Here is a 72,089-nt window from a genome sequence, read left to right as displayed (position 1 = left end):
TCACAATCAATCCTGATAATTTCTGATATCCTGACTAAGATTTACAAGATAACCATAGCTTGCTTCAAGCCGACAATCTCTGTGGGATCGACCCTTGCTCACGCAAGGTATTACTTGGACGACCCAGTACACTTGCTGGTTAGTTGTGCGGGATTGCAAAAGTGTGATTGCAATTTCGTGCACCAGTTTGTGAGGTTTTTACTCTTCTCCCTTTTCAGATTCTCTCTCCTTGAGTAGAAATAAAGATAGTTTTCCTTTTTGTATGAGCTCTGTTCCTCAGCTAGGGTTTACTTCACAAGTCAACTCCTTAAATCTTGAACCAGTTGAGATCTTACCTCTTTTTTCTTCCATTGGTCCAAAAATCAGGGATTTAAAATTAGAAATAAGCAGTGTAGTAAGGTGTGCAGTGGTAGCTTCATAGATCTTGGATTCCTCAATAGGTTTGCCAAATCCAAGCTCTTAATCTTGTGCTTTGTCTCCAAGAAATAATATTGGCCATTGATTCACAGTAGAAAAAAGTAACAACCATTTTCTTTATATTTTCCGAAATGGTTGTGCAGAGGGAAAGTAATTGACTTGCATGTAAATGAAAACAAATTACCTTTAACCCTTCTGGTAGTAGAATACTCACATTAGTCTTAAAATGCGATTAATCCTAGTAATGGAATGCGAGTGTACAAGAAATGATAACAGCAAGAAGAGAGTGTTTTTAAAGAGTGATTTTTGTATCGCGATGCAAATAATTAGGAAAAATATAAGGCGGTTAAGAAAGAGACAAAAGTGGCTGTAAGTGAAGCAAGAACAAGAGCATACGAGGATCTCTACCAGTCTTTAGGCATGAAGGAAGGAGGAAAATATATATATATAGAATCACAAAGAGCCGTGAAAGAAGAATGAGAGACTTGGATCAGGTTAAGTGCATAAAGAATAAAGATGGAGAGGTTTTGGGTCAAGATGAGAAGATCTATGAAAGGTGGAAGAACTACTTCTACGAGTTATTTAATGAAGGATAGAAGACTCTTCCGAGCCTTGGTCGGTTATGCACAAGGGAAGAAGATCAAAATTTCGACTACCATTGAAGGATTCAAGACTTCTAGGTTAAAAAAACTCTAAAGCGGATGAAAAATGGCAAGGCAGTAGGCCCAATAATATTCCAATCGAAGTTTGGAAGGGCCTTGGAAAGAAAGGCATCAGTTGGTTAACCAAACTTTTTAATAAAATTTTAAGGTCAAAGAAGATGTCATATGAGTGGAGAAAGAGCACTTTGGTACCTATCTACAATAATATGGGGGATGGATATACAAAGTTGCAGAAACTATAAAGGGATCAAGCTCATGAGTTATACCATGAAGTTATGGAAAATGGTGATAGAACGGAGGCTAAGACAAGAGACACAAGTAACAGAGAACTAATTTAGTTTTATGCCAGACAAATCCACCACTGAAGCTACATACCTGTTAAAAAGGATGATAGATTGGTATCGTAGTAATAAAAGAGATCTACATATGGTGTTTATTAATTTGGAAAAAGCGTATGATAGGGTGCCAAGGGAGGTCTTATGGAAGGGTTTGGAAAGGAAGAGAGTAAGGATCGCATATATTCATGCAATTAAAGACATGTATGATGGGGCTACAACTAGTGTAAAGACTCAAGGTGGTGTGATAGAAAAATTTCTTATTGGTATAGAATTACACTAGGAATCATCCTTAAGTCCATACATTTTCACATTAGTCTTGGAAATACTCACAGAGTATATTCAAGAGTCTGTGCGATGTGCATGCATTTTGCCGATGATATCTTCCTTATGAGAGAGTCAATGGAAGACCTAAATAAGAAGTTGGATTTATGGAGAGAAGCTCTAGAAGTGTATGGTTTGCGCATAAGCCGAGCACAACGGAATATATAGAATGTAAGTTTGGCCGCTGAAGGGAAAACCCTAATACAGAGGTGAAGATTGGAGAAAATATCCTATAAAAAGTTAAAAGTTTTAAGTATCTTGGGTGTATCATACAAGATAATGGAGAGATTGAACAGGATGTAAATCATAGGATCTAAGCAAGTTGGTCAAAATGGCAGAGTGCATCTGGTTCTATGTGTGACAAAAAAGTGCCTTTAAAACTTAAAGATAAATTCTATTGTACTACTATCAGACTGGCTATACTTTATGGTACAGAGTATTGGACAACCAAAAGAGAGCAGAACATAAGTTAAGTGTGGCAGAGATGAAGATGTTGAGATGGATGAGTGGTCATACGCGATTGGATATAATAAGGAACGAAGATATAAGAGAGAGAGTTGGAGTAGCACATATTGCAAAAAAAGATGGTAAAATCGCATCTCAGGTGGTTTGGACATGTGAGAAGAAGACCGACAAAGCACCCAGTCAAGAAGGTGGATGAGATGGAAGATAAACAAGGGATGAAAGGCAAAGGAAGACTTAAGAAGACCATCCATGAGGTGGTCAAACGAGATCTACATGTAAAAGGTCTTTCTATAGACATGATACATGATAGAGCTCAATGATATCATTTGATCTGTGTAACCGACCCCACTTAATGGGACAAAGTTTTGTTGTTGTTGTTGTTGTTTAAAGGCAAATGTATGTACCATTGTTATGTTTCATAAATAAATAAAAAAAGAAAAAAAAGACAAATTGATTCCTGATTTTTTTAGTCTGTAGACATTTAAGTCCATAAGGATTTGAAAATACATTTAAATTCTTGATCTCTTCAAATTCTGGACACATAGATCTCTGGGTCTAATTTGTCCCATTTTAAAAACTCTTCCACGTGGGCATCCTTATCAGCCAGGTCAGTACAATGAAAGTCATGTTTCATTTTTTGTTAGGTCTGACAAATTCAAGTGAACAGTAGGAATCAATGTGTCCAGATTTTGAGAAGGTCAAAAACTTAAAAATATTTTCAAATTCTCATCAACTTAGATGTCTGCGAACTAAAAAATTAAAGACCTATTTATTTGTTTTTCATAAAAAAATGTTTTGAAGTAGCGTTAGACAGAAATAAGAAAGTTTTCACATATAACACCCACTAGGGGTGGCAGGAGTATCCGAACCCGCGGGTATCCGCTCGGGGCGGGTTTAAACCCGACTCGAGGGCGGGGCGGGGTCAGAGACAGGGTAAACCCGCCCTTACTTGCCCTGGAGTACTTAATATATATATATATATATGTTTTTATGAGATTAGGGTTTGCCTCCAGTCCACCAACCATCAGACCCCAAGTCCCCAAATCCGTAGTTGGTCGTCTTCTTCTTCATAGTCATAGAACCAAAGCTCTTTGCTCCTTAGCTCAGCCTCTCATCCCCTCCCCGCCATTGCGCTGTCGCTCTGCAGCCCCTTGCCGTCGTCACAATTCCTTGGCGTCACCACTTAGTCCCACTGCTCCTTGCTGTCGCTGCTCACCTCCCGTCTGCCGTCGGCCCGTTGCTGCTCAGCCGCACAACTCCTCGCCTTCGCTGCTCAGTCGCGCAACTCCTCACCCTCGCTCCTCAGCTCGCACAGCTCTGTAAGTTCCTCTCTCTCTCTCTCTTGCTCTCTCGTGCTCTCTGTCTCTCCATCATTGTGAGATCAAAGTTCTTCTCTTGTTCTTCCACAGATTCATCGCTTGGTCGCCGTCACTGTAAGCTTGACCGTTGCTGTAAGCTTGACCGTCGCTGTTTCACGTGAGCCTATCACTGGAGCCCTTTTTCTCTGTCTCTGACCGCCGGTAAGTCTTTGAGCCCTTCTATCTTTGCATATTTGCCATCCCACAAGTGTAACAGCCCAGATCACCCGCTAGCATGATATTGTCCGCTTTGGCACACAAGACCTCACGATTTTGCCTTTGACGATAGGGATGATGGCCGGAGCCCCCCACACTCACTCGTCAAAACGCGTCATACTAGGGAGAGGTATCTACACCCTTATAAGGCATGCTTCGTTTCCCTCCCCAACCGATGTGGGCCTTACAATCCACCCCCCTAAGGGAGCCCAGCGCCCTCGTTGGCACATCGATCCGGGTTCTGGCTCTGATACCATCTGTAACAGCCCAGATTACCTGCTAGCACGATATTGTCCGCTTTGGCACACAAGGCAATTGTAAGGCCTACATCGGTTGGGGACGGAACGAAGCATGCCTTATAAGGGTGTGGATACCTCTCCCTAGCATGACGCGTTTTGACGAGTGAGTGTGGGGGGCTCCGGCCATCATCCCTATCGTCAAAGGCAAAACTGTGAGGCCTTGTGTGCCAAAGCAGACAATATCGTGCTAGCGGATGATCTGGACTGTTACAGATGGTATCAGAGCCAGAACCTGAATCGATGTGCCAGCAAGGGTGCTGGGCTCCCTTAGGAGGGTGGATTGTAAGGCCCACATCGGATGGGGAGGGAAACGAAGCATGCCTTATAAGGGTGTGGATACCTCTCCATAGCATGACGCGTTTTGACGAGTGAGTGTGGGGGGCTTCGACTATCATCCCTATCGTCAAAGGCAAAACTGTGAGGTCTTGTGTGCCAAAGCGGACAATATCGTGCTAGCGGGTGGTCTGGGCTGTTACAACAAGCATGCTCTACCAGATTTGAAAAATTAAAGTTGTTTTGATTGCTAAGAAGTGCATATTTAGTTTTGATAACAATATTTTTGATTGATAAGAAGTGCATGTTTAGTTTTGATTTATCATTTTTATGTATTTTGAATTTTGATTTTAGTCTGATTTTGCAATTGTCATTGAGTACTTAATGGACCCTTCAAGATTAGAGTGATTTGGTTTAGGAAAGGGAATATGTCCAAGGTGTTCTAATTATGGAGAGAATTGGACATTTAAAATTAGCAGAATTAGTAATGTTCGGCAGTATTATCCTTGGTAGGGAAAAAAGTGGAACAAAGGAATAATTGCACCAGTAATAGGAGGTTGGTGCGTCAACTTATTATATTAGGAACAAAGGAATATTAATAAATCAATAGATGAATTTATTATTTTGTGCATTTATACTTTGAATTATGATTTTTATGCATTTTAAATTTTGATTTTATTCTGAATTATGATGAAATCAAGAAATAGGGAATAAGCTATAGACATATACAAACAGAAAAAGAGTTTGTTTGCGGTTATCTAATTTGTCACGTCAACAAAAAAAGAAGAGGGTGGAGGAGGGAGACGGAGAATGTCATGCGAGTTGTTTAAAGTGGCCATTTAATTTAATTCAATTGGCTTAGCATGTATTCTCACATTCTCATCTAAATATTTCATGTGTTACAATCCTATTATATATAGAACTACAAGGATGGCCTAATATGCGAATGTATGGTTATTGATTTTCAAGTTTCATTCATTATTTCTTATTATTATTATTTTTTAAAAATGTTTTACATTTGGAGAAGCTATGATTAATTTAATCTCCAGATTTCCATGGTCTGCAATACATTATACAAATTCATTTCGTCCCAAATATGATCATTACGATGATCATGTGAATTCAAGATCACATAGATAGTTGAAAGATTGTGATTAAGCTCATCAGTAGCCAACAGTTGATTTAATAGCATTCAATATTTGCATAAAATAAGTGGAAAAACTTGTTATGCATTCTGATTTTTCATTTATGTATTCTGATTTTTATGCATTTATGATATGATTTTAATTTTATTGATTAATCTTTATTTATGTTAATTTTTTACATAGTACCAATTAATTTGTTAATTGTTATATCTTTTTATTTTTAGGTTTAAATTTTGATTTGCAAACTTTTATGCTATGTTTGTTTGAGAGAAAAATGGAAGGAAAGAAAAGGAAGGAAAGAAAATGGGAAGGAAAATGATTATTTTCCATTGTTTGGTTTGAGAAGAAAAATTAAAGAGGAAAATAAATGGATGGAAAAAAAACTGGTGGGTCCACCAAATTTTTTTCTCTCCAACAATGGAAAGAAAATGGAGAGAAAACTAATATTTCTCTCTCTACTTCCAATATTACCCCTTCACTTTTTAAATATATATTATAATATAGGAGTAAAATTATCTTTTTATAATATTTCTTTTCTTTTTATTTTCCTTCTATCCAAACACATCTAAAGAAAATAAAAATCCACTCAATTTTTTTCCTTTTCTTTCTTTCCTTTTTATTTCTTTCCTCTCTATTTTTTTCTTTCTCTCTATGTAGATATTAAAAGTGATCAAGAATAAGAGTTGAAGATTTCTTTATATCTAATATTGTAATATCTTTATTATGATGTTAAGTTTGTAGTAATCTAACACTTTTTTTTATTTTAAGTTATTTGAACTAATGATATATAAATTTTTATGTTTATATTTTAATTTATCTATAAATTTTAAATTTTTGTCTTAATTTAGATATGAATATGTAAAAATTAAAATATTTAATTTTTATAGAAATGAATAAGAGTGTGGCGAGTATTCGAAGAAACGGATTCGGATACTGCAATTTACTATTCAAAAATTGTGGCAGGGCGGATAGTACTTAAGTGATGGGACGATAGAACGGGTCGATAGAGTAAACCCCCCCCCCTCACCCCTGCCACCCCTAACACCCACTTTACTGGCATAGCACTATGACACGTACGAATAGTTATTAGGTGTGTGTTTTGTCTTGTAAACAGAGTCAACCATATATAAAACCTTTGAAGTATTGTTGGATGTAATTAGCTAAATTGACAGTTGTTGGAGTCAAAACTATTAGGCTGCGGCGTGGGTTAGTTATGTTGGACATGAGAGGAATAATTTTTGGACCAACAAATTAAATCTAGTAATAGAGATTAAGACACTTACTTAGAGTGAATTGGAGCCGTACTTTATATTTATAAGGACAAAATAATTTTTTTTCTGACTCCTTTAATACACCGTGAATTTTCTCTTTCTCTCTCTCGATATTTACACATTTTATTCATGGATATATTTATTTTTTGGGCCAAGGACATTTATTTGTTAAAAGGAAATAACAAATATTCAAGTTTGGATTAAAAACTTAAAATATTGAAAAAGAACTTAACATAAAATTTGTTTAATTATCTATTAAAAATTTGAAATTTATATTTAATTGTCGACTCAAACTCTATTTGGAGGATGGTGCAAAGTCGTTATGGATAAATAAATATCTAAAGTAATTAAAAAAAAGTGTTCGGTTGACTAAAACAAATTAATGATATTATAATAACAATTTAAAATAAAATATTTAGTTGTCTTTTAAAGATTTAAAATGTAAATTTAATTGTCAGGATAAAACTAAGATATTGCAAAATTTTAAACAATTTGGTTATTAATTTGAGCAAAAATATACTTAGTTGACTATTAGAATTAACTGAAAACTAAGATGCCTCTTCAGATTTTAATAATTGTTATATTATACCCTTATTTATTACTTTAAAAAACACAAATATCTACAAATTTAAGTTATACTTAGTTGTTTAAAATAAATGATTAAATTAGAACGGTTGTTGTTGTTAATAATAATAATAATAATAATAATATTATTATTATTATTATTATTATTATTATTATTATTATTATTATTGTTTAAATATTCTTTTTCTTCTTCACCAAAATACTTAATTTTTATTCTTCTTTTTTTTTCTGTTACACAATAATATCTGTTCTTTTTTTTCTTCTTCGTCGTCATAGAATCAAGAACAACAATAATGATGTAAAAACAAAGAGAGAAAAGAACAACAACAATTCATTAGAAGAGAAGAAAAAAAAGAGCAACCATCACCATCTATCTCAACTCAAAAAAAAAAAAATTCAATACCATTTACTGTCAGCATTCTCATTTTCTTTCTCCATTTTTCTTTTCTACTCAGAATAAGAAGAAACAGACGCAGAACAAGAATAAAATTAAACTAAAATCAAAATCAACAACAACAATAGAATCAAAATCAATGTAATTAATAAAATTAACAAATCAACAGTGTAATTAACCAAAAAAATAGAAGCAAAAGAATGAACAATGTAATTAACAAAATCAATAAATCAAAAGCACAATTGGAACCCTAAAGGAGCAGCGATGATTGGTGAGGAATAGCGGCATCTACATCAGTCCCAAATTCCATCAACGCCTCTCTCGAAGCAGCGGCAAGGACGCGAATCAGCAACGAAGAGCAGAGCAGCGGCGACACGCGAGGAGGAGGAGCATGGCGACGCGGCAAACTAGCGAGGAGGAGGAGCAGCAGCAGAACGCCAACGTGACAAACTAGTGAGGAGGAGCAAAATGGCGACGCGGCAGACATTCTCTCTCGTCGATCTGCTAGCGTCAATGTCCGTCCTCTCCATCACAGGTAGTGTCGCCACCTTCCCTTCCCCCTTCTTTCCCCATTCTCTTTCTCCCTCTTGTCGTTCTCTTTTTGTTTTTTTCTTTTTCTTTTATAATTTTTTTATTTAGGGGTATTTTGGTCATAAATTATAAAATTTAAGTAAAAAGAACGATTTTAAAACAAAGTTAAACCTTAGGAATAATTTTGTATGCAAAAATAAAAAAAATAGGAATGAAAAAAGTTTTTGACTTATATTTTAGGAACCAAAATCGTACTTAATCCTTGTCTATAAATATTACCGAAAATATAAATATAAATGAGATAGGAGAATATGAATTACTATTAACGGTGGAATTAAAGTTTTTTTATTTAGAGTAACTAATGGATATACTAGACAATCTATTTAACTTAAGGACAACATTATTATTATGTACAAAAATATCAATATAATTTTACTGGTATTATTTACAAACTAGTTATTTATAAATGTTATAGCTATTGGTTTATTTTTTCAATTCTATTTGATTTGAAACAAATTTAAAAATTCATATTCAAAATACTCTTGATGTCCGTATATATTTCTAATTTATGTTCCACCATTTTTTTTGTTTTTATAAAATTAATTTTGTGTTTTTAATATATTATTTACCCTCTAATTTGTTTATGAGTAAAGTATCATTTTTGTCTCTAATATTTGGGATAAGTTTTAAAATTGTCCCTAACATTTCAATTGTTCTATGTAGGTTCCTAACGTTTCAAAATTGACTCAATGTTATCCTGTCTTTAAGGATCCGTTAACAGAATTGGCGGTGAGACAAAATTGAGACGATTTTAAAACGTTAGGGACTTAAATAGGACAAAAACGTTGGGGACAAAAATGATACATAGAAATAAATTTTAATTTTATCCTTCAATAATATCAATTTTTTACTGTACATAATATTCAATTATTTTTTAATCACATTTAAGTAAATTACAGTCAATCACATTAGTTTCATTCTAAATAAATTATTTTTTTATAATTTTACTCTTAAAGTAATGTAATTTTTTTATAAATAAATAAATTTTACACTTTCATTCCAAATAATGTAATTTTACTTTCATTACTTAATCACATTACTTATAAATTTTTTTTATAATTTACATTTTCATTCTAAATAAATTAATTTTTTATAATTTTACACTTAAAGTAATGTATTTTTTTATAAATAAATAACTTTCACACTTTCATTCTAAATAATGTAATTTTATTTTCATTACTTAATCACATTACTTATAATTTTTTTATTATTTTACACTTTCATTCTAAATAAATTACTTTATTTTTATAATTTACACTTAAAGTAATGTAATTTTTTTAGAAATAAATAACTTTTACACTTTTATTCTAAATAATGTAATTTTACTTTCATTACTTAATCACATTACTTATATTTTTTTAAATAAATAAATTTTTTTTATTTTACCCTTAAAGTAATGTAATTTTTTTATAAATAAATAAATTTATACTTTCACTCTAAATAATGTAATTTTATTTTTATTACTTAATCACATTACTTATAATTTTTTTTAATAAATTTACACTTTCATTCTAATCACATTACATTATTTATTTAGAATGAAAGTGTAAAATTTATTTATTTATAAAAAAATTACATTATTTTAAGTGTAAAATTATAAAAAAAGTAAATTTATTTAGAATGAAAGTAATATGATTAAGTGTAATTTATTTATATGTGATTAAAAAATAATTGAATACTATGTACAGTAAAAAATTAATATTATAGAAAGATAAAATTAAAATTTATTTCTATGTATCGTTTTTGTCTCCAATATTTTTGTCCTATTTAAGTCCCTAACGTTTCAAAAATCGTCTCAATTTTGTCCTGCCGTCAGTTCTGTTAACGGATCCCTAATAGTAGGATAACATTGAGTCAATTTTAAAACGTTAAGGATTTAAATAGGATGATTGAAACGTTAGGAACAACTTTGAGACTTATCCCAAACGTTGGGGACAAAAACGATATTTACTCTTTGTTTATTATATATTTTTTATTATTTTAATATTATTGTGGCCTTATTCATATCATTATATTTTTGAAAATAGAATCACTAAAAGTTAAATACTTTTAAAACATTAACTATAAAATTACACAACTAACATATATCTATTTTATTGGAAAATAAATAATTCAAAAATTAATGACTATAATATTATTTTGATAAAAAATAAATATAAAACAAAATATACGTTATTTATTTTAAAAAATAAATTATACTTAAATATTATAGATATTTATTTTTATTTTCATCTTTTAAAAGTATTACGTCAAAATATATATGAGAAAATATTCGATTTGTTTCTTGAAATTACACTCGAATTTTAATTTAGTCTTTAAAGTTCTAACTGTTTTAATTTAGTCTCTAAATTTGTCAAATTTTAATCATGTTAGTCTCTGTAGTGATTTTTGTCACAGAATCAATTGAAAAGTTTAAAACTAAATTGAGACAATTAAAACTTTAAAAAATAAATTGAGATTTGAGTGTAATTTTAAGGACCAAACCGAATATTTTCTCAATATATATCTAAATTTGACAAAAACTTTTATTTAATTACAAACACTGAAAATTTTGATAAATAAATTAACTTATTTTTTTATAACTATTTAAACTGTAAATATAAATAAATAATTATTATTTTTATTACCTTAACAATATATAATTGGATATATATGTAATATTAGCTTTAAGAAACCATGCCTTCCAAATCACTTTCGGTGGCACTGAGCACCGCATTTCACTATGGCAAAATGGCACTATTAATTTTTGGAGAATACTTTTTTTTGTAGATGAGAATACTTGTTTTTACTTAGTAATATTTTTGTCCACAGCATTACTACTAAAAGAACCATCAAAACTTAAATATGACATAGCCCAATCAATCTCAGTATTTGTAAAATAAATCAAAGGCCATGCCTATTAGTACAAAAAAAACCCATTCACTCCAACGGGTTTACGAAAAAAAAACCTATTCAATACCACTGGTGCTATTCAAGTCAAGCTTTATTGCTTCACTCTTTTATTACCTACTTTTTCTCTTTATAGGAGAGCACCTTTCCTCTCTACAGGAGAGTACCTACAGGGTTATTCCAATTGGGAAATGCTTCAGCAGAGGAGAGTACCTACAGAATTACTCTAATTGGGAGATACTTCAACAGGGAACAGGCATAAATAATTACATTAAATATAATATAAAATTTTAATTTTCTGTCACTTTCACTTTACAACTCAACATCTTTGATCACATATTCACCTTTTTCATTCAAACTAGTTTACCATGTTAGCCACAAATTAACGACCATATACATCCACCAGTAACACTGCACCAATAGAAGTTACACAAGATATCACAAAACATGCTAAATTTTGGAAGGGAGTTGATAAAAGCAAAAACAATGAATGTCAAACCAAAGAGTCAAAAGGAACACAAAGTAGACAGTATCAACTTAGTAGGACAAATCATATCAAACAAGAAAGTTCCATTTAGAAGCAGCAAAAATGCCATTATCTGGGAAACTCAAGAGTTTCCATTTCTGAAGTGAAACGTAACAAAGTTCTGATAAATTTCAAGGATATGTGGAGAGGTCTGCAAACTTTGAAAGGGGGCGATGGAGTATAAAAGGTCATCTTCTAAATCTCCAACTATGGTCACAGTATGAATCAATATCGGAGGTCACCCACCAATATATGGAGTTTTGGGTTCAGATACATGGGTTACCCTTGGAGAATATGAATAGTGAAACAGGCAGAATCATTGGAGACATGATCGGGATTGTTATTGATATGGAAGATCCGATGAAAAACCATGTGCTCATGAGAACTTTTTTAAGGGTAAGGGTAGCCGTGGATATTCTCAAGCCTTTACCCACAGGTTTCTATATGGCAAGGAAAAACCTCCCCAATATCTGCGTTCACTTTAAATATGAGCGCCTTCAAGATTGTTACTGCATGAACTGTGGGGTCATAGGACACAGCAAAAAAGAATGCAACAAAAAAATGACCATGACGGTGTGGAATTCAGATATACCCAGATATACCCATGGGCTAGGGGTAGAACAAGCCAAATCTTTGAATAAAGGAGAGGGAAGAATATGGAAGCAGAGCAAATCATAAGAAGGGGATGAAGAGACGGAGGCGCGTGACATCCAGGACAGCTATGAGAGAGTGGAGGAAATACAGGAATCTGCAGCCAGTGGAGTAGGTAGAAATCTGGAAGAGGGAAGGAAGAAAAAAGAAAAAAAGAAACATCCAAAAATTAGGAGCAATTAGAGCAAATGGATCCCAGAGCTGCAGAGCAGGTAGAAGAAATCCCTCTAAATTAGCTAAGAATGGCAGAAAATCAAGGGAATTACAACAAAAGAGTTGAGAAGATACTAGAGAAAATTATGATAGACTTAAATGAGATCAGGACCAGAAGAGGAAGGAATACTAATGGACCAGGCCCAATAAAAGAAGGAATAGAAGATAGATACTGGATCAAAAAACAACAAGGAAAAGAGAAAAGCATTAACCAAGAAGTAGGAAACCCAAACAATTTGGACCATACAAGCCTCATGAAAGTGGACCAACAAGATACAAAAAATGGCAGGAAAGACGAAGGATGTAGAAGGCAGTATAACAAAACGGAGGATGAATTGGGCCCAAAAGCAATAAGGGAGATTCTGATGGTCAGTTTTAGTGCTAAAAATACAACAAATGCAGCAGGAGGAACGGAACAAGAAAATAAAAGCAAGTCCTTAAAATCTAATGAGGACAGTAGGAAAATTTGGGCGCTCAGGAGAATGGAGGAAGAGAAAGATGGCATGGCAAAAGAGAAGAATTTAATCATATAAAGAGCAGCGAGAGAAGGCACATATTTTGTGGGCTAAGGAGGAGGATGAAGATAAAAGAGGAAAAACGGAGACACAAGCTTTGTATGTGATGCGTGAGCATCTTTTCTATCTTTTTCTAGTGAATTTGCATCTAATTTGTTGAGTTTAATCAAGAATTAATTATATTTTAGCCACTATGGATGCTATTTTGAGTTTTGTGCAATACTGCTTATTTTAGGTAGCATTCGGCTAGATTTGATGGAGTTTCTGCAGCATAAGGATCCAATGAGATGGCTGCGAGGAGCGACGCGAACGCGTGCCTGACTCATGCGCATGAGTTGGAGGTATCCATGGCGATGTGTGCGCGTGACTGACGCGCACGCGTGAATTGAAGATTTGCTCAGCGACGCGTCCGCGTGACCGACGCGTCCGCGTGATCGACGCGTCCGCGTGACTTGCGAAGAAGATCAGCGACGTGTTCGTGTGACATGCGTCACGTGCAGAAAAACGCTGGGGGCAATTTCTGGGCTGTTTTGACCCAGTTTCCAGCCCAGAAAACACAGATTAGAAGCTGCAGAATGGACAAATCCAGTGATCCCCACCCATCAGCTGAAGACTTGTTAATTAATTCGAATTTAAATTCAAAATCTTATTGTTAGGAAAAGATATTATTTTTAATTTTAGATAATTATATTTTAAAAAGGATTAGTTATAAAAATGGATCTGATGCCATCAGATGGTAACTCGGTACATTTTACCAGAATCTTTATTTTCTTCTCTGAACCATGAACAACTAATCCTCCATTGTTAAGGTTAGGAGCTGTGTCTATTTGTATGGATTGATTTTATTGCTTTTTCTATTTTAATTTATGCATGGATTTATAATTTAAGAATTATTTTTGCTCTTTATTTTATGAATTTGGGTGGAACGGAAGTATGACCCTCTTTCTATTTGAGTTTTGTAAAACTTGGAAAAGTTCTTTACTTGAACAATAGCTTGAAAATAATTTCTCCTAAATTTTAATTATTTAGATTTAACGGGATACGTGATATATAATCCCCTTATTTTTGGTAATTAGAATTTTTGTGGCATATAAACTGGAATTTGAACTGCACCCTCTAATTGGAATTAATTGACCAAGGAATTGGATGTTGATGAATTTTAGAGGAGACTAGAAAGGTCTAAGGAATTAGGGTCTAGTCGCATATAGTTTGCCATAAATTAAATCCTACATGATTAAAATAGTTAGTAAGAAAAGTTAATCCGGAAAAATAGATAACTCTGAAACCTTAACTATCTTCTCCATATTTTATTCCCAACTTAATTATTTGTCTATTCTTTTGATATTCTGAGTTCGAACTTAAACCTTTTGAATATCTCAAAACCATTTTATACTTGTCTAACTAAGTAAATCATTTAACCATTGTTGCTTAGACCATCAATCCTCGTGGGATCGACCCTCACTCACCTGAGGCATTACTTGGTACGACCCGGTGCACTTGCCGGTTAGTTTGTGGTTGTAAATTTCTGCACCAAGTTTTTGGCGCCGTTGCCGGGAAATTGATAGTGATTAACAATTATTAGTTGTTTAATTGCTTAGATTAGGCATTTTATCTATAATTTTATTAAAATCTATTTTTAATATTTTCAAAAAAAAAGAAAAAAATATTTTAACAGCATTAATATTTTTGGTAATTTCTGAAATTAAGTTTGGTGTTACCCAATTGATTTTATTTTAATATCTCCCTGTTATTTTTCCTGTTAATTTTCTAATTTTTTTATTTATTTTATTTTTATTTTATTATTTTAGTTATTATTTTTTATTTTTGATTTTTTATTTATTTAGTATTTTTATTTTTTTTATTTCTTTACACAGGTTACCTCACAGGGACTTCTCTGCACTCTGACGTAGAGATTCCCAATTTTTTTCTTGTTTTCTGTTTGTGTATGCGCAGGAACAGAGACAAAGAACATCTCTTAGACTTTGATCCTGAACCTGAAAGGACTTTTAGGCGACGTTTACAACAAGCAAGACTTTACAAGGCTACAGAATCCATTATGGATCCCAATGATGCTGATAATGCCAATGTGGCAAACCCGAATGGGAATGAACAACAAAGGAGAGTACTTGGCTCTTTCTCCGCTCCTACAGCAAATCTATATGGAAAAAGCATTGTGGTGCCTCCTATAGCTGCAAACAACTTTGAGTTGAAGCCACAACTAGTCACCCTGGTGCAACAAAACTGCCAGTATCATGGTCTTCCCCACGAAGACCCAAATCAATTTATTTCCAATTTTCTGCAAATCTGTGATACTGTGAAGACGAATGGAGTAAACCCAGAGGTGTACAAACTCATGCTCTTCCCGTTTTCTCTAAGGGATGGAGCAAATTTATGGCTAGATTCTCAACCCAAAGAGAGTTTGGATAATTGGAACAATGTGGTTACTGAGTTTCTCACTAATTTTTCCCACCAAAGAAGCTAACTAAACTTAGGGTGGAGGTTCAGACTTTTAGACAGAAGGATGGTGAAACTCTGTATGAAGCTTGAGAGAGATACAAGCTACTGACTAGGCAATGTCCTCCGGACATGTTCTCCAAATGGACTCAACTAGACATCTTTTATGAAGGCTTGGGTGAAATATCCAAAATGTGCTTAGATAATTCTGCAGGAGGATCATTGCACAAGAAGAAGACACCAGAGGAGACTATTGAGCTTATTGAATTGGTTGCTAGCAACCAATATTTATACTCATCTAACATGAATCATGTGAACTATGAGGCTCCTCAGAAGAAGGATGTCATGGAAGTGGAAGCTCTTAATGCTATTCTTGCTCAGAACAAGCTTATGTTTCAGCAAATAAATCTGCTTACTCAACACATGGGTGGCATGCAAGTCTCAGCTATCAACATCCAAAATCCACCTCAAGAGATCTCCTATGACATGGGAGGAAATTAAGTGCAAAATGATCATTATGATTATGCTCAATCCTCTTCTGAATAGGTTAATTACATAGGGAGTGGTTCTCGAAATTCCAATAATGACCCCTATTCTCAGACATACAATCAAGGATAGAGAAATTACCCAAATTTTGGGTGGAGAGACCAACCTCAGAGACCTCAGAATTTCAACAATAATTCTCAGGGCGGCTTCCATCAGAATAATTACAATAACCACCAATCTCAGCCTCAGCAGGCTAACTCTAAATCCAAGGAAGATTCTAAGGTTATTATTTATACTGATCATGCTGCTTTGAAGTACCTTCTAACCAAACAGGATTTTAAACCAAGATTAATCAGATGGGTGTTGCTCCTTCAGGAATTTGATATTGAGATAAAAGACAAGAAAGGGTCAGAGAATCAAGAAGCTGACCATCTTTCCAGAATTGAGCCTGAAGTAGGAGTACAACCACCCACACTTGTGACTGAGACATTTTCGGATGAGCAATTATTCCTCATTCAGCAGGCACCATGGTTTGCAGACATTGCAAATTATAAGGCCATAAATTTATCCCAAGGGAGTACATTAGGCAACAAGTGAAGAAACTATTGACTGATGCAAAGTACTACATTTGGGAGGAACCATACCTTTTTAAAAGGTGTTCAGATGGAATCATCCGGAGATGTGTCCCAGATGAAGAAAAACAACAGATTCTTTGGCACTGTCATGGTTCTGAGTACGGAGGCCACTTTGGTGGTGAAAGGACAGCTATAAAGATCCTTCAGAGCGAATTTTAATGGCCGACTCTCTTCAGGGATTTAAGAGCATTTGTAAAGCACTGTGACAGATGTGAAAAAGCCACGAATTTCTCTGCCAACCATGAAATGCCACAGTAGGGGTTTCTTGAGGTTGAGTTGTTTGATGTGTGTGGTATTGATTTCATGGGACCTTTCCCACCCTCACATTCAAACAACTATATTCTAGTGGCAGTTGACTATGTGTCCAAGTGGGTGGAAGTTGTGGCTTTGCCCACCAATGATGCCAAAGTGGTAATGAACTTTCTTCAGAGATATATCTTTAGCCAGTTTGGTGTCCCAAGGACACTCATTAGTGATGGAGGAAGCCATTTCTGTAACAGACAGCTGAACTCTCTTCTACAGAGATATGGAGTCCGTCATAAAGTGGCAACCCCCTATCACCCTCAAGCAAGTGGACAATTTGAAGTTTTCAACAGGAAACTTAAGAGGATTCTAGAGAAGACCGTCAGTGTTTTAAGAAATGACTGGTCTTGGAAGCTTGATGATGCTCTCTGGGCATACCAGACATCATACAAGACTCTCATTGGCATGTCCTCTTATCAGTTGGTCTATGACAAAGCCTGTCACTTGCCAGTTGAGTTGGAGCATAAAGCTTACTGGGCAATCAGGTATCTGAATCTTGATTCCGAAGCTGCAGGAATCAAGCGAATGCTTCAGTTGAATGATCTTGATGAATTTAGATATTCAGCCTATGAGAATGCCAAGCTCTATAAGGAGAGAACCAAGCTACTGCATGACAAAAAGATTGCCATCAGAGCCTTTGATCCAGGACAAAGAGTACTTCTATATAATTCAAGGCTCAAATTCTTTTTCGGGAAGCTGAAATCCTGATGGTCAAGACCATTTGTGGTTACCAGAGCTTCACCATATGGTCATGTGAAAATATAGGAAGAGAATTCTGACAGGAAATTTACAGTGAATGGCTAGAGGTTGAAGCACTATCTTAGAGGCGAGATTGATTGCCAGAGGTCCACTCATCTGCTGAACTAGCAGAACTGACTGTCAAGCTAGTGATGATAAAGAAGCGCTTGTCGGGAGGCAACCCGATAATTTCGTATCCTTAGTTATTTTTCGTAATAGTAGTTTTCTTACTTATTTGATTTTTATTGAGTTTTCACTATTTTTCTGATCATGCATCTATTTTTGAACAGGAACCCTGCCCCTTTGACATCTCTTCATCTGCAAAGAATTGTCGATGTGAAAACACAGAGACAGAGACAAAAGGCTGATCTTTCAATAGGAAAAAGAGTGGATCCGCAGGGTACCAACCATTTCTTTTTTTTTTCTTTGAATTATACAAATTCAGGATTGTATCCCGGAATACACTTTTGCTTCCAATAGTTTTTTTTATCAATTCCAACAAAATTTACTATTGTTTACCTTGCTCAAATTTATCAAAGAATAACTCTGGTTATCAAATGATTGAACAACCGGGAGCAATTTACTTACGATACTTAGTTGACATTCATAAAAAGTATCTAATGAATTATGAGTTAGAAACATGTGAAGTGTATGGCTAACCCAATAACGAAAGTTTCGTAAGGGAACTGGAGCAGGCTACCATGAGACAAAAGATCTTCTTTCTAAAGAGATTCGATTCGGGGGTATGTTTGGGGTTGGTTCATTTATTTTCAATTTTAAATAATGAAAATATCAGTCTAGGCTATATTTCTGAAAAGGTTCAACATACTCTTTATATATATTTCTACCACAGAGAAATAAAAAAAGCAAGTATAAATTCTTTAATTAGACTTTTTTTAACTTTAATATTATTGGTTTTGAGGGGTACGATTAGAATAGAAGTTAAAAATTGAAGGAAACCTTATTTTCTTCCATTAAAATGGATCCGAGATTAAGTTGAAGGAATTATGGAAAAAAAAGAAGAGCACCTGACGTGCAAGCGTCGCTGACGCGTACGCGTTAGATGGGTGTGCGTGAAAAATAAATTTGAACAGAGGGTTACACAGGAGTGGCGCAAGAATGATGCCTCTAGCACAAACAAATCCATGCATACGCGTATCCCACGCGTGCGCGTCATTTGTGATTTTTGCCATTCACGCGAGCGCGTTATTGATGCGTACGCGTGACCTACAAAATCGATGTAAAGGAGTGTTTGGGTAGAGAGTTGTGCTGGCTTGGGGCTGGAATCGTGCTAGAGGCACAAATTTACTCACGCGTACGTGTCCCTGATGCGAGCGCGTCATTTGCAAAAATGGTCCTCCACGCTGCACGCGCACGCGTCGTCTGAGAATATTGGTTCCCAAGATACGCGAACAGAGAGTTGTGCGTGCGCGAGGTTGGCTTCGCGTGAATCGCACAAAACCCATGGCACGCGGACGCGTGCCTTACGCTAACGCGTCATTAAGAAAATTCACAACCCACGCGTACGCGTCGCCTTCGCTGCACAACTACACTTGTTCGCCGCACAGTTTTCACTATTCTTTCTCTCTCTCCCACTCCTAATTCTCTCTTGTTCTTTTATCTTTATATTTTTCTTCCCTCTCACTATTTGTTTTTATTTTTAGTTCTTCTTTGCTTAAGGACAAGCAAACCTTTAAGTTTGGTGTTGACGCTGCGCTTATAGGTTTTCTGGCACAAAAGGGAGGCGAATCATCTTTACGGAGGAGCACAAACTGAAGAATAAAGCAACCGCTAGGATAACTTAGGTGGTTGAGTTCCTTTTATTTTTTTCCTCCCCTCTTTTTCTATGTTATGTTCTGATTTTCTGCTATTTTGCTTTGTCTGTTGCATGATCCTTTATTAGTGAGAATTCTAGGTCTAGTTTAGTTTAATTTTAAGAGTAGTCTTATTTACTTAAATGTGGTGGTATTAATTGTAATTCTAAATGCATCATATAAACAGTGCATATTTGAATTTGAATCAAGGGATGTTGATGTATAAGGAACAGGAATTTAGAGAATTATTATGACTTCTCTGAAATAAACAAAAATTTAATCCTTGAAGCAAAAGAAACAGCAAAAGAAAATAAATAAATAAATAAATAATAAAGGCAAGGTCCAAGACTTTGAGCATCGATGACTAGGGAGGTCAGACATGATTAAAAGCTCAAAGAGTTGTTTTCCTAGTCATATGCTTGTGGTGTGATTGTGTCAAGTAATCCTTGAGACAGAACACTTAGAGTCGAGACCAAGTGCGTTTAACAGAGTATGCCAAAGGCTTTGAGCACCACTGTCTGGGAGTAACAGAAAGAAAAATCAGGACTCAAAGAGAGTCCCCCAGTTAAGTGCTTGTGGTGTTTCTGTGTCAAGTAATCCTTGAGACAAAACATTTAAAGTCACGGCTAGGCTCAAGGTGCAAAGCACCAAAGAAAAAATAAATTAAAGTCAATTTTTCTGTGTTCAAGGATTAAACTGAAATGTAAAGATCAGAGAATTCATAATATTATTCGGATTCTAATTCCGAATGACAATGACATCCTCCTAATTCGAAGGAGAGTGAGATGCTAAACCTATCCAGGATTACAGTTATAAACCCCACTATAAAAAGAGACATGAGCTTAATCGAACTCCCATTCTCATGCAAATTCACATCCTAAGCCTATGTTAGTTTTGGTTGCTTGAGAACAAGCAACAGTTCAAGTTTGGTGTTGTGATGCGTGAGCATCTTTTCTATCTTTTCCTAGTGAATTTGCATCTAATTTGTTTAGTTTAATCAGGAATTAATTATATTTTAGCCACTATGGATGCTATTTTGAGTTTTTTGCAATACTATTTATTTTAGGTAGCATTCGGCTAGATTTGATGGAGTTTCTGCAGCACAAGAATCAAAGGAGATGGCTACGAGGAGCGACGCACACGCGTGCCTGACGCGTGCGCGTGAGTTGGAGGTATCCACGGAGACGCGTACGCGTGAATTGAGAATTTGCTCGGCGACGCGTCCGTATGACTGACGCGTCCCTGTGACTTGCGAAGAAGACCAGCGACGCGTCTGCGTGACTGACGCGTACGCGTGACATGCGCCACGTGCAGAAAAACACAAAAAACGCTGGGGGCAATTTTTGGGCTGTTTTGACCCAGTTTTTAGCCCAGAAAATACATATTAGAAGCTTCAGAATGGACAAATCAAGTGATCCCCACCCATCAGCTGAAGGCTTGTTAATTAATTCGAATTTAAATTCAAAATCTTATTGTTAGGAAAAGATATTATTTTTAATTTTAGATAATTAGATTTTAAAAAGGATTAGTTATAAAAAGGGATCTGATGCCATCAGATGGTAACTCGGTACATTTTACCAGAATCCTTATTTTCTTCTCTGAATCATGAGCAACTAATCCTCCATTGTTAAGGTTAGGAGCTCTGTCTATTTGTATGGATTGTTTTATTACTTTTTCTATTTTAATTTATGCATGGATTTATAATTTAAGAATTGTTTTTTCTCTTTATTTTATGAATTTGGGTGGAACGGAAGTATGACCCTCTTTCTATTTGAGTTCTTGTAAAACTTGGAAAAACTTTTTACTTGAACAATAGCTTGAAAATAATTTCTCCTAAATTTTAATTATTTGGATTTAACGGGATACGTGACATATAATCTCCTTATTTTTGGGTAGTTAGAATTTTTGTGGCATATAAACTGGAATTTGAACTGCACCCTCTAATTAGAATTAATTGACCAAGGAATTGGTCGTTGATGAATTTTAGAGGAGACTAGAAAGGTCTAAGGAATTAGGATCAAGTAGCATATAGTTTGCCATAAATTAAATCCTACATGATTAAAATAGTTAGTAAGAAAAGTTAATTCGGAAAAATATATGACTTTGAAGCCTTAACTATCTTCTCCATATTTTATTCCCAACTTAATTATTTGTCTATTCTTTTGATATTCTGAGTTCGAACTTAAACCTTTTGAAAATCTCAAAACCATTTTATGCTTGTCTAACTAAGTAAATCATTTAACCATTGTTGCTTAGTCCATCAATCCTCGTGGGATCGACCCTCACTCACTTGAGGTATTACTTGGTACGACCCGGTGCACTTGCCGGTTAGTTTGTGGTTGTAAATTTCTGCACCAGTATGCTGAGTGGGAAAAGAGGCTCACAATGGAGAACATAAGAAAATTGAATATCAAGAGGAAGAGGGCTAAGCAGGACACTCTGATGATGAAAGATGTAGGGGAAGAAGAAGAAGAAAAAGAACTGCTTCAAGACAGTGCCAAGACCAAAAGGATTAGGAAGGAAGATGTAACAGAGAGAGACATAGGTGTAAGGGAAATGCAAACTGTTCTTAGTAGTACAGATGCTGAGGAGGCGGGCCTATACATACCCCAATCCCAGCCATGAGTATAGTAAGTTGGAACTGTCAAGGTGTGGCGGCAAATACGACAGTTTCCGAATTAAAAGATCTTTACAAAAAGATCAAGCCAGCCATAATTTTCCTTATGGAAATAAGAGCTAAGCAATGCAACATCAGAAAGTTAAAGAGAGAACTCCGTTTTGATAAATTCTTTTGTGTAGAACCCTGGGAATTGTTCAGAGGTCTAAGCCTTTTATGGAATAAAAATATGAATCTTGATATTTACTCTTGGTGTCATAATGTTATTAAAGCTTATATTACAGATAGGAAAGGAAATAAATGGGATTGCTGTTTTGTGTATGGAGACCTTAGGCAGAGAAAGAAGCAATGGAGGGATTTAGTAGCTCAAAATCAGAATCAAAATGAACCACAATTGTTCATTGGGGATTATAATGGTATTTTGAATCAAGAAGAAAAAGTGGGCTTACACCCAAAGCCAAGAGAGAAGATGAAAGAATTTAGGAAGTTTGTGAATGGCAATAGATTAATGGACATTGATCTTAAGGGAGGAAAATTCACATGGTTTAGCAATCCTAGGAATGGGTTCGTCACAAGAGAAAGACTAGACAGGGTGCTTGTCAACTGGAATTGGAGGAGATTATATCAGAATGTAACCCTTACAGCCCTCCCGGCGATAGGATCAGATCATTGCCCTTTGGTTTTAAGGCTGGAACCGAGAGAGAAATTTGAACGCCACTTCAAGTTTGAAGCATATTGGGAAGATCACGAAGATTGTGAGAAGATCATTAAGCAAGGATGGGAAAAGAATGAGAATAAAAGGAATAAATGGGAAAAACTACAAGGAAAATTCAAGAGTTGCAAGAAGGAATTGGAGCAATAGAGCAAGAGAAATTTCACTAGAGCAGATAAGAAAATTAACCAACTTAAGGAAAAAATTACAAAACTACAGAATCAGGAGTAAGATTAAAAGAAGAAAAGTACTAGGGCCAAAGAGTAAGATTAAAATGGCTAAAGTTTGGGGACAAAAAGACATCCTTCTTCCATGCAACGACAATTCAAAGAAGAGACTTGAATAAGATCGAAAGATTGAAGGACGCAGAGGGAAATTGGATTACAGGAAGCAAGGACATCATGGAATTGGTGGAGGGACACTTCACTAATCTGTTTGCCATAACCACAAGGAGCAAAGTAGAGGAATGCACCCGAATTATCCCAAAAAAGGTCACAATTGAAATGAACAGGGAGCTTCTAAAGGAAGTGTCAGATAAAGAGATAAGAGATGTAGCCTTCAGTATGGGAAGCCTGAAAGTGCCTGGCCCGGATGGTCTTAACGGTTTATTCTTTCAAAAGCACTGGAATATCATCAGTAGAAAGGTCTGCGATATTATTAAGGAAATTTTTGCTTGCAGGAGAATGCCAGAGGACATGGAAGAAACTACGGTGGTTCTGATTCCCAAAGTTAAACAACACGAATGCCTTAGCCAATTAAGACCTATCAGCTGCTGTAATTACATTTACAAGATCGTGACAAAAATCATTGTCCTCAGGTTAAAAAAGTTTCTTGATAAATTAATCTCCCCTACTCAAAGCGCTTTCGTGGAAGGAAGACTAATACAAGACAACATTGTTATTATTCAGGAGGCGTTCCACAATTTAAATAGAAAAGGCAGGTTTGGCTCCCAAAACGTAGCTGTAAAATTGGACATGAACAAGGCTTATGATAGGTTAGAGTGGGACATTTTGAAAAATATTTTACACTCTTTTGGTTTTGAGCAGAGTTAGATACAGTTAGTAATGGAGTGTGTTAAAAGCGCAAGTTATAAATTTAAAATAAATGGTAAGCTGTCTAAGAGAATAAAACCTCAAAGAGGTTTGAGGCAAGGTGATCCTTTATCACCATACCTTTTCATCATAGCAGCAAAGGTTTTCACAAAACTTATGGAGGAAGCACAAAGGGAAGGACGTATTTCAGGCGTTAAACTTGCTCCAACAGCACCAGTTATCACCCACCTTCTGTTTCCAGATGATTGCATTCTTTTTGCGGAAGTCAAAGAAGAGGAACTTTATCAAAGCATCTTAATTCTGAACAGATACACGGATGCATCAGGACAAAATATAAATTTAAAGAAATTGGGCATAGTGTTTGGACAGTAGGTACCGATTCAGACAATGGTCAATATATAAGAGATTATGGGCATGCAAACTTAGAAAAATCCTGAGAAATATCTTGGGTTACCGGCACATTGGGGAAGGTCGAAGAACAAAGTGTTGGCATGGCTAGAAGAAAGGATAGACAACAAAATTGAAGGGTGGAAAGAGCAACTACTCAGCCAGGCAGGGAAGGAGACTTTGATTAAAGCAGTTATTCAAGCCATACCCAGCTATGCTATGAGCATTGTCTTGCTGCCCAAAAACTTTTGCCAAAGAATAGGATCAAAAGTTGTAAGATTTTGGTGGGAAAATTCTGAGAGAGAGAGAAGAGGATACACTGGAAAAGCTGGAGCAAGGTTTGTAAAAGCAAGAGAGATGGCGGGTTATGTTTCAGGGACTTACAGTGTCAGAATTTAGCCTATCTGGCCAAGCAAGCATAGAGAGTGATTGAAAATCCAAATGCAATATGGGTAAAAATTCTAAAAGCAATATATTTTGAGGATAGTAATTTTTGGGAAGCAGGCATCGGGAGTGGGGGATCATGGGCTTGGAAAAGCCTTATCCAAGGCAGGGACTTCTTGAGAAGGAATAGGAGATGGAGTATTGGAAAGGGCTCAAAAGTAAAGATATGGGAAGACAACTGGGTAATGGGCATGGGTAAAATCTTTTTTAGCAGAAATTACTCAGTGGACAGAGTAAACGAGCTCATCATCGAGGGAGAAGGATGTAAACAAGGAAGAATAACATAATTATTTCTGGAGAACATAAGCAACAAAATTCTGCAAACACCCATAAATCTACTGAGGAGCAAGGACAGACTAATATGGCCTTTCAAATGGGATGGGGGTTACACTGTTAAGACAGGATATCATGTGGCAAAGAAGGAAAAACAGGTTAGCGAGGGAGTGGGACCTTCAACAAGCATAGATATGACGGATCTTTGGAAAGAGATATGGGGAATGAATGTCCCGTTGAAGATAAGAATGTTTTAATGGAAAGCTGCACATGATATAATACCAGTATATAATAATTTATTTAAAAAGAAAATAACTAATACTCCTATCTGTCGAATTTGCAGGGAAACGATAGATACCACGAAACATGCAATTCTTCTATGCCCTTGGACTAGAGCAACGTGGTTTGGAGCACAGAGTCAATGTTCACCAACACCATAGACAGCCAAAACTTTTGCAGAATGGCTGCTTGAAATGTGCAGGAAAATTAGAGGACAAGAAAAGGAAGAGGCAGAGGATATGATTGGAAGAATTAGAATGCTAAGTTGGGAGATTTGGAAAACAAGAAACCAGACTATATTCCAAAACACTACCCCTAACCCCAAGGCTACCATCATCAGAGCTAAAATCCTAGAATCAGAAATCAGGAAAGCAATGCAAAAAAAGGAACAGCTCAGGCAAAACCAGAATAGGAGTATGTGCAGAAGGAGCATTGCCTGGAGACTTCCACCGGGGGACTGGCTGAAGGCGAATGTAGATGCTGCGTATAGTAGATCGACAGCAGAGGGAGCTAATGCAATTGTGATTTGGGACAATTCCAGGAAACTGTTAACAGGAGAATCAATGAGAATTAGAGCTCATTCCAACCTGGCTGCAGAAGCAGAAGCAATGAGAAGGGCACTAATTTTGGCTACAAATCTTAATATGGGACAAATTTTAATAGAATCCGATTCTTCGATATATTTTTCTTCTAGCTCAGGGTCTTTCCAATTGTGGCTTCACCTGGGTCCCTAGAGAGGGAAATAAAGTCACAGATGGAGTGGCGAAATGTTCCCTGGCAGGCCAATTGGAGAAAAACTGGAGACGGAAGCCCCCATGAGAGATAGCGAAACAATTGAAGAGGGAAGCTTCAAATAGAATGGATGCTCCAATCGAAGCCATTCAATGGGAAAGACTCAAAACACATTGCATTCCAGAATTCAAAGGCAAGGAAATCTGAATTTCGGGAAATCAATGTGGCGGAGAGACCTGATGCCAAATTTCGGAACTCTAAACCCTCTCTCAGTTGTCAACGGTGCTGATGCGACTTTGCCAGAAAGGAGAAACGTCTCCGTGAATAACACTAGCTCACCTGGGCAAGGCAGTCAACCAGGGAAGAAGAAATTACACGTGGCAGAGGAGCCAACCAGAGCTTTACTGGCAACAAAGATTAATGGAGGAGTTGCGGCAGAAATTGGCTTCACCCGCGGACGAACACATCAGACGGCTGCGGTGAAAATCGGCTGTTGCAGCAAGGGAGAAGGACTGGGCCATAGCAAAACTGAAGGTCTGAGGCAGCAGGGCGGCGAGAATTGGTGCCAGCGCAGCCTCTGGGATCGACGGCAGACAAGCGACGGTAATGACTGCACAGCTGACGAAAATCAAGAGCTAGAGAGATGAAGAAAGGGCACGGGTTTTGTAGTGTAGAGTTCTGCTGTTTCATGACCCGACCCGGTCACTTGGTTTGTTTGACATTGGGCCAAAGGCCAAAAAAAAAGTCAAGCTTTCAACGGGTTTATGGAATAGCTTCACAGTCCATCTACGATTTTAGCACATAATAATTCCAATAAATCTACACTATCAATATTTTTAACTATATATCTCAACAGTACTGCAGCATGACATAGCAAAGTATCGGTAAAAATATGTGAAAAATTTCCTTAGAAATATTTTCTATTTTATGAGTGCTATTGATGAGACAAAAAACACATATGACAGGACAATACATGTGAATGAGTGATCTTGAACAAATTTGGGTGTGTTTGGCAAACACGTTGGGGAGGAGAGAAATCCGTTTGAGCTTCTTGAAAGTTTCACTTTGATGTTTGGCAATTTTTATCTTTGTGAACGCAGAATTGATTCTGCCTCTGAACCCACGTTTAGGAGAAGCTCAAATTTGTAGCTTCTGCGTTTCACGTTTCATGTTTAGGAGAAGCTAAAATATTTCTTTTTTTTACCAACCCTACCCTTCATTTTCTTCTACAAGAATGATACTAATAACTATTATCTTCACAGTCATTCTTTGTAGTTCTTCCTACTTCTTCATAATTTTTTAGTTTCATTTTTTTCATCAAAATCGTTCAGATTTATTTCAATTACTAACAAATTGAAATTTTTTATTTTTATTTGATTTTATTCATATGAATTTTATTTACGTTTTATGGTATTTTTTTGTTCATATGATATATATTGTTGGTTTTATGGAATTTTTATTATTTCTTATCTGTATAATTTTTTTCTATTCTTTGATGTACTCTATTTTTGTTTTGTATTAATTTTTTTATTTTTTATTTTAAATTTGTAAAATTTGTAATTGTAATTGTAATTTTATATACCACGTTTAATATAAATTATGATCCTATAAAAAAAAGGACAAAATAAATAAAAAATTAATTATAAGTAACAATAGAGTCATAAATAATAAAAATTTATAGTCTAAAATAATACTAAATTAAAGAGTACTGACGATACTAAAAAAAATTATAGAATATTTTCTTTTTGTGTGACATTATAAAATTTATAGTACTCTCTTTTATATTTTTATTTTTTATTGTATTTATTTTATTTATATGATAAATATTTTTTATATTATTTTTTATAGTATTCTGATTTTGCAGGTATATAAAATTGGTGTCTATTTTAGTAATTTTTCATCTAAAAATGATTTTGAGTAGTATAATCCAAACAACATTTATTTTACTATAATCAATTTTAATATAAAGATTACCAAACATAAATCAAGTTAACCCAAACTAACTTATCATCAAAATTAATTTTACAAAATCAATTTTATACAAACTCTGGTTTGCAAACTGTAATCCAAACACACACTTTGTAGGTATTAAACTTACATTTCGGACATAAGTAAAATCAAAATTTCACCAAAAATATCAACAAGTTCAAAACACAAAATGCTAATTCTCTTTTGCCCTTTCTTGGCGACAATACAAGCTATGAGCTATTTTCTTTCTTAAAATCTAAAAGTACACCACAGATTGCATCACTGCAATGTAAACAAAAATAAACCATAACGAGCTATTATGTATGGGAAGGAAACAGTAAAATTTCCAAAACTCTCTGCCTAATTGATTATGATTTTTGCTGTGTGTTAGTATCAGTTTGTGAACAAGCCGAACCGGGACTCTGCACTTCACACTCCTCCAATTCAGATTCGCACTCAAACGACGTCGTTTCCTCATTTTTACTCTTCTCCTACACAAGAAAAAACGCACCATTCCCGACATTCGTCAATCGTCAGTTTCTTCTCATCAATTCGTTCATAGAAGAAAATGAAAACTAAAAACAAAACGTAATTCCTAAATATTCCTAAAATTGAAAGTAGAATAAAATAAAATAGCGATTTACCTCTGATTGAGATTGAGATTGCGACGATGGAGCAGCTTCATTAACGATCTTTCCATGTTCCTTCTCTCTCAATGTTCTCATCGGAGAAACTCTCTGTTCCGATCAAAATCCAAAACAGAAAAAAACGATTTCAGAATTGAATCGAATCTAAGAAATTCTGAGAGAAACTGATTTTTTTTTTTACCATGCAGCGATATTTGAGCTCCTTCAAGCGGAACAAGCGATCAACCTCAATCTCGAACTTCTTCTGAACCTCTCCTCTGTCTTCGAGCTCCTTCATCATGGCGTCGAGCTTCGCGTCCTTCTCCTTCAGCGCTGTCTCCGTCTTCTCCTTATCGATCCTCATCCTCTCCACCTTCTTCTTGATCGCGCTCAGCTCCTCCGCCAGCGACGACACCTCGGGGAGTTGCACTTGCACCGGAGCCAACGCAGCCGCAGTATGAGGAGGAAGAGTAGCTTCCGCTGCGGCGGTGATCGCGATAATACGGTTCTCCTTGTCGCGGACTGGTGTGATCTCGCAGAGTGGTTCAGATTCGGGCTTGGGCTTGGGCTTCGGCCGGAGATCGGCGGGCGAGTTGTTCTTCGGCTGGAGTGGTGTCCGGCCTGATCGCGGCCGAGGTTTCGGAGGTATGGAAATCGGAGTGTGAGTTTGCGCTTGCGTTTGCATTGTGGCGTGTTTAGATGATAGGTTTTTATTGTTATGTTTTGCAGCGAAGAAATGGAAAGTAGAATGGAGAATAAAGAAGAAGAAGAAGATGGAAGGTGTTGATGGTGATGGAAAGTTGAGTGAAGAGTAGAGTGTATTTTACTTTGAATTTGAATGGAGGGAGGCGCTAACGGCTAGTGCTTTTGTTTGTTCTTATCGGTATTTTGACTATTTTCTATGCTTTATTAAAAAAAAAAAAGAGTACTGCTTTCTTGAAAAGAAAAAAGAGGATTCATAATTTCTTATACTATTTTGATTAGGCTTGAACTAGATTTAATTTGTTGTTTGTTCAACTGGCTAAATTCCTATATTGAGAGTTTCAGACTTGTTCCAAAGCAAACCCTTGTTTGACCATTTTTGGGCTAATTTTTTTGGATATGCAGATTCTGTGTGTGTTGTGTATGGGTATAGAGATGGGTGGTGCTAGACATAAATGTGGGAATATTTTTTCTGAATCATAAAGCGAAGAAATCGGACTGTGCGATTTCTTTGTAAAAAAAAAATTTTGAACACAAATCTGACCATCCGATCTGTGTGGGAGGAAAAATAGGAGGATCCAATTTGTATTTTTAAATTTTTTTTATTTTGAAAACAAAAATCGGATGGTCCGATTTTAATATTAAATTTTTTTAATTGTTTAAAATACAAATCGGACCGTCCGATTTGTGTAATGCAATTTTTTTTAAATTTTTTAAACACAAATCGGACGGTCCGATTTGCTCTTGACACCACAATTGCGTAAAGCACCCATACACTCCATAACTGTGTTCTACACTATTTCTCCTTCCATATCTAAATTAAAAAGTGCCATTCTTGCAAGTTTTATAATGATGCTAGCAAGTTTGTCACCACATCTTGTTTAACTGTGCCCCTCTGGTAGCATTGCTAATACTAATACTAAAAATTCAACAAAAAAGAAAGCATGCAGTTGTATCTCCAAATAATATATTGAAACTGGTGGTGGAAAAATATTACTTATTATTACATGCAAAAAGTAATCAATTATCAAATTTTGTTACTTGATATCATTATTGCCACTACTGTTATTTAATTTCAGTTAGTGGTATAGTTGGTAAGCTGTACAGAGTTAGTTAGTGAGGTATACAGAGTTAGTTAGCGTAACCGTTAGTGTAGCTATAAATAGATAGTCATAAAACTTGTATTCTTTGAGACTCTTCATTAATGCAAGTTTCATTACCTAATTTCTTCTCTCCTTCTCTGATCATGTGTTCTTCTCCAATTTCACATGCAATTCAACATGGTGAGGTGAGCGTGGATGGAGGAACATGGAGATTGTAGATTGAAGAATAGGTAGCTTGTTCTCTGATTCACGATCATTTGGCGTGATTTGAGAAAATCTGAAGAGTCCAGTTTCACAGATAACGCAATTTCCCTGTTCTTCTCTGCCCTCCTCGATCAGATCTGAAACCCTTCTCTTCGATTGATCTCCTCTCATTCTTCATTTCTTCAATCAGATCTGGAATCGCCTTCCTCTATCAGATATGAAACTCTCCTCTTCGATTGATCTCCTCTCATTCTTCATTTCTTCGTCTATTTTCTTTTCTTCTTCTCTCTCGAACTCGCACAACAGTGTTTGATGAGAGCTTCGTTAATTCACCTCTCTTCACGGAGACGTAACAAAGTGTTCCGATCAACGAGATTGAGAGAGAAAGGTTACGAGCCAATTGGTGAAACTCACACTTATGGCTGAGAAATCAGGAAGTGGATCTGGATCTGGAGGTGTTGGTGCGATGGATGCTCAGCATTTTGCAGCATTCTTCAGTCAAGATGCGCAGATCCAGAGTCATCTCAACAAGACAAATCCGAATCAAGATCTTTCAAGTCCTTACTACATTTTACTGTCTGAAAATCTAGGTATATCTATCACCAATGTCACACTCACTTGTTTGAATTATAGTGCATGGAGTAAAGCTATGATGAATGCGCTTTATTCTAAAAACAAATTCGAATTTGTTGATGGTACGATTTTGAAGCCTGAGAGAACGAATCCGAATTTTAAGGCATGGCAATGATGCAACACGTATGTAGTTGCCTGGATTAATCTCTCCCTGAGCCCTGTCATACATCAAAGTGTTTTATGGAATAATGTAGCTTATGATTTGTGGACCGATCTTAGACATCGATATTACCAAGGGGACAAGTTTAGAGTAGCTGAGTTAAATGAGGAGATTTATGCGCTCAAACAGGGAGACATGTCCGTTACTGCCTATTTTGCTAGGCTTAAGAACCTTTGGGAAGAGGTTGATGATTTCAGATCGATCCCTGGATGTGACTGCGTTAAGTGTGAATGCGGTTTACGCATAGTAAGACAGCAAAGAGAAGAAGATAGAGTCACAAAGTTTCTTCGAGGTCTTAGAGAACAGTATTCAACCGTTAAGTCTCAAGTGATGCTTATGGATGAATTGCCTAGCGTTAACAAAATTCTGTCCATGATTACTCAGCAGAAGAGGCAACTCTTCAGTTTTGATAATGCTTTGGATACAAAGATTTTGGTGAGCTCCTCAGCCTCTCCTTCTCAGAATGAAGTGAAAGGGAAGAGCAAAGGAAACAAAGGCCAATCTACCAAAGGGCAAAATAGGCTGCAATGCACTCATTGTGGAAAGAGTGGACACATAGTGGATAATTGCTACAAGAAGCATGGTTATCCACCAAACTTCAAGCCTCGATTTGATAAGAAAAATCATGTTCTTAATTGCTTGACAGCAGCTGATGCTTCTGAGGATGATAATGACAATCTCAGCGTTCATCAACTAGCAAGGAGTGAACCGACCATTAATGAATTCACTCCAGAGCAAAGAGAAGCGCTTCAAGCATTGCTTAGCAGACAAGATCAATCTCATTCTCATAGCATTAGCCAAATTTCAGCCAAAAATAATCCTTCACCTCATAAAGTTAGAGTGGTGCACATTTTGCATTTTGAATCTCATATCATGGCTCTAAACATTTCAACTCAGAAACACAAGCCTTGGGTTATAGACACTGGTGCTACAGACCATGTGTCATATTCCTTGGCAGATTTTCAAAATTATTTCAAGATAGATCCCATTGTTGTTAGATTACCCAATGGTGCTCTCACGACAAGCTGCATCATGGGAACCATTGTGTTTTCTAATGATCTTTACCTTACAAACGCATTATTCATCCCTACCTTCAATTTCAAACTTATTTCGGTTTCAAAGCTCACTGCATCACTGCATTGTAAAATGCATTTTACTGACAAAGATTGTGAGATCCAGGATCTGCACACTTTGAGGATGATTGGTGCAGCTAGTAATGTTGATGGTCTCTACATTCTGCACAAGAAAATCAGGACTCTCCCTCATATCACAGTAATTTCTCGCAACCATCACATTTCAGGCTCCTTATGGCATGCTAGACTAGGGCATCCATCACATGATAGGCTAGTTGCATTGCACAAGTATTTTAAATTCATTGATTGTATACAGAGTGACACACCTTGTCATTCATGTCATCTAGGTAAACAAAAGATATCACCATTTTTTGTTAGTTCAAATGTAGCAACTGCTGTGTTTGACATTCTTCATGTTGACATTTGGGAACCTGTGTCCATTCCCTCTTTTACTGGAAAACGTTACTTTCTGACTATAGTAGATGACTGTTCTCGTTTCACTTGGATTTTATTCATGAAAACTAAGGCTGAATCTTCTCAGTTGGTTAAGGACTTTGTTGTTTTTGCTAAAACTCAACTTTCTGCAAGTGTCAAGACAATTCACACAGATAATGGCCCTGAATTCTTAATGCCTACATTTGACAGCTCTACTGGTATCACCCACCAAAGAACTTGTGTGGAAACGCCACAACAAAATGAGATTGTTGAGCACAAGCATCAGCACATTCTTGCTGTGGCTCGTGCTCTCATGATTCATGCTCATTTACCAAAATCATTTTGGAATTATAATGTTGGGCATGCAGTTTATCTAATAAACAGATTATGCACTCCTTTTTTGAAAAATCAATCTCCTTGCCAAGTTCTCTACAAGTGTTTACCAGATATTTTAAATCGCAAAGTCTTTGGTTGCTTAGCCTATGCTAGCACTCTTAATAGACATAGAGGTAAACTTGATCCAAGAGCCAGGAAATGTCTGCATCTTGGATTCAGGGAGGGTACAAAAGGCTATTTGCTATTCGATTTGCAAACTCGAGAAATTTTTCTATCTCGAGATATGCAGTTTTATGAATACTATTTTCCTTATTGTCACAAATCAGTTTCTAATAACAAAGTCACTTCTAAATTTCCAGCAAACTTATCTCATCACTTTGACTATAGCTTTTTGGATGGAAACGAAATTCAAATTCTAAATCAAAATAATTTCAACCCTCAGGATGATGTGAATCAGCTAAATTTAAAAACTCAACTTGATGAAGCACCTCATAATTTGAGTGATAGTGAGGATGTCTTGTCTTATGCAGAAATTCATGATCATATAAATACAGGCTCTACATCAGCATCTGCATCTGTATCACATGATCATGTAGACACAGGTTCTTCACATGTCCCTTGTCAACTCCTGCCTAAAACTGCTGGGATAAGGAGATCCACTAGGCATACTAGAGCTCCTGCATATTTGGTAGATTATGAATGTAAGACCATCCACACTGCTCTATCCGATTTCCAGCTCATTGCTCAAAGGTATCCAATTTCAAATGTTTTGTCCTATTCTAGACTTTCTCCTATGCATCTTGCATTCTCTCTTGCTATTCAAAATTTGGAACCTAAAAGCTATGAGGATGCTATAACTCAAGTTTGTTCGCAAGAGGCTATTCAAGCTGAGCTACTTGCTTTGGAGGAAAACAAGACATGGAAGCTAACCTCCTTGCCATTTGGTAAGAAGGCAATTGGTTGTAAATGGGTGTTTCGCACAAAATATCACCCTGATAAAACGGTTGAAAGGCACAAGGCCAGACTTGTTGCCAAGGGTTTCACCCAAGTAGCTGGTATTGACTACAGAGACACCTTTAGTCCTGTAGTAAAGCTAGGGACATTGAGAATTGTGTTGGCCGTTGTAGCAGTCAAGGGCTGGCATCTCAAACAAATTGATGTGAACACGGCCTTCCTGCATGGAGAACTCAAAGAAGAAGTATATATGCAGGTTCCCCCAGGCTTAGAAGCTTCATCAGGGCAGGTTTGCAAACTTGAGAAGTCCTTGTATAGACTGAAACAAGCAAGCAAGCAGTGGAACTGCAAACTAAAAGCTGTCTTGCTTGAGATGAATTATACTCAATGCAAATCAGATTATAGTTTATTTACCAAACAGACTTCTTTGGGATTTACATCAATTCTTGTATATGTGGATGACTTGGTACTAGCGGGTGATGATTTAAATGAAATTGAATCAGTCAAGAGAATCCTTCATGACAGATTCAAAATTAAAGACATAGGGAATTTGAAATATTTTCTTGGGTTGGAAGTAGCAAGATCAGAAAATGGGATTGCTTTGTATCAAAGAAAGTATGTCCTTGATCTGCTCAAAGAAACTGAATTTGAAGGTTGTAAACCGGCCACCACTCCCATTGACTATGGTGCAAAACTTAACAAAGGTGTTGGAGAATTACTTCATGATTCTACTCAGTATAGAAGAATTATTGGCAAACTTCTATACTTGTCTAATACCAGACCTAACATTAGCTATGCAATTGGCAAGCTTAGTCAGTTTCTGGATTGTGCTACTAATGAACATTTAAAGGCAGCTCATCGAGTACTGCGCTATGTGAAGGGATCCCCAGCTATAGGTCTCTTCTTCTCGGCAAAGTCGGACTTACATCTCACCGGTTTCTCGGATTCTGATTGAGTCGGGTGCCCTGATTCTCGCAAGTCTACTTATGCATATTGCTTCTACTTGGGACCCTCTTTGGTAACATGGAAAAGTAAGAAACAACTCACAGTTGCAGCCTCCTCTTCTGAAGCTGAATATCGAGCTTTGGCGTTGGCAACCCGAGAAGCCCAGTGGTTAAGCTATGTTCTTCGTGATCTTGGTGCTCCAATTCAAAAACCAATCAATATATACTGTGACAGCAATTCAACAATCTATATTGCCACCAATCCTGTATTTCACGAGCGGACAAAGCATATAGAAGTTGAGTGCCACATAGTTCGTGACAAGCTACAAGAAAAGTTAATCCACCTTCTCCCCATTTCAACCTACAATCAAGCAGCAAATATTCTTACAAAACCCCTTGCTCCGGGTCCCTTTCATGCTGCATATTCTAAGCTTGGATTGTTGAACCTTTTCTCCCCCAACAATGCAAGCTTACTGGAGGGTGTTACTTGATATCATTATTGCCACTACTGTTATTTAATTTCAGTTAGTTGTATAGTTGGTAAGTTGTACAGAGTTAGTTAGCGAGGTATACAAAGTTAGTTAGCATAACTGTTAGTGTAGCTATAAATAGATAGTCATAAAACTTGTATTCTTTGAGACTCTTCATTAATGTACCTAATTTCTTCTCTCCTTTTCTGATCATGTGTTTTTCTCCAATCTCACATGCAATTCAACAAATTTATTATTTAAAACATTATTTAAATACATAAATATAATTAAATACATAAATAATTTATTATTTAAATTCTTATTACATACCAATTACTTTTTCAAGGTGGCAAAAGGCAATAAAAGCCGAAGAGAATGCTAAACTAAAAAATATTGAAAACCAAAATGTCTGAAAAGAAAAATCTATGAAAATAACTGTACAAATGCAAGCCTATTTTACACCATAAAGAAAAATAAAAAAGACAATTGGTAATTTGGTATGGTATTTTTGTATCATCCTTGGTAGGCTTATTAAAGCTTCACTATATTTTCGATTAAAAGGAGTAATTACTACATGAGAGTTAGCAGACAAAACATGTGAATCAAAGATAGTCCATTGGAAGATCCCAATCATCTTCATTATCCCAATATCTTTGATTAGGTTTCTTTCTTCCAAGACTTTTCCTTCTCCTTGAAACTTGGCCATATGTCACAGATGGTTCAGAGTCATAATCTTCAAGATCATCCATAGAAACTCCTACATTCTGGTTGCCCAAGAAACCCTGGGACAAGCAAATAGGGTTGTTTTATGATCAGCAAGACAAAGTAAAGAAATGAGTCAATGACATTTCTTTTAGTAGTAATAATGATTACATAGCGATAGAGCGATGCTATCCAACTAATCCATTTAACGATAAGAGAGACCTATATCGACTTGGTGTAGGAGACAAAATGAATACACGAGATATTTTTCTTCAATGTTTTATTGGGAAGTCAAAATGTTGTTCTGTTTCCTTGCTAAATTCTAAATCGTTCCCGGAGTAGAAAAAGAGAACCAACTATTTCAAAAGAAAATGAATTCAATAAAACCAAATGGAGGAAAGGGTATTTTTCGAAGAAAAAATACTTAATTTTGACCAGAAAACTAGAACAGGACGAAATAAGACGTTCAGAATAAAAATAAGATGTTTAGAATGTTAGAGACGAAAACAAGACTTAGCTCAAATGTTAGGGAGTAAGACAGTATTTTACCCAAACCAAATGATATAATTAGACTTTTACCAACCAAATAATATAATTAGATGACTTTGCTTAAAAATCTATGGACAATAGCCATAAAACGGAGAAACCAAAATAAAGCATGAGAATCACAAGTTCCCATGTACAAGCCATAATAATAACAAGCATGGCTTGATATATAAGCAGGAATCAAAACTTTCAGGAGCTAAGAAACAGAGGGGAAGTACATCACGAAGTTCTAATCAGAAAAGGAAGCAATGTTGCCGAAATCAATATCCTACTTAGTCCGGTAGTCGTAAGGGCAAAAGAAAATGTAAAATGTGAAATAGTAATGTGACACACTCGTACACTCAAACTTCCATTATTGAAATGAAGGTACCTTTGAAAGCCTTTGTATACGCGACGCTGCAGCTTCGCGAACCACAACAGCATCAGATACTACTTCCAGTACATCCTCGACTAGCAAAGAGTAAGTACTCACCTAAAAGTATGGCAATCAAGAATTACAATTTGTAGACTAAACCCCTTAGGAGTCACAAATGATCAAAATGAAGGAATTGTGACTTGGATTTGTTAACATAGGATGTAGACTTGCATTTCCAATTGGATTGGCAAACTTGCATGCTATTTTGAGTTCTGAACTTGGTTTTATTAACCTTACAAAGAGGCACTTACTTACCAAAGTTGAAGGGATAATTGATAGTCCAAATGAATCAAGCTCAAGTTCTTCAACAGCACCTGAATTGAGGCTGAATGTGTATCCACGCACCTAAGAGTTTAGAGTTCCCTTATCAAATAATTGGATATAAATAAATATGTGAAATAAAAATAGAAGAATAAACGTATAATCACCTTTCCAATATTCCGTTGGGAGGGTGTCACAACTTTGTATCCAACCTATCAAATAATAATATGATAAATCAATTACCATCTTAAAAATAGTCCTACCTTGTTTTAATTTTGGAAGTGTGGTAAAATAGTGGTGGCACCACTAAATCATATATCAAATTAAATGGAACTGCTTCCCATGATGACTCATTGAAAAGGGTTAAGGCATGGGAAAAATCGTATAACAGGTATTGGATTTTGCATAGAAATTTAGAAAACCATGATGAAGAGCACTTTTCATTTTGGCACAAATGACCAAAATAACCAATCAGAACCAAAATCATACAGAAGACCAAAGGAGATAATATAAAAGTATTTGATCTTGAAGAAGAAATAAGAAGATATCTTCATCTTACTAACAAGTAGTTGAAAACTTGAACACAACCATTCAGGCATTTACAACATAGTTTATGGTAAACGGTTCCCAAGATCTGAAAAAAGGTTATCACCGACATTTTTATGATACCACTTAGTTTCAATCCTACATAATGTTTTGCTATCTCATTACACTTTGTCAATTATGACTAATCAATTCTCATTGTTTCTACTTTAAATAAATGATACCAACTTCAAAAGACATCAGATATCACATTCACATAATTTGCAGAATCTTCACCGTCTAGTAAACAAGGATAGAGCAAAAGCATCTTACATGAACACAATTCATAATAACCTAAGCAACACAACAAAGTGAGTACCAATAACAAATATCAAAAGAGAAGATTTCTCCAACATGTTCTGCCAAACAATGAACCCTACAATAAATCTTTCAGGAGAAAATAATTCACAACAAAGAATCATATAAAACTTTAAAACATACCAGGGTCTCCAATCCAACCATTTTAAATCCGTTCTCTATCACGCGTTCATCTGGGACAAGGACGACATCCCCGACCTGAAAAGAGAACCAACAGAACACTCAACAGCATGAAAAACACAAGAGGTCACTAGCTTGCAAAGCTAAAAATGCACACCACATTCAAGTAAGACCATAAGACAAGGTTGCAAAAGCATAGTACAGATTCATATTGGAATATATGGGCGTTGGAAATTTCGGACAAAAAGCTTGATCTGGAAGCATCTACATAATTTAACTGGTAGCAGACCCGAATGGTCCTCTCTACATATTATTGCAGGCAACAGAACTCCTCCAAAAGTGAAACAAACTAAAAAATGGTGTAAAACACTTGTAGGAAAGCATATACACATAAAGCATTCAAAATGTGTTATTCCAAAATTTGTTATACCTGACTAATGTCCTCCAGAAAGAACTTATCTGCATCCCCAGAAAGCAAGTTTGGCCTCACCTCCACAAATAAAACCATCCACTGCACATGAAATTCACCAAAAGGAGATACATCAATAAATGTGTGCTTAGACTAACATAGTTTAAGTTCAACAAAGCTAATAATCAATATTCAAACATGCTTAATGCTTTCCACCCCAAAGAAACAGGTAGCAAACCAGGAAAATAACAAACATTATAAATAAATTCCTCAAAAAAGCATGCTTTACATTTATAGCTTAAGAAATGGTCACTCACAGAGGTGGTGTCAACCCAAAGCTGAGTAACAAACCCCAAGCTAAGAGCAGACCTTATACTAATGACCTGCTTAGCCAACAAATTGGACCTTCTAATTACCTCTTTACCCCTTCTAATCCCATCCTTACCACTAAATTTCTCAACTTTAACATCATCTTTTCTCAAATCATCATTTGCAGCACCACCCGGAACCTGAACCTTAACCAAATCATCGTCGTCTTCAAAACCTCCTCCTTCTTCTTCTTCTTCTCCTTCACCATTGGCACCCAACCCAACAGGATCGTCCATTTCCCTGAGTCCAGCACCATCAGATGGATCATTACTATCGGCAATATCCTTTTCACCAACTGAACCATCACCAGTAGGGTCACCCTCCAAGCCCAAATTCTTCACCTCTCTCTCATCAAATCCAAGTTGTTTATTGTTGTAGAAGCTATAACCACCGCCCCTTGAGCCTCTTCCATGGACCCTTGGACCCATTGAAGAAGCAACTACAACAAGGGTGGCAGTGGTTTTTGAGAATTCTTGAGAGAAGGGTACATGGGAATTTGGTGTTAGGCATTGATTGTTGCTGAGAAAGGCGAATCTATGAGATTCTGGGAGCGAGATTGAAAGCGGGCTTGCGGGAAGAAGCTCAGTCATGGTGAGTGATGAAGCCGTGAAGCAGAATATGAAAGGATAGGAAGCGGTTCCCGGGACGGAAAATGATATTTCATTAATCTCTATCCATTGGATTAGGGATGTAATTGGTTCGATTTGGTTTAATTTTAGACTGAAAATCAATCGAATTGATCTGATCGATTTTATAATGGTACTAATAATTTAGTTTGTTGTTTTTTGAACAATCGAATGGAATTGAATCGAACCAACAGCAGTTTGGTTCGATTTTATAATGGTACTAATAATTTAGTTTGTTGTTTTTTGAACAATCGAATGGAATTGAATCGAACCAACAGCAGTTTGGTTCGGTTGATTTTTTCAGTTTTTTTATATCTAATAATTAAAATTTAAATTACCATAAAATAAAATTTAAAATCATTAATAAACTAGAATAACAAGAGTACATCACATCCAAATTCAACTCAATTAAACATAAAACAAAGACAATTAAAAATATCTAGCAAAACAACAAAAATAAACACACTTTAAAACATACTAAAAACCGAAACAGTCACTTTAAACCAAATAAAAACTAAACAGCCACCATGCTTAATCTGAATCTACACCAGACTCATCATCATCTTCTCCGGTTGGTGTAATTTCTACAAAAATAAAACAAAAAAAATAAATATAGATTATAAACATAAACATAACATAGATTATAAATTATAAACATAAACTATGGAAGGAACTACAATTTTTTTTTTTACATACCTAATTCAAGTTTCTCAAACTCATCAATAAGCTCCTCAAAATCAATTGTCATTGGAGAAGCACGAAGCCAATTTTGTGTGCAAATCAATGCCTCAACTGTCTTTGGAGTTAAAGAACTCCTATAGTTGTTAAGCACTCTTCCACCAGTGCTAAAAGCCGATTCTGAAGCAACAGTCGAGACCGGCATTGCTAAGACATCTCTAGCTATTTGGGATAAGATAGGATACTTGCTAAAATTTACCTTTCACCAATTCAATATGTCAAAAGTATTTTGATCACAAGACTTTTCTAAACCATCCATCAAATACAAATCCACCTCATTCTTGTTGATGATCTCATGAAAATGCACCTCTTTGAAAAAATCACCAGCCATGTTGTCATCAGGTACTCCCACATCTGATGCACAATCCATTGTTGCTGAAGTAAAAAATCTACCCCAATTATTTGCATTCACATAGCATTCAAACATCTTGGAGAAGGTCTCTTTCACTTTTTTACCTAAAAAATCAGCATCATCCTTATCATATAGCTTTTCAAAGCTAAAGTTCACAAACTTCAACTTGTATCTAGGATGAATAACCACAGCAACAAAAATCATCATATTGATATTTTTTATGTTACCCCAGTACTTGTCATACTTAAGTTTCATCCTCTCAGCCATACTCCCAAGTAATGGATCTCGACTACCACACGAAGCCTTGAACACTCGCAAGATCTTACAAAACTCATGAAAATATTGAGAAAAAGTCACAAGCAAACTACCAGACACACTCTTGTTAACATCATGAAAAATTTTCAAGAATTTCATAAAGTGTTTTTCATTGTCCCAATCAAGATTCCTCGGAATACCACCTTGCATTAAAGCATATTCTGTATCTCTTTCCCCTAATTTCTTGACCGCCTTTTGAAACTTCAAACCACTTTCAAGCATGGTGTATGTAGAGTTCCATCTAGTGGGAACATCGAGTTGAACAGTACACTTGTCTTATATCCTAACTTTCTTAATGAAATTTTTGAACCTATTCGTGCGACGGTGCTGCTCTTTGCTACGCCTGCGAGCCTGCGACGGAGATGAATGGATGACTTGCAACGGTTTCGAGCGACGATGGAGGAGTTCCTTGATATTGGATGACGTTCTCTGACTCTCTGGCTCTCTGAGGATCTCATTCTCTCAGGCATGGCTGCATGGAGGAGAAAAAATGGAAGATGGAAGTGAGTTGTGGCCTATGGGTGAGTAGGTGTCTGTGTGAGGAGTGAGGATTGAGGGTAAGTGGGTGACTGCGCGAGTGAAAGGAAAAGAGAGTAAGGGTATTCAGATTTAGGGTTTTATTCCTAGATTAAATCAGTAAGGATAAATCAATAAAAAAAACCACTATGCAAAATCTTTTTCGGTTCGGTTTGGTTTCTACCAAACTGAACCAAATCAATCAGTTTAATTAAAAAAAAAAACAATTTTTTTCATTTTTTTATTCGGTTGTTATAATTTTTGGTTCGGTTTAATAGTATTTTTCAATCCGGTTCGATAACTTACGCTCCTAATTGAGATATAATATAAATGATGTGAATGGTCAAAGATCTTGGTAGTTTGCTTTCAATGTACATGAAAATTAAGACCTCACCGTGAGCTTCAGACAGGGTTAAGTATTTAAACCTATACCAAAAGCTTGGTCTGTAAAGATGTGCTTTTTTAACTTTTAGCGAAGCCATTTTTCATGTTCAGCCGAGCTGAAAATATTCCGCCTTGTTAACTTTCCGCGGATGTCTTTTTTAAAAATAGGCCTAGCCGTATTTTTTTTTCAAATAATTAAAGAAAATAATTTTCGACATAGAGAATTTTTTTGTTATCATTTAGTCATTAATTCAATTTTTTTAGTTTAATAATTTAATAATATATTTTATTTTATATTTTTAATATTAATGATTAACTAATAACAAAAAATAATAAATTTTAATAATTTTTTAATATTTTTTAATAAAAAATCATGCTAATTGAAGAAAAAGACATTATCAAATGAACGTATAATAGGGTAATTTTTTATAAAAAAAAAATAATAAATATATTATATTTCAAAAGACAAAATATAAGAATTGAATTATATAAAATACAGTTAAATTTTTTTAAGAATAAAAAAATGGGTGAGCTCATCGTCAAATTGAATGGGACTCAATGAATATAAAATTTGTATTTATTTATTTATTATATATTTTGTATGTATTATTTTGATTTTTGAGTAGTAAAATTGAAATATTTTAAAATATCTTTAATTATAAATAAAATGAATAACTAAAATTGATCCGTTAATTATAACCAAAACCAATCATATTTATAAATTGAAACTTAACATAACATGTTTATTATATTATAGACACGTTTTACCTCTTTTTAAATTTAAATAAAATGTCAAATAACAATGAGAGCAGTTACCATAAAATCAGAACACTATTCTACAAAATCGTAATTATCTATAACCACTTTAAGCATAACAATCCCATAAATACAGAAAATTTACTAAATATATTCACTCTGAATATCATTTTCATCATTTTATACATTTCCTAACTTGAGCATAGGAGTATTTTTGTAGGTGTCTACTGATACTCTTTTTAAAAGAGCCAACATATATTTCATCCCGTTTAAGGAAAAGTAAGTTCAAATACTAAGCAGGACAAATTATACTTTGGAGCTAGCTACTCACCTAGGAACAAAAATAATATTGAGTTATTAGACAGAATATCATCGATGATCAAAAAAGAAAAAAAAATTTGCTGTCATTAATATTAATGGAAAATATATCTCTTATAACCAGATGATACTATGTACTCATACTCTGACCCAAAACATAAAGTCAGACTTAATAAGAATAAAATGCTCACTCAAAAAAGTAGCATCTACCACATACATGACCTTTTTAAAAAGGTCGAACACCGAATAAAGAACTCGAATTTCTCTTACTATTTTTTATCTCTATTATGGATCTCACATTCAAATCTAAATTAATATTTCAGGTAACTCTCAAAACACCATGGTTATCCCTTAATTAATGAATTATTTAATTGACATATTTATATGAAACTACATTTGATTGAGTTAGTTTTAAAGATTGTATAAAGAGTAAACTATAATTTCTACTCACGAAAGTTGAAAACGCTGACATATCTATCCATAAAAAAAAGAAATTACTATTTGTACCCATAAAAAATGATTTTTACAAGCAAAATTATCCAAACTCTAAAAAATTAAATAAAATTCCTAAACTATCTTTCTCTCTACCACTACTACTATCATCTCTCTCTCTCTCTCTCTCTCTCTCTCTCTCTCTCTCTCTCTCTCTCTCTCTCTCTCTCTCTCTCTCTCTCTCTCTCTCTCTCTCTGTTCTCATCTTTTTCCCACCACTGCTGCCACCACCACCACTAACTCATCCTCTCTCTCCTTCCATTTTCTGAGCTCGTCGCTGCCGCCATAATCCGTCAACTCTGCCAACTTCTTCCTCTTTCTCTTTCTCTCGCTTTCCTTCTATGTTTTGCTTTTTTTTCTCTCTTCTGCTTCTTCGAATTTTCAACCCAAAAAAAGGACTTCACCATCATTAACAACAACAGAACCATCTTCATATTCTTTGCCCCCACACTATCTCTTACCTGCAAAATCCCTTATCTTCACTACTACACCACCTCCTTCACCCAATCACCTTTCTAACCCTAATCCTCTTCACCCAGCCACCACTCCTCTTTCCCTTTCTAATCTCAAATTTTATATATATAATATCTATAATTATATATTTATTATATCTAAAATTATTCATTTATTTTAGTAATAATTAAAAAATATAAAATAAAAAATATGACTCTTTATTTTCAAACTATTACTCCTAAATATTTTAATTGTTAAATATATTCTAATATAAGTCAAATTAATCTTCTTTTGAAGTTTTATTTATTAAAATCTAAATAAGTATAATGACTAAGTAAACAACAGTTAAATAGTAAATGACTTCAAAAGAAATTAAACAAATAGGGTTATTTTAGTTATTTCAATCCTCATTACATGACAAATAATAACTTGATTAACTTTTTGTACCACAGCTATCTTATTTTACTTTTTTCAAGTGACATACGTGATAATTTTTTCGAAAGGATACGAGGTGAATCAGGATGCATTTTTACAAGAAAAAATAGTTACATTTTTACATGAAAAACAAATTTGAGTAAAAAGAATTTTATACAAATATTTAATTATATATTTTTTCAAAAAATATCTCTTAAATTTATTATTTGAAAAATTATTTAAACTAGGTATGAATTTAATTATATATATTTATTTATTTATTTATTTATTTATTGTATTTAGATTAAATTCTAGTTCACTAATTTACTATCAAGATCCCAAATTTAAATTTTATTATCTTTAAATATAGCAAAAAATATTCATGATGTCCTAAATTTAAATTTTAGTACTACAAATTTAGTTCAAAAAAATACACAAACATAAATAAAAAAATTATGCTAGATTAAATTTGTTGTGGAATAGAAAAAAAAAATTGTTGCAAAATTATGATGAAAATAGAGAAATAAAAATATAAATTTATGTGAGAATAAGAGAATTGTATTAATGATAATCTCAAAAATACAACATGTAACCATTCTAATATACTAATTATTATTCAGTAAAATCAAGATATCTTATAACCAATATTTTATCACAAGCCAACTAAGAAGTTACACATCGAATTTGAAACAAAAAATTTAATCTGAAAACATATATGAAAATTGACATACTAACCAAAAATAAAAAATATTTGTTTGAAAAGTCACACATAGAGGTCTGACGATGAGGACAAAGCTACATCAACAATGTCTCTAGATTAACGAACTATGTTTCAAGTGCTTGTTAATGACCGAAACTCTCTACATATTATAATGATGTGTATAGAAATTTAAGAGATGTTGAATAGATTTCCAATAGCAAGGACAATACCCAAAAACTCGAACCTAGAAGAATGACAATGGTGGAAGCAGTTTATTGACAATCTCAATAAACATATTTCAAAAAGAAAATGTTTCAAGTGGTGTACCTGCTATGGCAAGTGTGGCTAGCTAAAAATGTGATATTTTTTTACAGTAAAAACGTCGAATTTAGGGAAGTTCTATCCTAAACACTTTTATTTGCAAAAGAATTTACAAGATATGAAAGAGATCTTTATATCATTATTCATTCTCCTTTTTAACTAATGTGGGATTTTATATTTTACTTCTGGGCACTAATTTAGATACCTTAATAACGTGTACCCCGATATATTCGGAGGCAAAGCCAAAATCAAAACCGAGCATATAAATCGGAAACACGGAATTGCAACAAAAGCTCCTGACTAGGTCAATCTTATCCAGAATAACGGAATCTACTAAACAGAGCGAATCACGGCCCTACCAAAAGATACTGGTAACGGTACCTATCAAATACATCAGAACAAGTTGGTCATACTTGCCTATAAAGACTCCGAAGATACTTCCCACAAGTTAGGTCAGAGATTTAATTCTCATTTTTACTCTCTTTATTTCCTTAATCCGTATACTTACTTGAGCGTCGGAGTGCTTTGTGCAGGTGCTCCCGCCGCTATGTTCCAAGAGATCGAGGTTCATTACTGACTCTACTCCTGGACGACGTATAGCTCCGTCTGGACTGCGAGCGATCTCTCGGGACTTACACTTCGGTCAACCCAGGACGAAACATTTGGCGCCCACCGTGGGGCCCGAAAGTTCATCTAACCCCACCTCTTTTACTTCATATTATTCTTCACACCTTCTTTGTACAGGGTTTCTCAACTCTCTAGTATGGCCGAGAATGGAGTTCACCAAATCACTCAGGCTGAGCTCCTGGCCCAGATGGCCGAATTGCAAGCTGAAGTTCGCAGACTCGCTGAGATATCTGCTCAGAACAACTCCGGCAAACAGGAAGAGAACGGGTCCAAGGGCCCAGGCAAAGACAACACAGACCTGCTAAGCGTCAACCCACCAAAGGAGAAGCTAACCTTGGACAATCCGTTCTTCGAGGAAATCACCAACTATCAAATGCCGAAAAATTTCACACTGCCCTCTTCTCTTGAGCCGTATAAGGGGATTGGTGACCCCCGGGCTCACATTAAGAAATTCCAATCTATGATGTTCTTTAATGGCCCTAACAATGAACCCGTACTTTGCAGGGCTTTTCCCACATACCTCGATGGAGATGCGTTACTTTGGTTTTCAAAATTGCCTGAAGGGTCGATCTCTTCATTTGAGGAATTGGCAAAGTCCTTCATAGACTACTTTGCGGCGGCACGGATATATGTGCACGGATCAGACTATCTTGGAACCATCCGTCAAGGCCCACATGAAAGCCTAAAAGATTACATGACAAGATTCATGGAGGCCACCATGGAGATACCAGACCTGGACCCTGTTGTCCACTTACGCGCCCTCAAAGTCGGTCTCAAGCCCGGAAAGTTCAGAGAAACAATCGCAGTAACAAAACCGAAAACATTAGAAGAGTTCCGAGAAAGAGCGGCTGGACAGATGGAGATCGAGGAACTGCGCGAAGCCGAAAAGGCAAAAAGGAGGCAACCCAGAAAGGAAGAAAGTCGAACACTAAGGGTGGCCGACTACAAGGATTCTAGGAAACCATTTAAGCTCACCCCAAAGTTCAATAATTATACCAGGTTCAACACAAAGAGGGAGAAGATAATCAAAGAGATACTTAATGCAAAAATTATAAAACCCCCAGCAAGAGCAGGTAGCTATCAGGACCAACGATTCGTCGACAGAAGTAAACACTGCGCTTTCCATCAAAAGTATGGACATACAAATATATCGAAGGAAGGAAATATAAAGAAAACAGTCGAGACCGAGAAGAACGCCAACAGACCTCAGGAAGCAAAGAAGACAACAAATGGTCAAACAATGTACCACCAAAAGGTATTATAAATTGCATTTCCGGAGGATTTGCCAGCGGAGGTGCAACAACCTCGGCAAGGAAAAGAAGTTACCGCGCAATATTGGCAATCGAAGGAACTGCACCACAAGACAAAGACGTGTCCGACCTCCAAATCACCTTCAACCAGACAGATCTGTGCTCGGCAGCACCAAACCTAGACGACCCCGTGGTGATCTCTATCCAAACAGGCGAGCTGTTGGTAAGAAAAGTCCTTTTGGACCCAGGTAGTAGCGCAGATGTACTTTTCTATTCCACTTTTCTAAAAATGAAATTGTCTGAAAAACTCATACAACCCTCATCCGGAGAGCTATAGGCTTCTCTGGAGAAAGGGTCCCCATAAAGGGATATATATGGCTGAAAACGACTATAGGAGAAGACTCATTATCAAAAACTATCGACTTACAATACTTGGCAGTTGATTGCCCAAGTCCTTACAATATTATACTCGGAAGACCTGCTCTGAACATGTTCAGGGTAGTAGTATCCACCTTTCATCTATGTGTTAAGTTTCAGGCACAGGACGGGAGGATAACAACACTCCACTCGGACCGCCAACAAGCTCGTCAGTGCTACAACGCGAGCCTCAGGAAGTCGGAAAGGAAAGAAAAGCATCAAGTCAAAGCAATCCACTGTCAAAACGAGGTCCTAACCCTGGCCGAGCTTGATCCCCGAACGGACACTGAAGAAAGGCCTCAACCAACAGACGAACTCCAGAAAGTGTCATTAACTGCCATACCAGAACAAACAACATACATCGGACAAGCCTTACAAGGAAAGGAGAGGTCCGAGCTCATAAAAGTATTACGAGACAATGCCAACCTATTCGCTTGGACACCAGCAAATATGCCAGGAATAGATCCAACCATCATCTGCCACAAGCTCGCTACCGACAAGACGAGCCGACCTATAGCTCAGAAGAAGAGAAACCTCGGAGTAGAAAAGTCAAAAGCAGCGCTAGAAGGAACCAAGAAGCTCCTCAAAGCCGATTTTATCAAAGAAATCAGATTTACCACATGGCTCTCAAACGTGGTAATGGTAAGGAAAAGCTCAGGTAAATGGCGCATGTGCGTCGACTTTACAGATTTAAATAAGGCATGCCCCAAAGACGCTTACCCTTTACCTTGCATCGATAAACTCGTAGACAATGCATCAAGTTTCAAAAGCTTGAGCTTCATGGATGCATACTCTGGCTATAACCAGATACTCATGCACCCATAAGATCAAAGCAAAACAGCATTTATAACTGAACATGGAAATTTTTGTTATAGAGTAATGCCATTTGGTCTAAAGAATGCAGGTGCAACCTACCAGCGACTGATGGACAAGGTATTCTACCACCAAATAGGTCGGAATATGGAGATCTACGTCGACGATATGGTCGCCAAGACCACCCAGAAAAAGTCACACTGCGAAGACCTAAAAGAGATATTTGCACAAATAAGAACATACAGGATGAGACTCAACCCAGACAAATGTGCTTTTGGAGTGCAAGGAGGCAAGTTCCTCGGATTTATGCTAACTTCACGGGGAATCGAAGCAAATCCTGAAATATGCGAAGCCATACTTAATATGACGAGCCCTAAAACAGTAAAAGAAGTATAACAATTGGCAGGGAGAGTAGCAGTGCTCTCCCAGTTCCTACCATTAGCATCAGGCCGATCATACCACTTCTTCCAAGCAATAACAAAGAGTAAAAGGTTCCAATGGACGGAGGAATGCGAGAAAGCTTTTGCCGAGCTTAAAGCAATCTTGTCATCCCCACCAGTGCTACAAAGACCATAAGTCGGTAAACCTTTATATCTGTACTTATCAATTTCTAACCATTCTATGAGCTCGGCTTTAGTTATCGAAACAGGAAAAACACAGCAGCCAGTATACTTCGTCAGTATGGTCATGCAGTCAGCGGAACAAAGGTATCCGAAGATAGAACAACTAGCCCTAACGCTTGTGACAACAAAAAGAAGACTCAGACATTATTTCCAGAGCCACACAGTCATAGTGCGGACAAACCAACCATTAAGGCAAATATTGACAAAACTGGAGCTGGCAGAACGTCTGACCAAGTGGTCTATCGAGCTTTCAGAATTTGATATTCAATTCCAACCAAGATCGGGATTGAAGGCCCAGGTCCTCGCAGACTTCGTCTCAGAACTAACCTCGGACGGAAACAACAAACCTTGGGAATTACACGTCGATGGGGCATCAAACCGAGAAGGAAGCGGGACTGGGATAATCCTGAAAGAAGGGGACAGCGTGGTGGTCGAGCAGTCCCTTCAGTTTCACTTCACAGCAAGCAACAATCAAGCCAAATATGAGACCCTCATAGCAGGACTTAAGCTCGCCCTCAGTCTCCAAGTACAAAGCCTAACAACATATTGCGACTCCCTCCTGGTGGTTCAACAAATCCGAGGAGAGTTTCAGGTAAAAGATCCCTCGTTAGAGCGATATTGGCTCATGGCAAGGGATCTAATTTCAAAGTTCAGTTCATTCATTATCTTACATGTGCATAGAAAAAAGAATGTTAGGGCAGACATATTATCCAAACTCGCCGCCACTAGGGCAGACACACAAACGTCGGCATTATCACAACTCACACTTGAAAAACCTAGCGTTGAACCATTATCTGTCACAAACATTAACCACCTCCATGACTGGAGAAGACCTTTCCTTGAGTACATCAATGCAGGTATCATACCCAGAGACGAGATCAACCCACAACACTTCAAACGAAAGGCAAGTCTCTACACAAACATAGCAGGAGAACTATATAGGCGTGGTTTCTCACAACCATTACTAAGATGTCTGAATGAAGAGGAGGCAAAAGAAGTGATGGACGAAGTCCATCAGGGCGTATGTGGAAACCACATCGGAGGACAAGCTCTCGCCGCAAAGATCGTCCGAACAGGATACTACTGGTCGACCATGAAAAGGGATTGCATAACGAAAGTCAAAACATGCGATAAATGCCAAAAACATGCCGCCATCTCCACAAAGCCAGCCGAAGTATTACATAGCATGGAGGTAAGCTGGCCTTTTCACCGATGGGGACTCGACATCCTCGGTCCATTCCCAATAGCACCAGGCCAGGTAAAATTTCTCCTAGTATCAATTGACTATTTCTCTAAATGGATAGAAGCACAGCCATTGGCGAGAATAACGGCCGAAAAGGCACAATCTTTCATTTGGAAAAATATCATATGTCGATTCAGAATACCAAGAGAAATAATAACAGATAATGGTAGACAATTCACAGATAATAAGCTCGGTTCATTCCTGAATAACTTTAATATACAGCACTATTTTAGCTCGGTCGAACACCCACAAACAAATGGGCAAGCCGAGGCCGCTAACCGAGTTATACTGCAGGCACTAAAGAAAAAACTTGATAATGCAAAGGGAGAATGGGCAGAGCTCATCTCATAAGTACTATGGAGCTACAACACCACAATACAAACTACAACTGGCGAGACACCTTTCAAATTAGTCTACGGCTCAGAGGCACTGATCCCGATCGAGGTCGGCATCCCCACATTAAGGGCCGAACTATATGACGAGCTACATAACATAAACATAAGACACACCGAGCTTGACCTCGCCGAAGAGGACAGGGAAATAGCCGCTGTCAAGCAACGAGCGCGGAAACAACTAGAAGAAAGAAGGCATAATAAGAAAGTGGTGCCAAGGACATTCGAGGAAGGCGACCTAGTCCTCCGAAGAATAGAAGAAGCCAGACGACCAATTTCACATGGAAAGCTCGCCGCAAACTGGGAAGGACCATTCCGAGTGTCCAAAGTACTCGGAATGGGGGCTTATCAGCTACAGACACTACAAGGAAATCGAATACCAAGAAATTGGAATATATCCTCTCTAAAGGTGTACCGATCTTAACTCATGTAAATTGCGAATGAGGGTACTCTTTTTTCCCCTTTTGAGCCTTTTTTCCCAAAAGGGTTTTTGGCATAAGGTGGGTTTTAATGAGGCCTGACGCACAATATATTGTCAATATTCAAATATATAAATCATATTCAGCCCCATGCGATTTCTCCAAACAAAATTCAAACTCCACGCTATATTAGTCGCAAGAAAAGCGATCTAACAAAAAAAGAGAAATATTAACATAAACCGACCCAACAATGGTCGGCACCACCAAACAAAGTTCAATATCCAAACATGCAAACAAGTTCAACTAACAATATCCAACATTCAAAAAGCCAATAATGTCACTTTCAAAAAAGCAAAGTACAAAATAAACAAACGACAAATTAAAACTAAGAAGGAGGGGCATTCTCATCATGCTCCTCCACAGCCCCGTCTACAACCAATTTTCCATTTACTACTATCTTCGTCATGTCAAGCCGATCAATGTCAAACTCCGGAGCCAACAGAGAAATTTGACTCACAGCACGTTCAAAACCATAGGAGAACATCTCCATCCCATTTTCCTCTAATTCATGAACACGAGATGTGAGCCGACCTTTGGCCACATCACTTTCCTTTACCTCGGTTTGCAACGCTTGAATCTGGTCCCTTAAGAGAGTTACCTCCTCCTCAGATTCTTTCGCCTTAGCAACAGCACCAATAACGACGTCATTCTTCTCCTTTACTAACTTCTCCAACTCAGCAATTCTTGCCTTATACAGCTTCTCCGAGTCAGAAATCTTATCCACCACCTCCTGCTGCTCAGCACCAATAAGCTCGGTGGTGCGACCCACACACATCAAACGAGAAGCAACAATCTGCAAAGGACCCTCCGGAATTAGAACGAGGTTACAAAGAAAGAATAAAAAGAGCCACGATTAAAACATAACAACCTGAACAAACTTGCCAAGTGCCTCCACACCAACCCGGCGAGTCATGAGCATATCCCCAGGATACTGAGATGCCCTATCGAAAGTCCAGCAAAGTTAAATTGATCACTCCAAAGAGACTGAGAACTGGATCCCGCAATAAAGCCATGAAGCTTCTTTTGTCGGTTAAAGGCAGGCTCACCGCCTCCAACGACCTCTTGGTCGGCCTCCGAAATGATCTCCAAAGATGACTCATCCTTTTTTCGTTTAAATGAGGATGCCGGACGAGCAACAGAGGAGAAGGCTTGCTCACCACCATCCTTCCGATTAGCTGACCTGCCAACACCCTTTTCTTTCTTCTTGTTCAAAAAAGATTGTAGCTTTGAAGGATCCAAGAGAGGAACTCGCCCACCTACAAGACACGACCAACATCAGAAAAGCAACAGCAAACCCCAACACAAACAACAAAACAACCAATATATTACCTATATAAATTCTCAAGCCCTCAATATTACCCGAATCACAAAAGCGCAGAATATCAAGAATAGACATACACTCCCCAGCAGCAACACTCTCAACCAGAAAATCCAACACAAAATCTTCCTCCTCACTACGCTCAGAAGCCTCAAGAATTTGACTCGGCTCAGAGCACCAATAAAGGGGAAACCTTTCACTTAGTTCATCATCCAAATAAAATGGGTATTCAGACTCAACTGATCGAACTTTGACAAAAAAAGATTTGAAGTTTTCAAAAGAGGATTTATAAAGAAGAAACAAGGAACGGCCAGGGAAGCTGCTAAGGCAAACCCATAGACCCTTCCGAACACCCTTCGCTTGAAAAAGAGAAAAGAATAACGGTAAAGAACAAGGAAAGGAAAGGTAATCCATCAGGAACTGAAAAGCGCGAAGGAATGCCCAAGAGTTGGGATGTAGCTGTGATGGTGCACAGTTCAATTGAGTAAGGACCTAACACTCAAAAGGGAAAAAGGGAAACTTCACACCAAGTTCAATCATGCAAAGGGTATACATATAGAAATACGACCAATCACCCCTCTTCTCGCAAACCCTATCATTATTAGAACACGAAAGAAGTTCGACGGCGACACTGGAACCAGTTTTCACGAAGTTTAAACCTTTCAACTCTGAAAGGGAATCAACAGTAGTAAAAGAAGAGGAACGGGTTCTAACATCCTCATGGACCCAATGATAGGGATCACCTTCCCTAACCTCAACGACTTTCAACTTCTCTTTCAACTTCTCTCCCGCCATGAATAAGCAAAGGCAGTAATAGTAAAAAGTGACGAAAGAAATGCTTACCTTTCGAAGACATAGCAAGGATAAAACAACAAGAAGATGAAGCAGCAAAGTGTAAGTTCTAAAAGAAACGTTTACTACAAGCCCACTATCTTAGTGGGTAACTTAAGTTCACGCCCACTAAAGAACGTGGGGAACCCAAACGGTAATAAAAGTGTAATAAAGACGACACGATTCACCAAAATAAAACCAAACATTCAAAACCTTTCCAAACAAAAATAAGGCCCAACGACAACACGAAGAACCAAACTCAAACCTATCTAAGCTCAACTAGTGTTCCTCAAACAACACCAGCTGAGATTAGGGGCTATGACGTGTACCCCGATATTCTCGGAGGCAAAGCCAAAATCAAAACTGAGCATATAAATCGGAAACACGAAATTGCAACAAAAGCTCCTGACTAGGTCAACCTTATCCACAACAACGGAACCTACTAAGCAGAGCGAATCATGGCCCTACCAAAAGATACTGGTAACGGTACCTATCAAATACATCGGAACAAGTTGGCCATAATCACCTATAAAGACTGATAAACCACTATTTTATGGTTTATCTTGTGCTCAATTGAGTGGTTTTTATCAACTCTTTACTCACTTATTCATACAATTCGCATGTTTTGCATTTTCCTTCCTGATTTTATGCTATGATTGAAAACATGCTTCTTTGATCTTATATTTGCTTATTATTAATCCTCTCTTGTTACCATTAGATGCCTTGATATGTGTGTTAAGTGTTTTCAGATATTATAAAGGCAGGAATGGCTCAGAGGATGGAAAGGAAGCATGCAAAAGTAAAAAGAATGCAAGAAGTTGGAGAAACTGCTAAGCTGTCCTGCCTGACCTCTTCGCACTCAAACGGCTATAACTTTAGCTACAGAGGTCCAAACGACGTGGTTCCAGTTGCATTGGAAAGCTAACGTTCGGAGCTTCGATTTGATATATAATTTGCCATAGTTGCCCCGACGCCAGGTGACACGAACGCATGGGTCACGCGGACGCGTGACCTGGCCAACACCCAATCCGCGCGGTCGCGTGGACGACGCGGCCGCGCCTCTTTTTCGCGACCTGTACGGACCAGAAAGCGCTGGAAGTGATTTCTGGGCTGTTTCTGACCCAGTTTTCGGCCCATAGAACACAGATTAGAGGCTATAAAGTGGGGGAATGCATCCATTCATAATGAAGCCTCTCATAATTTACTTTTCATGTTTTAGATGTAGTTTTGGAGAGAGAGGTTCTCTCCTCTCTCTCTCTTAGGATTTAGGACTTCTCTTTCTAGAGTGACTCTCGATCCAGGTTTAATATTCCTTTTTACTATTTAATTTCTCTTTTATATTTTGATTACTCTGAAGCCTTTATTATGTTTGATTGATGTTGCCCAATTGGCTGTTGATGACATTTTTATTTAATGATAATTGAGGTATTTTCAGTTTATAATTATTCTCTTTGAATTAAATTGCAATTACTTCTCATCTAAGGATATTTTTATTATTCCAGCAATTTTATTTTTTTTTCCTTTTGGTTCTGATTAAGAATTTAGTAACTCAACAATTATTAAACTCAACGTAATTAATAATCGTTATCTTGCTAATTGAGCTGAACCTAAATAATCCCAACCTTTTCTTAGGAAATAATTAGGATTCAAAGGTCAATTTAATTAGTCCCTTGACTTTCCTTTGCCCTGGTAAAGATTGACCAAGTGGAGTTAGATTCAACTTTTATTATAGTTGAGAGAGATAACTAAGTTAGACCTCTAAATTTCCTTATCTTGCCAAAAGTTGTTTTACAGTTATTTATTTATTTTTAATTGCCATTTAATTCACTCCTCATTTAAATTACTTGCTTCTCACCTTCTAAACCCCGATTACAACCTTTATAACCAATAATAAGAACATACTTCCTCGCAGTTCCTTGAGAAGACGACCCGAGGTTTGAATACTCGGTTAACAATTTTTAAAGGGGTTTGTTACTTGTGACACCCAAAACGTTTGTATGAAAGGACTTTTGAAGGTTTAGAAACTATACTTGCAACGAGGATTTATCCGCAAATTTCTAGACCACGCAAAAGTCTTCTCGTCAAAGACTCCGAGGATACTTCCCACAAGTCAGGTCACAGATTTCATTCTCATTTTTACTCTCTTTATTTCCTTAATCTGTATACTTACTTGAGCGTCGGAGTGCTTTGTGTAGGTGCTCCCGCCGCTGTGTTCCAAGAGATCGAGGTTCATTACTGACTCTACCCCTGGATGACGTATAGCTCCGTCTGGACTGCGAGCGATCTCTCAGGGGCTTACACTTCGGTCAACCCAGGACGGAACAAGAGTAAATGATTAAATTAGTCCCTGAAAGATCATTCGTTCTTCAAATTGGTTCCTAAATTTTTTTTAATCAAATTCGTCTATTAAAAATTTTAAATTAGTTATATTAGTGTTTGAGTGACTTTGTTTATTGATGGAGTCAAAATTTACTAATGTGACACATTAAGTGACACTCCAACACACACCTAGAAGTCTTAATTGACTATTAATATGATTAATTTATGAAATTAGAGAGAGAGTAGAAGAGGATGTCGACAACGATATCGTTATGGAGAGACACACACGCACGCACACGCAAAATAAGTAAGTATTTATGTATTTATTTATTTTAATTTAATTTAAAAGTAAGTATTTATGTACTCAAATTTCAAATATAATACTCTAAATAATCAATAATTTTAAAAATTTTAAAAACTATTCCATACAAAGCAATTTAAAAAGAAAAGTGTTAAAAAAATATTTATGAATAGTTAGAGTAAAACCAAAGGGAAAAGTCTTAGGGGCCAGCAATTTTTTAAAAAGTTGACTACCATTGGATTTACTCTCACACCATTAAAAATACTATTGATGACCAATTGATGTTACAAAACACAAAAGTTACTGGCCCTTAGCACTCCTCAAACCAAAGTACTCAGAATAAAACGATAGTCGGTACAGACTAAAATTAACATAAAACTAAACAAAATATAATTAGTGTTAAACCCGTGCGATGCACGGGCTTATATTTAAATTTGATAAGTTAAATTAAAAATAATATTTTATAATCATATATTTTTTAAATTTAGTATAACACTATCATTATCGTTATATAATAAACGTGTTAAATATGTTGTTTTATCTTTATTCAAAGTAAAATATGAATAGAAGAGTTCGAAATTTATAATATTCTTGAATCATAAGGAGGGAGATAAAAAAATAAGAACATATATAACTGTAATAATAGCATGTTAATTTTACCCTAAATTTTATATCAAAAAGCTAATAAAAATTTATCGACAACCTAGTATCTTACTAACTTCATTACAAAATCATTGGATGTTGTGCTCCTTGTTATACATTTCATTTCAAATTTGAAAAAAGAGTTATAGATAAATTAGTTATATCTATAGTAAAGATTTGTACAAAAGTGTAAATCATAACATGCTATTAAAATGAAAATAATATTATTCTTACCTAAATATTATTAAAAAAATCTTTGAACACGACATTTGTTGTTGATGACTTTGGATTGCCGTCTTCGTTTAAAATTAAAACCCTGAGGCCACTGCGACTCTTAACTCTTGACAAAGCAACATAAAGTTGTCCATGGGTGAACACTGATTTTGGCAAATAAAGCCGTACATGTGATAATGATTCTTCCTGACTCATGTTAATGGTCATTGCAAAGCATACTGTTAATGAAAATTGTCTCCATTGGAACTTAAATGGCAATCCTGAATCTGAAGGGATCAAGTTCATTCTTGGAATGTACACTTTATCTCCAATATTTTTACCGGTCACTACCGTCGCTCCAATTATGTTTCTGCCAAGTTTGTTAACTATTAATCTTGTCCCGTTGCATAAACCTGAAGTCTGGTCTATGTTTTGCAATAGCATTACAGCCACTCCTGGCTTCAAAGTCAACTTGTGATTGAGTAGTCCCGAACATTTGATGTCATTTAGAAACTCTGGTGTGAACCACTCTTGTTTTACATCTTCATTCTCATCAGCTTGACATGTTGTGTCAGAGCTCAAATACTCCTTTTCCATCACTGAAAAGATTGTCAAGACAAAATCGTTTACCTTTTCGACACTCTTAAGTGTGGGTGCAAGAATTGCTCTACTCTGAAAATACCTGTAATCTGACATGTTTTGTAACAAATTTGGATATGCAAAGTCTACCAAATGAGAGAGAGGATCATCAGTAGTTGTAATCAATAGATCATCTGGAATTTCAACTTCTGATTCATCACCAACAACAGAGCCAATATTTCCATTTCCAACATCAAGTATCCAATTAGTAAATATCTTCATTTCACCTTCGTCTTGATCTGAAGAAGACATTAGAAGCCTCATATTCGTATGCAGTTTCAAAACCTTACAAAATGACCACAGATGGGATGAGTTAATAGCGGATGCTAATATATCATGTCTACTTCCTTTCGGAATCACCGGAAGTATCTGTCTGAAATCACCTCCTAGAACAACAATCTTACCACCAAATGGTTGATGTGTCTTATGTTGATCGGTAACTGACATAAGATTCCTGAGCGTCCGATCAAGTGCTTCAAAACGGCAGTTGTACCTTTCCTCGCATACAACATATTGAGAACTCAAAATTGGATCCTGTTTTGGACTTCTCTGATCTCTCCTCATACCACATCATGGCGTCACAATGCCAACAAAAAATTCTGGGTTACCAATATCTATCAAGATTTATAAAAGATTACCGAAGAATGCAATTTATAGATTAAAAAGATGAGATCATATAGTACAATTTCATTGTGCCAACCTCAAGATTTAAGTTTTACAATAAATCAATGTTCAAATACAAAAATTATAATATATAACCATATCTTAGTTTGAATTTTAAAACTTGAACACTAAACGATAATTTTTTGTTTATAAAAAGCATAACAATAGTAAATAATAAAGTGCTGATATTGCTACTTCTTAAATTACCTGTATTCTCAGCAACATCGAATATGGCTGGGTATTAAATTTGCATAGAATCATCTAAAATAGTCGTATTTTCAGTAATATCCTCAACTTCTTAAAATTTTTTTGAAAGATTTGTAGTCAATTCCTTCAAAAATGTTTCTCTTTGTATCAGGTGTCTTTTTTTCAGCTATGCATACTTTTTCTAATTCTTTAGTATCTAAATTTGAATTAAATGTACTTGCTCCTGTAATCATTAGAGATAATACATCAAGTACTTTATATTATAAAAAAAGAAAAATGAATATATGTTAAATGTTTGAATCAGCTAAATTATGAATATATATTATGAAGGTAGTATTAAAGATAAAAGAAGTAAAATTTTAGCTTTGTGATAATTACAATCTATCATGCTTGTCTTACCATGTCTCTTTTGAAGTAGCATAGTCTTCCTATTCTGTCTTACATCCATTTGCAATCTAATTCGATTTGTGTACTCCAACGAATCTATAATAATTATTTAGCATATACCAATGATTGTTTTTAATAGATCAATTAAAAAGTTAAATGTTTGGTCTTTAAGTAATAAAAACATATTAACATAGTAACTGGTAGATATTATTTAATGTTTGTTGAAGATGTTGTTGACTTGTCTGATGACATGGACTATTATATGCTTCATGTGTGATACCCGAATTATTTCATGGACTATTCATAAACAGTATTAACTTTATTATACTTTTTCTAAAATTTAAACAGTATTACATTTTTTTAAATAGTATAAATAATTTCACATCTTAATAAGACTGATAATTCTATTTATTTTATTATAATCCTTTGTAATTAGCATAGTAACTTATAAATTATATAAATTTTTAAAAAATATTCTCAAATCCAATTGCTTACGTAAAAATTCAAAAAAAAAAGTATACTTGAATTTAAATTTAAAATTATAAACATAATACTTTAATTAAAAATTATAATTAAATTTTTTTTAAATAAGTACACATTAAAAATTAATAACTAACTTAATTGTATCAATAATAATTCAAAGAAGAAATTTATAACTTTATGACATTAAATATTAAATTAAAAATTATCAGAATATCAACGGTGAGAATCAAATTAAAAATAAAACCACAAGTAATAACCAAATAACTTTAATTTATATTTAAAAAAATTCTAAATTCCAAACATAAAAATCGAAAATAACCAAAAAAAAAGAACAACTCAAGAAAAGACAATGTTTCCACCAAAACAAACATATGCTTGGCATTATTCTATTAAATAGACTCTAAAAGAGATTCCAAAACATGTGCATCCAAATTCTCAAGTTTCTTTCTCAATCTTGATCTTCTTGCAAGTTGAGGTATCTCCTTCCACCTTCGAATCTTCCGACTCCGAGGATAGTCACTTAGTTGGTGTAATAGCACTTTCCAACAATTCAGATTCATCATTGGCCGCAACTTCATTGGAGAATTCAAGCAACAAATTCTGTACAAAAACCACGTTAAATTAAAGACTTCTTTCTAACATTTGATTTTATCTCACTAATATTTTTTGAATAAAATTAAGATCTAATTTTGAAAGAACAAAAAAAAATATTTTTTGAATAAATACCTTAGTACCTTCTACTTTCTCCCCTTTAATAATTGAGGATGTCTTTGAAATTGGAAACAAACCACCGGTGTAGTCAACATCCTAAAATTATAATTAATTATTATTTATAAATTAGATACTACTAATGACCAAGAAAGCAAAAAATAAATTAATTTTTAATAGAAGTACACTTATATATACTCACAATTTGAATAGGGTGAGCCTCTTTGAATTTATTTATGAGATCCACATTATTAGTCATCTTCTTAACTTTATAAGAAGGTGAAAAATATGAAATATCATATATTTGAACTTCAATGATGAAGAGAAAGATCTTATCAATTAGGTTGAGTAAAAGTGTAGGTGTATCTGATAGATCTCCTTTCTGCAAGATATTACATAATATATTAATAATAAATAATATAAAAAGTACCAATAAAAATATCTTCACTAATACTTTTAGAAATAAATATTGGTCAGATCTTACCAATAGGAGTGGATCAAGTATCTCTACACAGCTCTCTTCCAAAACTTGTTTTGTCTCCTTGTCAAAGACTACATAACATGCACAGTCAGAATCATCAATGACACCAAACTTTATTCGATACCTGCTTAAAAAAGAAAATAACATAAGAAAAAGTTAAATATAGACTTATTTAATATCTAATCCAATGTACATAGACTTTAATTTAAATAAATAAATAAATAACCTTGGAGTCATGGATAAAAGGATATTAGTAGAAAACTCGCGTCTTCATCGAGTCAAACCATCTCAATTGAGTATCACTAATGCTTTTAGAAATAAATATTGGTTAGATCTTACCAATAGGAGTGAATCAAGTATCTCTACACAACTCTCTTCCAAAACTTATTTTGCCTCCTTGTCAAAGACTACATAACATGCACAGTCAGAATCATCAATGACACCAAGTTTTATTCGATACCTACTTAAAAAAAAAATAACATAAGAAAAAGTTAAATATAGACTTATTTAATATCTAATCCAATGTACATAGACTTTAATTTAAATAAATAAATAAATAACATTGGAGTCATGGATAAAAGGATATTAGTAGAAAACTCGCGTCTTCATCGAGTCAAACCATCTCAATTGAGTATGGCAATGGAGAATTTCTGTAACTTGATAGTGTCCATAACCATATTACTCATATACGTACACACAAATTGTCGATTGTAGGATTGATGTCAGTAATTTTGTGAATATCAGCCATTGGAATAAGTAGGGAGATTTTGGATATATGTAAAGAAAGGGATTGATGTACTTTAAATTGTGGTGCTTTACATATCTCATAACTTATCCTTTTATAGTTGCATCATAACTAAATTTTTTAAAATTTGGTTGACTTTAATTTAAAATTTAAAAAATAACAAACTAAGTAAAACAACCCAAATTTAAAATTTAAAAATAACAACTTAAATAAATAATAATTTTAAAATTCTAAACTAACGTAAATATTTATTTATTGTAATATTAGTATGTAACAACCGAAGAATAATTAACGTAAATTTTTTTAAAACTCTAAATTTCTTTAAAAGAATTTATGTAGCTGCAATTAAAAAAAATCAACAAAATTTTAAAAAAATTATGCTAAAAAGAATTAACAGATTTTTAAAAAATAGTGTTAAAATATAAAAAAGAACAATCTAAATAAAATCTAAATAAAATTAAAAAAATAACAACTTAAATAAAATAATTTGAAATTTAAAAAATAACAACCTAAGTAAAATAACACAAACAAATAAAACAATTTAAAATTTAAAAAATAACAACTTAAGTAAAACAACCCAAACTTAAAATTTGAAAATGACAATCTGAGCAAATAATAATTTATAATTTATAAATATAAATCTAAAAATTTCTAGTGACGACACGTAAGCAAATAAACTCCCAGACTCAACGTAGAACGCCACGTCAGCAAATGAGCTCCCCATTTGTATTATTTAAAGATTTAAATGAATATCTCAAAATATAATAAGATCTACCAAATTACTTATTACTATTGATAATGATTGAACACTCCCTTTTATCATGAATATTATTTTCTTCTTTCCATATATAGGCTTAAAAATCAACATTTGGTATAGTCATCATCTGATTTAGAGAGCTATTTAAAAAATTATTCGAAGATTGAAAAGGTTAGAATTGAGGGCTCATCCTTAAACGCTCCTTGCTAAGTAAGGAGTACTGCACACCTTATGAATTCGTTAAATCTGAACTCTTCATTTATTATATTTTATTTGAATGGTCTAAATTTAAAAAAGTAACCTATTAATCAGGTTAATTATTTTTTTACAAGTTTTAGATTTTTTTTATAAGTCTCAGATATTGGGTTGAAGTTCAAAATAAAAAATAGTATAAATATTAAAAACAACATGTCTGTACAAAAAAAAGTTATTGGACTTTAGAATTAAAATAAATAATACATAAAATTCATGTACTACATCTAGAAAAAAAAGATATATTAGAATTTTAAAAAAATAATATTAAAGATATATTATGTATATAATATTAAAATTTAAATAAATTTTGTTTTATGTGAAATAAAATTATATATAATATTAAATATAAGTACAATGATAAAAAATTTTGTGTTATATATATATATATATATATATATATATATATATATTATGTATATAATATTAAATATAAGCACAATGATAAAAATTTTTGTGTTATATATATATATATATATATATATATATATATATATATATATATAATTTTATTTTGTGAGAAACAAAATTAAAACATTAAATATGTACAGAATGATAAAAGATTTTGTATTATATTAATTTAATTAAAAAAACATATATACAACGTAAAAAGCAAACAAACATATAATAATTTTATTTTATGCGAAACAAAAATTCATATAATTTTTTATTAATAATTTTTTTATTGAAATATGTCATTTTACTATATTTATAATATATTATTTGAGATAATTATATTATTTTAGTTAATATATATTATTTTAAAAAATATTTAAAATTTATTATTTTGTATTAAGAATATTATTAAAAATATATTATTAGTTTTTCTTAAAATAATATTTTTTTTGGTTCAAATACTATAACAATAAATTTTTTTACGTAATTGTGTCTACTCAATAAATATTATATTTATTTATTTCTATATTGTATGCAAAATAAATAATTAATGTTTAAAAAAGTTAATAAAAAAAGAAGTATTTTTTTTTTACCAACTCTTAGGTGAACATAGAGACTATGTCATTTGAACTATAGCTCGTTGGCAAAAAAAGAAATACTTTTAATTATATATTAAATAGAATAACTATTTATTAGGCTCATGCTTATACAAATAAAAATTTTTTCTTAATTTTATATCTGTAATATTTTATACCAACTTGCTTCAAAATTTAATTATATTTTTTAATAAATTAATAAAAAATAATACAAATAATTGTTTAAATATAATTGTATTTTAATTTTTCATTCTATTACGTATACTTTGAGGATAATTTGAAATAAAAGATAATGGACTTGTTGTAACTGTCATGTATTTTATGCTTTGACTGCGTCGTAATCTGAAAATCATGGTGCCTTCATGGAGACCGGGTTCTTCTACAGAATCAGTTTTACGTGGTTTTGAAGGTCCATCTATGGTAGAGGTGGAATGGGATGGGTTCAAGAGCGTCAAAATCTGTGGCTAGATAGAACAACAGTGAAAGCACCTGTTAGCAAACAAAACAGTGAAAATGCTTAATGACATCACATCAATAATAATAGAGTAATGGAGAAATTCGATCAAAATTTTCTGAGTACTTTTCTGATGTAAAGATAGTCACGTGTTAAACTGCGAATTAGTTTTTTTGTTGGTGACAGTTTGTTTGTTCAGCCCATGACAAAAAAAAAAAATAAATTTAATTTACCTAATCACTTTTGATAGTAGGTTAACTTTTAAAGAGTACTGCACTCCTTACTTTACTTAGAGTGCACTAGTTTTAGCCAGAATTGAGTAATAAGTAAATAAAATTAGAGAAATAATAAAAAAAATTAAAAAAAGATTATTTGAGTGAAGGATTGAAGAAGTTATGTGTGAACTTTTTATAACTGTTAGTGAGATGCATAACTACAAAATTAGTTGAGAGGGTTAAAATAGGAAAAAAATTTGGACACTAAATTTTATGTACTCGCATTATATATTGTTATAGATTATAGATTTAAAAAGTTATTCGAAAATTGAAAAGATTAGAATTGAGTAATAAATAAATAAAATTAGAGAAATAGTAAAAAAAAAATTAAAAAAAGTAGATTATTTGAGCGAAGAATTGAAGAAGAAGTTATACGTGAATTTTTTATAACTGTTAGAGAGATGCATAATTGTAAAATTAGTTTTAAATTAAGTTGGGAGGGTTAAGATAGAAAAAAAATTAGACACTAAACTCTATGTACTCGCATTATATATATTGTTATTGTTGTAGATTTAAAAAGTTATTCGAAAATTGAAAAGGTTAGAATTGAATAATAAGTAAATAAAATTAAAGAAATAATAAAAAAATTAAAAAATAGATTATTTCAGTGAAAGATTGAGGAAGAAATTATATGTAAATTTTTTATAACTGTTAGTGAGATGCATAACTACAAAATTAATTTTAAATTAAGTTGAAAAGGTTAAAATAAAAAAAATTGTACACTAAACTCTAAACTCTATGTACTCGTATTGTTATTATAGATTATAGATAATGCTTGAAGATAAAAAGAAAAAAAATTCCTCTAATCCAAATGAGCACCGCAAAATTAGCACACCGAAGTGGAGAAACCAAATTCCCGTAGCATATTCCCCCATCCTCAGATTCCAACAAGTACAAAAGAAAAACCCATTACACAAAAAAAAGGGAAAGAAAACAAGTGGGACCCAATATACACTTGGTCAATCACTCAATTGGCACGAACAACCAATCACATGAAGCCACGTAGCACCTAAATACCGTATAAGCGGCGACGCGAGTGCTCTTCCACATGTTTAATTGAAATCGGAATCCCTCTTTTCCTTTCCTCTCTTTTGCTGTGAAAACAACGCCTTTTCCCCCCAATTCCCTTCCCCCGCAACCTTCCCAGGTAAGAAAACCAACTCAATTTTCTTATATCCGTTTTCAAAGTTTCGATTTTTTGTCTTTCTTTGCTTTCAAACCATCATCTTTTATTATTTTTCAAATCCCGTCTTGTAGGTTAGCTTGTAGCGTTTAATTAATTAATTATTTGTTTAGTTCTGTTTGTTCTGGTGGATTGGTTTGTTTGATGATGCTTTTGTTTATTTTTATATGAAGATGATGAATTGATGTTTGTAGCTTGTGAATTGTGTGCTTTTGTCCTTTGGGGTTTTGACCCCAGTTTTGGGTTTTTTGGGGACTTTTGGATCCGTGATTTGGTTTTTTGGGAATTTCGTCATGAGTTAGATCTTGATGTCCATTGAAGTATAGATTGTCGTTTAATCATATTTTTGATACCGATGTTCAATGCCAGATTACTTTCTTGGACTAGGAAGCATCCATGTTTGATAATTTTTTAATTATTCACCCTTTTTAGTAGTTGGTATTTTTGGTCCAAAATGATTCTATTTATTTAAGATTGGTGGTTGAGATCCATATGATTGGATTTCTGTTTTTGTTGTCAGCTTAAGTTGTGTTTGTTAATACTTTGTGGGATTACATTATGGTAACAAAGGAAGTTGCTTTTGTGTATGTCATGTCTCTCTGATTTTGATTCCTCCTTTTCTTTGTTGGATGAGTTTGAACAGATTGTGAATTGGATCTTCATGAGTTCAACAACCACTGGAGTATTCTTCGTTTCCTGTGACTCGGGAAACAACAACAGCCTCCTCTTCTGCTGGATTTTGCTCTCCTTGCTGCCAAAATTCTTGGGAACGCCATTTGCATACATCAATTTCCTACTAATTCAGGCTGTTGACAGGAAAGAATCGGCGGTTGGGTTCTTGGGGAACTTTGGAGTGATTAATCTATAGTCTTTATTAGTTTGGCCATCAGCACATTTAGATCCCTTTTTAATTAGCGGGAAAAAGAAATGGTTTCCTCTCAGCTTTCTGGTTTGACTACGGCTGGCACATATAAGCCTTTACAGGCTCAGTTGCTCTTTCCTACAAGTCTTCCTGAAAACGTAATCACAGATCACATTGAACTAGATTTCTCAGATGTCTTTGGTCCGGTTACAGTTCCACCCTCAGTAGAAGTAAATAATATTGAATCTGCTGCTGCAGAGTATTTCGAAGAATCTAGTGAGCTGGTTTATGATGAGCCTGAAGTCATTTACACCCGTTCACATTCTTTGGTTGGCCCTTCTGCTTGTGTTAGCCAATCACTGAAGCTTGGAAAGCTCACCATACAAGAAACTGAAGATTCATTGGAACTAGAGGTCCTAGAGGAGGATGTGACTGGAGAAAAGATCACAGACGTGAAAGAATCTTCCTTTCACAATGTTATCACCGAGGAATCGTTGCAAGACGGTGGGAGTCTCATGAAGATTAACAGAGTTAGCCTTGATGATTTTGAGATTTTGAAGGTTGTGGGGCAGGGAGCATTTGCAAAAGTATATCAGGTGAAGAAAAAGGTAACTTCTGAAATATATGCTATGAAGGTTATGAGGAAGGACAAAATTATGGAAAAGAACCATGCTGAGTACATGAAAGCTGAGAGGGATATTTTGACACAAATAGAGCATCCTTTTGTTGTACAACTCAGATACTCATTTCAGGTACTGATTTTCAAATTGTGATAATGTTGTAGCTTCTTTTGTGCTATCGTGGTGATATATCACTAGTGACATAATTTATCAAAATGGTATGGTACTTTTCTTAGATTCTGTCTCCTTTTAGTGCCTTTTGTCATTGTGTATGTTACCGAAAGGGCCAAAATTTAAATGAAGAAAGTGTTAGTTTGAGGCATTGATGTGCAATTCTAATCATAACTATGTCAGGAATCATGCTCTCTGCTCATAAATTGGTTGCAATTCTAATCATAACTATGTCGGGAATCATGCGCTCTGCTCATAAATTGGTTTCTTTTGTTAAATGGCTTGTATTATAAGACTGTTTAATAATATTCAGAAATTGAAAATGGATGTGTTCTATTCTGTTTCAGACAAAATATAGATTGTATCTTGTGCTGGATTTCGTGAATGGGGGGCATCTTTTCTTTCAACTTTATCACCAGGGCTTGTTCAGGTAAGTTTGGTTGAGTGTTGGTTTTTTCTTCTGCTTCTTGCATTAGTTCACAGGATAACACTCGGGTTCTATTGTTCTTTGAATATCCAGAGAGGATCTAGCACGCATATATGCTGCTGAGATTGTATCTGCAGTTTCACATCTCCATTCGAATGGAATAATGCACAGGGATCTAAAACCTGAAAATATCTTGCTGGATGCTGATGGCCACGTAATTTTTCCTTCTTCATGATTTTATTTAACGTTGCTTTCTATGTGTAATAACTGTACTGAGATTTATTTGTTGGTCTACTAGGTTATGTTGACTGATTTTGGTTTAGCAAAGCAATTCGAGGATAGTACAAGATCAAATTCTATGTGTGGAACACTAGAGTACATGGCACCTGAAATTATTCTTGGCAAGGGCCATGATAAGGCTGCTGATTGGTGGAGTGTAGGCATCCTTCTGTTTGAGATGCTTACTGGAAAGGTTTGCATCTTGTTTCTTGTAAATTTTTGTCCTTGCTGTTCATTTGGATCTTCATACTGTTAGTCAATGATACAAAATTACTATGTGTAAGCGTGATTATTATATAAGTAATAAATACTTTTAATCTAAATGCTCATAACTGCCATTTTTTTGTAGTTGCTAAGTTTTTGTTTTTGTCATTTCTCCTCCGCAGCCACCTTTTTGTGGTGGGAATCGTGAGAAAATTCAGCAGAAGATAATTAAAGACAAGATTAAGCTGCCAGCATTTTTGTCTAGTGAGGCGCATTCTCTGTTGAAAGGGGTAATTTATCATATTTACGTACTGTACTGTATCTTGCATGTATTCATATTTGTGTAAAATAGTGTCCCAGTGTGAAGATGATGAATAAAGCAGGTACTTCTGATGGTTTGACCTCTTCCAGTGTTCTCCTGGTGCAGCAGTAGTGCAGCTGTGCTGAGACCTCTGGTTCTGGTTCAATATCTCATGATTACACCATCACAATCTGTTCACTGATTTATCCACTGTCCATGTTTGTTTCCAATTTGGAATTGTAGATGCATGTTAGAAAAACTGTTCCTTCTGTTCCACTCTTTGTTTCATTATCATGGTAATAATTGTTTTTGTTTATGATACGTAATACTAATTCGTTAATTGAATTATACGTTCATTGCCATTTGTTTTCAAAAAATTTAGATAGTAATACTCGCAATGCTGTAAGTAAATCAGTTTACATTGTTGGTTATTTTGTAATTTCATTTTAAGCTTGTACTGAAATTAGTATTTCAGATGTTATTTGCATCCATTTTTATCTGCATAGAACCTTTGATTCCTTTCTTTCTCCCCTTTCTTGTTGAGCTTTCTGCTTTCTTACTGTTATATTCAAACCTTTGTTCTTCACTTTGAGATAAAGATAATTTGTGTCTGTTACAGCTGCTACAGAAGGAGGCGGGAAAGCGCTTAGGTTGTGGACCTAAGGGGATAATGGAGATTAAAGGCCACAAGTGGTTCAAACAAATCAACTGGAGGAAGTTGGAAGCAAGAGAAATCCAGCCGAATTTTAGGCCGGATGTAGCCGGGAAGCATTGCGTCGCCAACTTTGAGAAGCGATGGACTGATATGCCTGTGGTCGATTCACCAGCTGCCAGCCCGAATGGTGCCAACCCCTTCAAAGACTTCTCTTATGTGAGGCCTGCAGCCTCCTTCCTTCAAAGGAATAGCCCAGCTTGTTAAAATTGCTGTAGCTTGCAATTGGTCTTGGCTCTTAAATCCACACCTATTTTTTTCTTTGGTAGTTTTAGTATTTTTTTATATTTGGTTGGGTTAGGGGTTTGCATGAACGAAGGTGTTATACTGGCACATAAATTGCCAACAAGAAACTTTTTCTTAGGTTTCTATTTTGGCTTTTAGAAGTTGTGTGAACTTTCTAGATTGTTATTTGTGTGAATTGTGGCTCATTTGTGTTGAGTTGACTTATAATGTGTTATGCAGAAAATAAAATTGTTTAATTTTGTATCCTTTGTTTTATTCAACATCAACTTTATCTGGAATCAGATATATGGGTTAGATGCCATTAAATTTTATCATATATATTTCTATATTGAATTTTATTTTGTATTATGTCTATAATGATAAAGAGTTTATTTGATTTTTAATCATCTATGCCAATGTAAAAGTTAGAATAAAGTGATAAATAAATTTTTAAAAATTTATATTTTGAATAGAATTAATTTAAAAATAAAAGTATTAATAAAATTTGAGAATAGTAGATGTGAATATATTATTTTTAAATTTTAAATTAGTTCTTATAATTAGAATAAAAAATCTTAATTTAAATTAAGGATGGAAGAAAAATTTATACGTATCTACCAAAGTAAAAAATGTGGCATGGATCACCCAAAATCATATTTTTATGTAATTTGAATTAAGCTAATTCGAACTATGAAAATAATATTAATTCGAATTAACACACTTCGAATTAATAGGGAAGCGTAATTCGAATTTAATAAATTCGAATTATGCATAGATTTAGTCTAGATAGTTCTAATCAACATGATTCGAATTATGTATGCATCTTGTATTATAGTAGTTCGAATAATATTCGAATTAAGTACGGAAGCAGACATAGTAGTTCGAATGAGGTTGCTTCGAACTACATATATATAACTCGAAATTGGTTGTTTCAAATTATGAAGGCCCAACGTGTATAAATATGGTGTGAATGTGAATTTCTCCCATTAGAGTGAAAACAATGGCTAGTGAGGAGAATTGTTTATGTTTAGTGCATTATAGAGGGTCAATTAAGAAAAAAACACGTTTTGGTGTTAAGTTTACTGATAAAAATTCCCTCAGTATTTTTCTGAAATCTACAACAAGCTTTGCTGATTTCTTGAATTCTATAATACAGAAACTTGGGCTGTAAGGCGTGAAACGGGTTGATAAGTTATTCTATCACATTCCGATCTCGGTGCCGCGAGATGATGTGAAATACGATTCATTTGTCATAGGGAGTGATGAGGATTTGGAGGTCCTGTTCCATTGTCGTCGGCAGTTTTTCGAGGTCAGGACACCTGAGCTGTTAGCAAAGCTGGTTGATGTGGTCTCTAGCTCAAATGGTTCGAACCGAAATACCCAAACTCCAGTAACGGCAGCCTGTTCTAGTTCGAGACCTGTTGGTGCATCTTCATCCGTGCCTGTGATTGCACCTCAGGAAGAGCATGTAGCCTCCCCGTCGTTCACCATTGATCTCAACCGCGGTGGTGGCGGAGAAGTTGGTATCATTGATAGGGCGCCGATTTCATTACAGTGTGGGGGCACCGGCTGGGATGGACGATGCATTGCCGGATGATGATGACGTGATGATGTGGAGCCGGACTTCATTGCTGATGATAGTGGTGATGACATAGCAGTGAGTAATCCAGCTAGGGATGGCGGTGGTTCCAGCTCAGGGACTCAGCAGTACCCCCCGCCCTTTTCATCTTTGGACTTGGATGCCATGAGATAGGAGGGGGTTCATGGGGAACCTATTGAATTTGGTGCCAGAGATACGCAGGGTTCCGAAGATCTATCAGAGTTTTAGGTTGGTCAGCAGTTTTAGGATAAAGAGGAGGCTGTGTTAAGCGTGAAGACATATAGCATCCGACGGGGGTACAGTACAAAATGGTGGAATTCGATTATCGTAAGTACCTTGGAAAGTGTACTGAATTTGGCAACGGGTGCACATGGTTGATTAGGATCCGCCAACGCAGGGATATTTGGGAGGTAAAACGGTACAATGGCCCTCGTACTTGTTTGGCCACGTCGATCTCAAGCGATCACATGAATCTTGATTATCATGTGATTTCGGCCTACATCATGTCAATGGTTAGAGCTGATGCATCCATCTGTATCAAGGTACTACTGAATGCGATAGAGGCACATTTCGGGTTTAGGCCGACTTATAGAAAGGTTTGGTTGGTTAAGCAGAAGGCCGTGGCAAAGATTCATGAAGACTGGAATGAGTCATACAACGAGCTGCCGCAATGGGTCTTAAGTGTGCAACTGATGATGCCTGGTAGTGTTGCAGTGTTGAGGACGAGTCCTGTTCGAGTGGGTGGGCTGGTGGATGACTCGCAAGCCTATTTTTACCGGCTTTTCTGAACATTCCCACCGTATATAAAGGCATTCTGTCATTGCAAGCCGTTGGTCAGTATTAACGGGACGAACCTGTATGGTAAATATGGGGGTACGCTGCTCGTTGCGATTCCTCATGGTGTATTTTAGTGCAAAAATATCAAATAAAATTATTAATTTAGTTTAGAAAAATAAAAAATTAAAGTTGTTACTACCCAAATTTTTTTATTATATATCAAATAATGTGTTCATTAGTTTTCACTTTATTGTGAAAATTATCTAGATCATAATACTAATAGTATATCATAGAATTATTATTATTAATGTATTAACCATATTTTAATGTTTATTATTTATATATTTAAAAATTAAATTTGAGAATTATTTATTTAGTTTCATAATAAATGATATTTTTCAATTTTTGAAATAATTTATTAATTAATTTTTATTTATTATACCATAT

At 35.1% G+C, this 72,089-nt stretch overlaps 5 protein-coding genes across 5 annotated transcripts; 2 read left to right on the top strand and 3 right to left on the bottom strand.

Annotated features, from left to right (window-relative positions):
- Window positions 1-28,169: 28,169 nt before the first annotated feature.
- On the bottom strand, window positions 28,170-29,499 carry LOC112715290 (uncharacterized). Its single transcript, XM_025767040.3, has 3 exons — window positions 28,852-29,499; window positions 28,668-28,760; window positions 28,170-28,514 (listed from the first exon to the last, which is right to left on the bottom strand). The coding sequence occupies exons 1-3, from the start codon at window positions 29,332-29,334 to the stop codon at window positions 28,392-28,394; spliced, it is 699 nt and encodes a 232-aa protein (XP_025622825.1). The 5' UTR covers window positions 29,335-29,499; the 3' UTR covers window positions 28,170-28,391.
- A 6,432-nt stretch (window positions 29,500-35,931) lies between these two features.
- LOC112715289 (uncharacterized) lies at window positions 35,932-40,101 on the bottom strand. The gene is made up of 7 exons (XM_025767039.3): window positions 39,334-40,101; window positions 39,038-39,118; window positions 38,611-38,685; window positions 37,755-37,799; window positions 37,582-37,671; window positions 37,282-37,383; window positions 35,932-36,445 (listed from the first exon to the last, which is right to left on the bottom strand). The coding sequence occupies exons 1-7, from the start codon at window positions 39,973-39,975 to the stop codon at window positions 36,266-36,268; spliced, it is 1,215 nt and encodes a 404-aa protein (XP_025622824.1). The 5' UTR covers window positions 39,976-40,101; the 3' UTR covers window positions 35,932-36,265.
- Window positions 40,102-40,542: 441 nt separating this feature from the next.
- On the bottom strand, window positions 40,543-41,638 carry LOC112717370 (zinc finger BED domain-containing protein RICESLEEPER 2-like). Its single transcript, XM_025769424.1, has 3 exons — window positions 41,057-41,638; window positions 40,771-40,948; window positions 40,543-40,595 (listed from the first exon to the last, which is right to left on the bottom strand). The coding sequence occupies exons 1-3, from the start codon at window positions 41,636-41,638 to the stop codon at window positions 40,543-40,545; spliced, it is 813 nt and encodes a 270-aa protein (XP_025625209.1).
- Window positions 41,639-49,564: 7,926 nt separating this feature from the next.
- On the top strand, window positions 49,565-51,094 carry LOC112717369 (uncharacterized). The gene has a single exon (XM_025769423.1). It carries the CDS (start codon window positions 49,565-49,567, stop codon window positions 51,092-51,094), a length of 1,530 nt encoding a protein of 509 aa, XP_025625208.1.
- A 14,000-nt stretch (window positions 51,095-65,094) lies between these two features.
- Window positions 65,095-69,529, top strand: LOC112715288 (serine/threonine-protein kinase AtPK2/AtPK19). Its single transcript, XM_025767038.3, has 7 exons — window positions 65,095-65,428; window positions 66,108-67,078; window positions 67,465-67,547; window positions 67,638-67,758; window positions 67,843-68,016; window positions 68,210-68,317; window positions 68,948-69,529. Exons 2-7 carry the CDS (start codon window positions 66,392-66,394, stop codon window positions 69,245-69,247), a joined length of 1,473 nt encoding a protein of 490 aa, XP_025622823.1. The 5' UTR covers window positions 65,095-65,428; window positions 66,108-66,391; the 3' UTR covers window positions 69,248-69,529.
- Window positions 69,530-72,089: the final 2,560 nt, after the last annotated feature.

This window comes from Arachis hypogaea, chromosome 10, assembly GCF_003086295.3.
Source record: "Arachis hypogaea cultivar Tifrunner chromosome 10, arahy.Tifrunner.gnm2.J5K5, whole genome shotgun sequence".
Classification (NCBI taxonomy): Eukaryota; Viridiplantae; Streptophyta; class Magnoliopsida; order Fabales; family Fabaceae; genus Arachis; species Arachis hypogaea.
This window is presented reverse-complemented; position numbering and strand designations above follow the sequence as displayed.

Coding starts and splice junctions, on each gene's coding strand:
- LOC112715288 (XM_025767038.3), top strand. CDS start 66,392: ATGGTTTCCTCTCAGCTTTCTGGTTTGACTACGGCTGGCACATATAAG. Junction 67,548..67,637: donor TATCACCAGGGCTTGTTCAG/GTAAGTTTGGTT, acceptor TTGAATATCCAG/AGAGGATCTAGCACGCATAT. Junction 67,759..67,842: donor TGCTGGATGCTGATGGCCAC/GTAATTTTTCCT, acceptor TTGGTCTACTAG/GTTATGTTGACTGATTTTGG.
- LOC112717370 (XM_025769424.1), bottom strand. CDS start 41,638: ATGCTTGAAAGTGGTTTGAAGTTTCAAAAGGCGGTCAAGAAATTAGGG. Junction 40,949..41,056: donor CTGGTGATTTTTTCAAAGAG/GTGCATTTTCAT, acceptor AATTGGTGAAAG/GTAAATTTTAGCAAGTATCC. Junction 40,596..40,770: donor TTGCACACAAAATTGGCTTC/GTGCTTCTCCAA, acceptor TTATTTTTGTAG/AAATTACACCAACCGGAGAA.
- LOC112715289 (XM_025767039.3), bottom strand. CDS start 39,975: ATGACTGAGCTTCTTCCCGCAAGCCCGCTTTCAATCTCGCTCCCAGAA. Junction 37,672..37,754: donor CCCAACGGAATATTGGAAAG/GTGATTATACGT, acceptor CTAAACTCTTAG/GTGCGTGGATACACATTCAG. Junction 37,384..37,581: donor CAATTATCCCTTCAACTTTG/GTAAGTAAGTGC, acceptor CCATACTTTTAG/GTGAGTACTTACTCTTTGCT.
- LOC112715290 (XM_025767040.3), bottom strand. CDS start 29,334: ATGCAAACGCAAGCGCAAACTCACACTCCGATTTCCATACCTCCGAAA. Junction 28,761..28,851: donor AGCTCAAATATCGCTGCATG/GTAAAAAAAAAA, acceptor TGATCGGAACAG/AGAGTTTCTCCGATGAGAAC. Junction 28,515..28,667: donor AATCTCAATCTCAATCAGAG/GTAAATCGCTAT, acceptor TTTCTTGTGTAG/GAGAAGAGTAAAAATGAGGA.
- LOC112717369 (XM_025769423.1), top strand. CDS start 49,565: ATGCAGTCAGCGGAACAAAGGTATCCGAAGATAGAACAACTAGCCCTA.